Below are 72,089 nucleotides of genomic sequence, written 5' to 3'. Positions count from 1 at the left end.
TTATATTGTATTGGCACTCTTTAAATATGTGTCGATACTTTTTTCTCAAAATAAAAGCACAACGAGGTGCACGCATAAAGTGTCGATACATTTAAAATTGTATCAATCCCAAAAACATCAAAAACCGATAATTATAATGTAATATAAATTTGTAATGTTATCGGTTTAAATATACATGTTTAATTAGAAAATATGTCAATATAAGAGTTACCTATTACATTATATAAGTGCTACTAAATATTTATTGTACTTGATAATATTTTCGGTTAAATGATATATAACTAAATTTTAATCAATCACTTATTTAACAGGTCACGCCGTTTCTTAGACTCCGTACAGCAGACCCAGCTACGGAGTATAATACAAGATAAAGAAAGTCAGTAGTAAAATAAAGATAGAGAGACAGCATTTGAAGAGAGAACTAGGAGCCCAATACAGGACAGCAACAAAACAACCATAACGGCCAACCACTTCACACAAATGGCATATGAAATCACAGCTTTGGGAATTGGGTTCTCGCTCTTCTTTGATTTTCCAATTTTATAGAGGGTAAATTACAACATTCATCTCTCAACTTTACTCTAATTCTTATTTTACTCACTATACTTTTAACTTTTCGAATTATTCAGTTTTGATCACTATAGATCACTATAGATTATTTATTATATTTTTGTATGATGTGACATATTTTATTATTATTTAATATAAATAATTTAAATTAAATAATAAAATAATATTTATTTATTATTAAATTTAAAAAAACTTAAAATAATCACCACCATGTCGACCACCGTTAACCTTCAAAATAATAATAAAATTATTTTATATTAAATGATAATAATAAATGTAACAACATATGAAATAATAATAAAATAATGTTGAAGTGATCAAATATGGAACAATTCGAAAGTTTAATAAATAACTTAAAAAAACTAAAGTACAATAAGTAAAATAAGAGAGAGATAATGTTCAATGAGAAATAGTGTATTTACACTAAAATGGTGTAATTTACCCTATTATAAAAGTTAGGGTAAGCTACTCAATTGACCACTTAATTATTTATCTCTTTTACTTTTGACACCGATCTTTTAATTTATCAATCATACCACTTAACTATTAATGTTCAATCAAACCACTAGCCGTTAATATGATAGAATGTTGACGTGGTAATTAAAATAATTGGTATATTTTTACATTTAGTCCTTAATATTATATATTCTCTCAATTTGGTCATAAATTTAATTTAATTTAATAAATTAATCATTAGCCGTTAATATTTGACGGAAATGTTGATGTGGTAGTTAAAATAATTGATATATTTTACATTTAGTCCTTAATATTTATATATTCTCTCAATTTGGTCATAAATTTAATTTAATAAATTAATCATTCAATCAATATCTACGTGTCAATACATGAATGGATACCTTTTTTATTAATTTAAATTTATTTAATTAAATAATTTTTCTATCCAATCAAGAGGTGACACATGTCACCAACCGATTGGATAGAAAATAAAGGGTTGAAAATGCTCTTCGGTGGAATTGAACTTGGGATCAAATGGATGGAAAACAACTGCCTAGCCACTTCACCAAACATACTCAATAGATTTATTGCTTACAACAAATTGTAATTATCCATTTAAAGCTTGATAATGGTAAAGAAAATAAAAATAAATTAGAATTAATTTTTTAATAATTGATTCAAGTTAATTTATTAATAAAATTAATTATCGTTGATTATAAAAATATTTTTAAATACTTATATCAAAATTATTAAAAATAAAATAAATTTAAAAGCTGTTAAAAATATATATTGGGAACGTAAAAAATTTTTAATAAAATATACTATATTGAGAATGTAAAAATTTATATTTTAATTAAAAATAAAAATTAATAGAATTAAAATTATGATTTTTTATTTAAAAATTTTCTTTTAAATTTTAGAAAATAAAGCGAACAATGTTTGGTAGAAAAAAAAAGTTCATAATAGTAATAACTATATACAAAATCATGTAAATTTGGTAACTAGAGTGGGGTTCGTCCTAGTGGTTTGAGTGTGTCTACCCATCCTTATGGTCCGAAGTTCAATTCCACCCAAGGGTAATTTCACCCTCTTATTTTCTATCCGATCGTTGGTGACACGTGTCACCTCTTGATTGAATAAAAAATTATTTAATTAAATAAATTTAAATTAATAAAATATCCCCCAATCATCTATATCACGTATAGACATATGTCACTAAAATATGTGTCATGCTCCTCTACTGACATATGTTAGATCTTGATTTGAATGGTTAATTATTAAATTTAATTTAATTATGATCAAATTGAGATAATATATAAATATTAAATACTAAATATAAAAATATATCAATTCTTTAACTGCCACATCAACATTTCTGTCAAATATTGACGGTCGGTGGTCTGATTGAATAAATTAAATAGTTAAGTGGTGTGATTGATAAATTAAAAGATTGGTGGCAAAAGTAAAAGGGATATATAGTTAAGTGGTCAACTGAGTAGTTTACTCTAAAAGTTAAGATTATTTGTTTTTGGCATATTGTTAAATAGCTCTCAACTTTATACAATTTTTTAATTTGGCCCTTATATTTTTTTCTGAAAATCCTTAATGTTCTAAAACTTTCAAATAATCTATTTTATAGTTTATACTCAATTGATTTGATGATGTGGCATAACATCTTTGTAGTTATCCAACGTTGATTTTTTTTTAATTGTCTAGATGATTACAAGATATTATTTATTCATAGAATTTTTTAGTCTATGTACAATGCACATACACCTTATAAACGTAAATGTTCGAACTTAAAACCTATACGAAGAATAATGCTTTCTTTTACAATTGAAGTAATTTAATAAAATTAAAATATTCAAATAATCATAAAAATTAAAAAGATATTTAAAATTTTAGAAATTAAATTTCGATGCATTTCTTTCCTTGAATAATTTATTTTCGTTTTTCAGCATTTAGGTTTCTTAAAATAAAATTTCTATCTTCCTCTAAAAGTTATCATCTCTCGTCATAGTTACTATTATTTTCTATATTTTCTCGACGAATAGCAACATTGAATAATTCCTCTTTCCTTCAGTGTCTTTTTAATCTGTTTGGTTTTATTAAAATAAATTTAAAAATATCGAAATAAAACTCGATTTTAATTTTAATTTTTTACCGAATTTGCATCGACTATTATTGAATTCGCATACAATCAAATTATTGATGACCAAAATATAAGAAAAAATATGAGTGATGAAAACGATCAATGATCTGAAAAAAGTATCAGTGATGATTTTGTAAAACAACTAATTTGATGAGAAAAATTAAAAGAAATAATAAGTTGGTGATTATCTGCATAATTTACCCTAAAATAAATATGTACCACAAAGTTATATAACCCCTATATATAACTAATTAATCATATATATTTTTGATAATATTAGATTTAAAATATTTTAAAAATACAATATAAACATTAATAACCACTTTAATATAATAGTACAATTAGGGATGGGCACGTCGGGTTTGGGTTTGGTTTCGGTCAACCCGATCTAATAAAAAAATTTTACATCATCCACCATACTCGAACCCGACTTGAATTTTTGAGATAAAATCCGCATCTGACCAGACTCGACCCGAAATAATATATTTATTAAATAATATTTTTATTCAATTAAAGTAGGGATTTAATTGATATATATATATATATATATTATTATTATTATAATTATCCCTAAATATATAAGGTAAAATTATATTTTTTCGTTGGGTCGAATATTTTCACCATAAACTTAAACCGGACCCAACTCAATTTTTTTTAAAAACCCGACCCGACGGGTTCTAACCCGTCCGTTTCGGATCCCATGCCCATTCCTAAGTACAAAGACAAAATTTAATGATTTTTTTGGTATGTTACCCTAAATTGTTAAATTTATAATAGGAAAGGTGGAGGAATTTTTCTATGAATCAGGTTCGGCTCATTGCAGGCGCAGCCCATAAGAGAATATGAGAATTGCATGAAACGGTTATGGACCTACACCAATTTTCTTTACGGATCTATACGCCCAAGTTCTAGTTGAAAATTTGATTGCCAAGAAGAATAAAGATTAACAACATAACCTAAGATTTTAGGCATGCATTTGTTTAGATTGATTAAGTCGATTGACCCGTTGGTTTACTGATAAACGAAAGTGAATCAATTAATTATGAAATGGCCAAACTAATTTTGACCTTACAAAGTATGAAAAGATAACAAGATAAACCTAAGATTTCAGACATGAATTTGAATCATAGTTCATTGTGTGGTAATGAGTTCATGAAGTATATCTACATATGTAATTTCAGAGAAAGATGATGTGTTAGAGTTTTTCTTATTAAGTAAATGTAAAATCCAAGGAGAAAAAAACATGGATGGAAGAGGATATTATCCACTGTTTTTTCATCTCATAAAAAGGGGTCAACTTGCTTTTTGATATGAAAAACCAACAGCAACGACGGGACTACATTTTCTCTTGATTCAAAACAATTCCGACCAAACCATTTTCTCTTGATTCAAAACAATTCCGACCAAACGTGAAAGGTAGGAATCAATATAATTAGAATTGATATGGTGAATACCATAAAATTCAACTCTATAGCATTCAGTGAACCTAACTTCCAATCAATCAATTTCCCCACCTATAGCCTTTATGTTTCAGGTTGCAGCTTTTTTATTACTTCCCAAAATCATGATCCTTCAAACATATTTGTTCAATAGGAGAAAACTACAAGAAGAAATGGTGTTTGGAAATTTAGGTTAAGTTAGATTATTCTATAACATTCCTAGATGCAACGCTCCGAATCTCGGGTTAATAATATGGGATAATCCGAGAAAATTGGATAAACCCAATAGCCTTTTGAAAGCCTTAGCCCAAGTTTGGTTTGGATTGGGCTTGATTTTGGCCCAATTAGAGATGAGAAGGGGTATTTTGAAATGAAACTAAAACTAAAGGGACCAAGGGAGTAATTTATCCATTTACATTTTTAAAAGGCTGATCTCCCTTTAATTTTGGTGAGGTCATGGTCGAACCCCTCTTCCCCTTCCCCGCCCCTTTGTCATTCTCTTATCTCAAAACTTTCACTCTTCTTTCCACTCTTTTCTTCAAGTCCAAACTAGTAAATGTGGTAACTTTGTGGTCTTCAAAGTGCAGCACAAAAATTCCAAGGTAAGAATCATAATCTCCTCATCCCAATCTTTCTTTCAAGCTCTCAAACTCAAGGTTTGGCTATGGAAGCCATATGAGAGGTTTCAGTGGGGGTTTACAAAACTATAGGTTTCCAGCTCATTTTTTTATAGATTCAAGCCCTAGGAAGTGTCCTTAGTTTTATTCTAAGTTCCTACATGTTGGTAAACTCATTTTCATGTTTATAATTAGTGAAAAATGTTAGAGAAAGATCCAAGACCAAAGGAAAAGTATGGTATCGATACTGAATTAAATTTCAAAACATCGAATTAGATTTTGGTATCAATACCTGGTGTAGAAGTATGGATACTCTAAATAAGGGTATCGATACTGTCAGAACTTCTCAGATTCTAGTAGCTGTTTAATATCGGTACTAAGGGTGAGTACTGATACTCAAGGGTCAGTATCAATACTAAAAGGCTTAGTATCGGTACCCTCGTTGTGGGTTGGGTAAGAAACTCAATTTGGTCTAGGAGTTGGAAAGTAGGTCAAATAACATTAGTTCTTCACTAATAAAACTATAAGTGAGAACAATTAATGAAGGTAGCTGCAGCTAGAAACAATATGGATTAAGAGACATAAAACTAGCCATTATGTTACGCTCAGGAAACAATCAGGACACCATATTACTTTAGTAATATTAAGATCTCTTATATGATAGAATGTCTGGACATATCTCAGTCAGTGCCAAGGCATTTCACCCGTTGGCTGGGCGCAGATGCCTCATATACTCATAAGGAGTAGGTCGATCAGGTGTACGTTTCCGATGCAGAAATTTCGGATCTCACATTATAGACTAGAAGGAGTGAGTATCGAGATGCAGTGAACCCTCCGATCACACCATGATGCCTACCTCAGCATGTGTCTTTAGCATACTTATATGCTTATGTTTGCTGTTAGCATGACCATGAGTGGACGCATGTAATATAATTTAGTTATTAGTGGCACCAAGCTTAAGAGCTCAGCTTTTGAAATTTGTTTACGTGCGTAGGTTCATAAGAGTGTCGAGGAGCTTATCTCACAGTTGACATTCCATACTTTCAGAGCAGTAGTAGAGTAGGTCTTGAGTCATTATTTAGAGGGAATGCACTTGTTGAAAACATTGATATTTCGATATAACAAATTAAGTTAAATGAATTTTAAGATTTTCCAAAATATTTTCTAAGTATATTCGATATAATTATTCGAATATCAAAATATTACTCCAAATCTTTCAAATGTCATTTTTAATCCTTACTCAAGTGTAAAATTAAGTTTTAATCTTAAAATAATTCAAAACAGTTTTACAAAGTATTTCAAACAATTTCAAAGCCAAAAATTCCATATTGTCCAGAGGGAACCGATTCCCCCTGAATGGTTTGGCTCCGAGAAAACAGAATGCTCGAAGGGAACCGATTCCCCCCTGATTAATGGTCGAAATATTTCGAATTTTACACTTATGGAACCGATTCCCTATGAGGGGGTATCGATTCCTCCCACGCTCCAAGCTGTTTTATTAATTGATTTCACACTAAAACGGCTACATTGACTCTACTAATCATCCCCAATGTTCAAAATCAATTGAAGGAGTATTTAAACAAGCTTAGAAGCCATTGATCAACAATAACAAACAACAATTATCAAGAATTGAGAGAGAATCAAGAGAAAGCATCAAACTCAATGTTTTGAGCACTTCAAGCCTATTTTTTCATTCAATATTCATTGTGCTGTCAAGAACACCATTTTTTCTCTATGTATTTATCCTTTAGTGTTCTTTCTTTTGTTCTAGAATTGTGCAAACAATCTACCTTGTGAGGTTTTCCTTGTAAGTTTGCAAATTTGTTTATTTGTCTTTGAAAAAGAGTGTGCTCAAGAATTTGGGGTATAATTCTTGAGGGAGTTGTAAGGTTACTCTTTTTCCTCAAAAGAAAGAACAAATTATTAAATTTGTTGGAAAATCCTTAGTGTGGATAGCTAAGGTAGTGGACGTAGACTTTGGTTGAGAAAGTCGAACCACTCTAAATCGCTGTGAAATCTTTTCAATTTTCTGCAAAAGCTTCCACCAATATTTTTTATTGCCAATTCACCCCCCTTGGCCAATTCCATCGATTGATTAACTCAACAATTGGCATCAGAGCTTGACTCATTTGAAGGTTTAATCGCCTCTTGAGTAGATCCGAGAAGATTAAATCGATAAAGATGGTGTCCACTTCGGTTCATTCTCCATGGAAGAATCCAGACCAATTGACGTGCCTCCACACTTCAATGGAACAAATTATCGTCGTTGGAAGAAGCTTACGATGATATTTATCCAAGCATTTGATATGGAGCTTGGATGATGATCGAGAAAGGATATTCTTCTCCTACAAAGAAGGCAAAGAAGTGGAGTGATCAAGAACGAAAGAAAGCTCAACAAAATACAAAAGTTATGCGCATGTTGTGTTGCATTGATCCTAATGTATATAAAGGAGTTTCTTCTTGTTCAAATGCCAAGGAGATGTGGGATAAGCTTGAGGAGATCTATAGAGACAAGGAAGAAGAAGAACCAATAAATGATGTCTCTATTAGTCTCACAGAGCCAAAGATATTCTAACTCAAATGGATTAAATTCAAAATCTTTTAATGAGTTACAAGATGCTTATGATGAATTATTTCGGAGTTTGAGACCATGAACTCCAAATACAATAAATTGATTTATAAATTATTGCTAAAAATTATCTTCTTTTGAAAGCTAAAACAGACTTGGAAAATCAAAATGAAATGTCGAGAAAGGAGTTAGCTTTCAAAATAAAATCTGAAAACTTGAAAAAGAAATTTTCAAATTAAACAAACTTTTTCTAGAAACGAAAATGGATTTGAAAATCAAAATGAAATCTTGAAGAAGGATTAAGAACTTTCAAAATGAAATTTGAAAGTATTGAAAAAGAAATTAATATTTGAAAGTTAAGCTTGAAGTTTAACAAAAGAAAAGATATCATTTTAAATAATTCATCATGGTCATAAGGAACATACTTGTCCTTTAAAGAAAGGAAAACGATTTAAAATTAGACAGTATGAGTTCCAAAAGGAACAAGAGGCATTGAAACTAATGTTCAAGGATCCAAAGCAATTTGGATACAAAATCTACTTAAATGTCTCTTGTAGGTGTGTGGGAGAAATGGTGATAAAGATGATGATATTCAATATGCTCTAGCCACACATGAAAAAGGAATGGGTAACCTCTAAACTTAATGTTTTTATTTTATTTGGTTGCTCATTTAGTTTATGAATGCTGAGGTTTTTAAATGGTGAATAATTCTAAATGATTATGTTTTATCTCATGTATGTTGAAAATATTGTATGATGAACATAGTAATTTTTGGTATTTTATAAGCTCTAGTTCATCATATTAATTTTGTTCAAATTGTTTTTGATATATCTTAACAATTGATATCGATTTCTTTTTCAAGAACTTTGGTTTTTGCAAAATTTTGACATTAAATTTTTCTTAATGTTTATGCATTTTTTAGTTTTAATGCTTAACATTTTCAAAAACTTTATGCATGTACTTTTAATCTCGATAATCAACATTGCATAATGTTTTGTATGTGAATGGATTTAAGCATAATCTGATTAGATGAATTTGACAAAAGATACAATGTCTATTTTAAATTAAGTGTGCAAAATTGATTGACATTGCATCTACTTGATTATGCTTGTTGGTCATAGAATAGGAAACATTTACATGGTGCATTAGATTCTATCAATATGACTAATTTATGCCTAGTTGCTAAGGATGAGCATGATAGTTAGTTATGGCATAGGAGACTAGGACATGCTCGTATGATTGTTTTGCAACGATTGATTCAAGGAGATTTAGTTAGAGGGTGATAAAGCTAAAATTTGATAAGGATAAAATCTGTGATGCTTGTGCTAAACGAAAACATATAAAAGCTTCCTTTAAGTCCATTAATGATGTATCAACTAGTAGAGTATTACAATTGATCGATATATATCTTTTGGGCCATCTAGGACTACTAGCTTGGGTGGAAAACAATACATTTGTCTTGGTAGATGACTATTCTAGATATACTGGGTTTTATGCTTAAGTGCTAAAGATTAAGCATTAGAAAAATTCATCACATTTTTAAAAGTAATCCAAAACGAAAATGGTTACTCTATAACTAGTGTAGGAGTGATCATGGAACTGAATTTGAAAAATCTTGGATTTACTGAATTTTGTAATTCTAACGGTATTAGCCATAATTTTTCAGACACCTAGAACCCCTCAACAAATGGAGTGTTGAGAGGAAAATCGAACTTTAGAAGAAATGGCTAGAACCATGCTTTGTGAAAACAATTTGCCAAAATATTTTTGGGCGGAAGCCACAAATACCGCTTGTTATGTTATTAATCGAGTAATGATTAGGCTATTTTGAAGAAACTCATATGACCTTTTTAAAATAAAAAGCCTAATATTAGCTATTTTCATCCTTTGGGATATAAATGTTTGTTTTAAACAACAGTAAAGACAATCTTGGTAAATTTGATGCTAAAAGTGATGAAGGAATTTTTCTGGGTTATTCCTTGAATTCTAAAGCTTAGCGAGTATTTAATAAAAGAACTTTCGTTGTAGAAGAGTAATACATGTTGTTTCGATGATAATCCCCTTCCGAGGAAGGATTCTTGTGTGAATGATTATGTAGGCATTATAATATAAATGACGTTGGAGAACCATCATTAAAGGAAGAAATGAAAGATGAGGAAACTCAAGATCCTCTCGAGAATCCAACCATTAAAGAAAGGGAAGTCTCTTACCCAAGGGAATACAACTATGCAAGGATGGTGAAATAATAGGTGATCCATCCAAAGGGGTAATAACTTGATCCTCTCTTAGAAATTTTTGTAATTATGTTGCATTTATCTCATGTATAGAGCCTAAGAATATTAAAGAAACATTAAATGATGAACATTAGATTATGGCTATGCAAGAAGAGTTAAATTAATTGAGAGGAGTAAAGTTTGGACATTAGTTGAAAGGCCTAGTAATAAATCTACTGTAGGTACTAGATGGGTATTTAGGAATAAGCTTGATGAAAGTGGTAATATAGTGAGAAACAAGGATAGACTTGTTGCTCAAGGGTATACTCAAAAAAGGGCATAGACTATGATGAAACATACGCTCTCGTAGCTAGGATGGAAGCAATTAGAATGTTATTAGCATTTTCTTGTTTTCATGAATTTAAATTATATCAATGGATGGTTAAAAGTGCATTCTTAAATGATTTTATAAAAGAAGAAGTGTATGTGGAACAACCTCCAGGTTTTGAAGATTTAAAATTTCCAAATCATGTCTTAAATTGACAAGCGCTTTATGGTTTAAAACAAGCTTCTAGAGCTTGGTATGAAAGATTGTCAAACTTTTTAATTAAAAAAAAGTTTTTCAAAAGGGAAGGTTAACACTACATTGTTTTTAAAGCATAAAGGTAAGATTTATTAGTAGTTCAAATTTATGTTGATGATATAATATTTGGTTCTACTAATGATGTTCTTTGCCAAGAATTTCTAAGCTAATGCAAAGTGAATTCAAGATAAGCATGATGGGGGAGCTCTCATTTTTCTTAGGACTCCAAATCAAGCAAAAGAAAATATGGCATCTTCATCAATCAAGCTAAATAGTCAAAGATATGCTCAAGAAGTTTGGACTGGAAAATGGGAACCTCATGACACTCCAATAAGCTCATCAATAAAGCTTGACATAGATGAAGGAGGTAAATGTGTGGATGTTAAATTATATAGGTCAATGATTGGCTCTTTGCTCTATCTAATGCAAGTAGACCGGACATTATGTTTAGTGTTTGCTTATATGCTAGATTTCAATCATGCCTAAGGAATCACATTACTAGCTGTTAAGAGAATCTTTAGATACCTTAAGAACACTCCTAGATTATGACTTTGGTATCCTAGAGACTCTAGCTTTAGCTTGCATGCCTTCTCTGATGCGGATTATGGAGGATGCAAAATTAGATAGGAAAAACACCTCCGGTACTTGCCAATTCCTTGGAAATATGTTGATTTCTTGGTTTTCAAAGAAACAAAATTGTGTTTCATTATCTACCACTGAAGCAGAATACATTTCAGCTGGTGTTGTTGTACACAAGTTTTATGGATGAAACAACAACTTTTGATTATGAAATTGAAGTAGGTATCATTCTATCAAGTGTGACAATACTAGTGCTATTGTTCACTAAAAATCTCATCCAACACTCTAGAACTAAGCACATTGAAATAAGACTTCACTTTATTAGAGACCATGTCGCTAAGGAAGATGTAGTTCTAGAATTTGTTGATACTTTGCACCTATTAGCGGATATCTTTACAAAGCCTTTAGACAAGGAAAGATTTGGACATTTAGGAGAATTAGGTTTAACTGACCTATCTTCACTTAGTGTTTAAAATAATTTTAGCACTTTTAAGAATAAATGAAAAATGCTTATAATAAATTTTGATTGCATTTTTGCTATTAATTAGGGGGAGTTTATGATTCTTTGTGAAAAATTGATTATATGTTCAATAAATTTTAATGATAAATTTGATTGATTGAACATAGTTAATTTTTGGTAATATGAGTTGCTAATACCACTAGAGAAAATTAATTTAGCATTTTGAGTGTTTAAAATCAAATTTTAGCAGCTTTAGTGCAGAGGGAATCGATACCCCCTTAAAGGGAAACCGATTCCCCCTTAAAGGGAAACGATTCCCCTTGAATGGGAATCGATCCCTCCTTTGGGGATTGATACCCCCACGAGTTCTGGTTATTAAACGCCCAGAAAAACCTTTCTCTTAAAACCTTCTCTTCTTCTTAAACGTCATCATCCTCTCTTTCTCTCTAAATCTCCATTTTTGCCAAAATCATCAAATACAAGTGGAATTAGATATTTCTTCAACTTCTAATCCTTGCAAACAACATCATATTCTCATAAAATCCAAATTTTCAAGGTAATATTACAAAATCCTCTATTTCATTGATTTCGTCAAAAACACTCAATTTTTCAAAATTATCTCTTAATTTCGAAATAAAAAAATCGAGAATTGTTGTTTTAATTAATGTTTTTGATTCAATTATGTTGTTTTCATAAAAACTATACGTATTATGATTTTCAAACATTATTTTCCAAATAGTTTTTCAAAACATTGCCCTTTAGGATTCGGTTTAAAGAACCTTGAAATATTAAGGACTCATTTGGGTTTGGGTTTGATTATATTGCATACATGTGTTTAAATTTGCAGGTTAATTCTATTCGATTCTTAAACCATGTCAAATCCTAAACGATGTAACACCCCCAACCCGTATCCTATCCGGATACGAGTCCGAAGTGTCACATTGACTTTTCAAACATTTATTCGTAAAATAGTGAGTAATTTAAAAACTTTGATAACATTTAACTTATTCAAACGTTTACAAAATATATATCAGAGTTCATACAATTTATGTCTTAGACTACATGCCAAACTACACTCTATATACGTACATATATTTCTGATCTGACATTTGGTAAGGAAAACTGACCTGTCTTGCTCCGCATTACTCTTTACTCTTCTCGAAACCTACGTGTGAAACAATCACACGCTAGTCGAGACTTAGTGAGGCATAACGACTTATAATACACTTCATAACATATATCAATACATGCATGTTGTTCTATCATGTATACCAATTCCATGCATTCTTCGTATTATATAAAATCATATCAGATTAATTACATAAATACACATACACATAATTCATCATTAACAGTTTATCATGTAATCACATACTTTTATTGTTAACCTTTTCAATCAAGCACTGTACACACAACATTATAGGTTCACGTAACACATTTCAAACCACTTATAAACCCATCGTATACATATCACATTCAGTATGCTTGTTTAATCACTTTATTAGCCCATGTACACTAGTGAGAACTTAAGGTATGTGAGTACATTGAGGTGTGCACACATATGCTGTCACACAGCTCGATCAATGTCCCGAAGGACCAGTCCATAGATTCCGAAAACCTAGGTAATCAGTCCATATGTCCCGAAGGGCATAGGTAAACAGTCCATATGTCCCGAAGAACATAGGTAAACAGTCCATATGTCCCGAAGAACATAGGTAACCCTCGACCTTGGCATGCCAACTATACCCCTAGCTCTCATATCACATAACATGGGCATTATTTATAACAGTTCACATTACTTATTCATATGCTTTTCTCTTATAAACACATATCTTTTCTTTTCAGTCACGTATCACATGTACGTGTAATCATTGATCTCACAATCACATGTTCCTTCTTTTCTGTCACATACCACATGTATGTGTAAACATATATCTAATATCATATGTTGCATGTAATCATAGATCTTATCTCATAACACATATACTTGTTTTCACACATATATTCATATCATTTCTATACCATCACATAATCCATTTAACATACATAACATATCATGTAACATTATAATAGAAATACATATAATTCATATCACTTAGAGCACATAAAAACAGATCAATTCATATAATCAAGCATACATACATGCATATTCAATTCATGCTTTAATCATGAATTCATGTAACACTTCAGGAAATAGACTCATCGCAAGTCTTATTTCCATCGCACATTATATACTATTGAATATGCACTCACTGGCCTCACTAGTCAATTCCAATCTCTTATCTTTCCCCTTGATCGATCTACTTGTCAATGATTCCGGAACTTGGTTAGGCTCTGAATCTACATAATGATACATTTTAAGACAATCATTAGATACCTACACCTTGTAATTGGATACTAGCAACTTAAACGAACTTATTAAACCAATATGCACATTCCCTTTAGGGGGAATCGGTTCCCTACTAAGGGGGTATCGATTCCCTCATGATATTCTGGAAATTTTGTCATTTGAAGGGGTATCGGTTCCCCTTGAATGGGTACCGATTCCCCTTGCCAGAAATCATATTTTCAACCGAAAATTACTTTCCACTTAAACACTTCATATCATCCCCTTTTCATTCTTAAATCTAGTACACATACTTAAACAATCTATATTCATTTATTTCATCTTAAACCTCAAAATCCTATCTTCCATATGAGATTCAAAAATCATACCAATTTCAATGTGTTCTAATTCCAATTCTAACACTTCATACTTCTTAATTAGATGATGACAAGTCAAATTCATCCTTAGAATTTCAAAAACCTTTCTTATCCAAATTTCTTTCTAATCTTTTAATAGAAATTCCTTTCTAATTCCCCCTTCTTGATGTTTTAAGTTTATATAAGCTTTCCTTAAGCTTATATAACCCCCAAAGATTCAAAACCAACTTATAAATTCCAGAAATAACAGTTAAAAATCAAACTTACCTTTAAGCTGGAGCTACGAGAAGAAGAAGAAGAGAGCAAGAAGAAGGCTTCCAGAACTCCCCAAAACCCACGTATATCACCTGTATTTAAAGGAAATACAAAAATATCCTTTAAGCTGAAAAGACCAAATTGCCCCTTTAATTATCCATCTATGCTATTCAATCCATCATCAAAATTCTTTACTTAAATCCCAACACTTTAACTTATTTCAAAATTGAGCACACAGTTTCCAAATTTACATTTTAGTCACTGATCCGACTTTTGGGGATGTTACAAATCCCCTCCTTATAAGAAAATTCGCCCTCGAATTTTCACTGAACATCTTAGTAAGAACATATCTTCTAATGTTCTTATGTTGCTTCCTGACTTATTCTTCTTGTCATCATAAGAAACTTACTTTCAATCCTTAAGTTTCCAACTATCTTTTCCTTATACATCCTTATCATGTTATATATAACCAATAGCATCAGTTCTTATCACTCAAAATCCTTAATCAATCAAATTCTTTATCAATCTTTAATTACCTTATAACCATACCAAACTTGTATTTCGTCATCATTTGACCAAAACACAACTTTAATCTTCTTCAATGTGATTAAACATATACTTTAAGGAGTCAAACAATATTTTCACATCACCTTGCACACTTGTCTTATTTCTATATCAAAATTGTCCTCTGTACTTCCATATTATCGTATCTGATCCTTTAAATCAATCCCTTTCATTTCTTTATTCTTATTCCTTATACATAAATCATATATTTCCTTTCATGTTCACATACTCTTATCTTATTACTTATACTCATCTTTATGTACCAATCTTCATTGCATCCTCATATTCTGATAACCCATTTCTATATAACTTCATTCTTTATCATTCTTATACTTGTATTTTCCTTCCTGAAGGTTCATGCAAATACTTATCTCTGTTTCTACATCATAGCTATCTGCTCAGAATATACAACCATATTCAAATTCACATCATAATCAATTAACTCAACTTTCTTTTCCTTCAATCTTATAACTCTATCACTTTTACTCTGACAGCTAGTCAATAATATATCAATCTAGGGTACAAACCCTAATCAACCAAACATACTCCTTTCAAATCGAAATTATCTTAAAAATTCACTTACTCAACTTATCAATTTCACCTCTATTCTCCTATATCCTGAAATTTCTTTTGCTCAAACTCAACATTCTGACTTCCTGTGTCTTATAATCTGATCATCGATATACATATTCTCAAACTCTTCTTATCAATCCTCAGCTTTATTTAAATATACAAATTCTTACTTCTTTTTCCTTTACTATACCACATTACTATGATCCAAATATGCAACTGTATCCAGATCCATTGCGGATTTGGTTATCATATCCTGACAATATCTTAAAATCTTATAATTCCAGTACATTTTTATCATCACATACTCTAGTTAGCCAATGCTAACTCTTTCCATCTTAACTGCAAACCCTTATCATAAACATAATCTTGTTCATGCGCAATACTATCACTTCGTTTCAAACTCATAAGCTCTGACTTTATACATCTTATACACTTGTCACTGATGCACTTATCCTTGAGTTCTTCTATACGTACTCATCACGTCATTAGATCTTTTTAACATTCTTATTGTGACACCTGTTCACCATATTCTATCTTATCCACATAATAACAAAACTACTCTATATCGTGTTTCCGATTCCAAACGATGAAAACTTTCTATCATTATTCAGATATGATTTCAGCTTTCTGAAATCAACTTTTGATCTTACTAGGCATTTCCTGAGGTGTCCGCTCTTCATCCTGCCTGGCCAGAGAGCAAGTGAATTGCTATCACCATCAGATTTTGTCAGCTATCAATTCACTTCGACAATTTCTATAATCAATTTCTACTATATTATACAAATCTTGTTCTATTGGCAAGACAACATACTCCTTACCCTATCAGATCAGAAATTTTCACTCTGTGTTGGCATGTACACATTTTATGACACTTTGGACTTTAGTTTATGCCGAGAATCGGCTAAACCGTAGCTCTGATACCATTAAATGTAACACCCCCAACCCGTATCCGATCCGGATACGAGTCCGAAGTGTCACATTGACTTTTCAAACATTTATTCGTATAAAATAGTGAGTAATTTAAAAACTTTGATAACATTTAACTTATTCAAAACGTTTACAAAATATATATCAGAGTTCATACAATTATGTCTTTAGACTACATGCCAAACTCTCTATATACAGTACATATATTTCTGATCTGACATTTGGTAAGGAAAACTGACCTGTCTTGCTCCGCATTACTTACTCTTCTCGAAACCTACGTGTGAAACAATCACACGCTAAGTCGAAGACTTAGTGAGGCATAACGACTTATAATACACTTCATAACATATATCAATACATGCATGTTCTGTTCTATCATGTTATACCAATTCATGCATTCTTCGTATTATATAAAATCATATCAGATTAATTACAGTAAATACACATACACACATAATTCATCATTAACAGTTTATCATGTAATCACACTTTTATTGTTAACCTTTCAATCAAGCACTGTACACACACAACATTATATGGTTCACGTAACACATTTCAAACCACTTATAAACCCATCGTATACATATCACATTCAGTATGCTTGTTTAATCACTTTATTAGCCCATGTACACTAGTGAGAACTTAAGGTATGAGTACATTGAGGTTGTGCACACATATGCTGTCACCACAGCTCGATCAATGTCCCGAAGGACCAGTCCATAGATTCGAAGAACCTAGGTAATCAGTCCATATGTCCCGAAGGACATAGGTAAACAGTCCATATGTCCCGAAGAACTAGGTAAACAGTCCATATGTCCCGAAGAACATAGGTAACCCTCGACCCTTGGCATGCCAACTATACCCCTAGCTCTCATATCACATAACATGGGCATTATCATTTATAACAGTTCACATTACTATTCATATGCTTTCTCTTATAAACACATATCTTTCTTTTCAGTCACGTATCACATGTACGTGTAATCATTGATCTCATAATCACATGTTCCTTCTTTTCTGTCACATACCACATGTATGTGTAAACATATATAATCATATGTTGCATGTAATCACATAGATCTTATCTCATAACACATATACTTGTTTTCACACATATATTTCATATCATTTCTTATACCATCACATAATCCATTTAAATATAACATATCATGTAACATTATAATAGAAATACATATAATTCATATCACTTAGAGCACATAAAAGAACAGATCAATTCATATAATCAAGCATACATACATGCATATTCAATTCATGCATTTAATCATGAATTCATGTGTAACACTTCAGGAAATAGACTCATCGTAAGTCTTATTTCCATCGCACATTATATACTATTGAATATGCACTCACCTGGCCTCACTAGTCAATTCCAATCTCTTATCTTTCCCCTTGATCGATCTTACTTGTCAATGATTCCGGAACTTGGTTAGGCTGAATCTACATAATGATACATTTTAAGACAATCATTAGATACCTACACCTTGTAATTGGATACTAGCAACTTAAACGAACTTATTAAACCAATATGCACATTTCCCTTTAGGGGGAATCGGTTCCCTACTAAGGGGGTATCGATTCCCTCATGACATTCTGGAAATTTTGTCGTTTGAAGGGGTATCGGTTCCCCTTGAATGGGTACCGATTCCCCTTGCCCAGAAATCATATTTTCAACCGAAAATTACTTCATTTCCACTTAAACACTTCATATATCATCCCCTTTTCATTCTTAACTCTAGTACACATACTTAAACCAATCTATATTCATTTATTTCATCTTAAACCTCAAAATCCTATCTTCCATATGAGATTCAAAAATCATACCAAATTTTCAATGTGTTCTAATTCCAATTCTAACACTTCATACTTCTTATTAGATTGATGACAAGTCAAATTCATCTTAGAATTTCAAAAACCTTTCTATCCAAATTTCATTTCTAATCTTTTAATAGAAATTCCTTTCTAATTCTCCCTTCTTGATGTTTTAAGTTTATATAAGCTTTCCTTAAGCTTATATAACCCCCAAAGATTCAAAACCAACTTATAAATTCCAGAAATTAACACTTAAAAATCAAACTTACCTTTAAGCTGGAGCTACGAGAAGAAGAAGAAGAGAGCAAGAAGAAGGCTTCCAGAACTCTCCCAAAACCCACGTATATCACCTGTATTTAAAGGAAATACAAATATCCTTTAAGCTGAAAAGACCAAATTGCCCCTTTAATTATCCATCTATGCTATTCAATCCATCATCAAATTCTTTACTTAAATCCCAACACTTTAACTTATTTCAAAATTGAGCACACAGTTTCCAAAATTTACGTTTTAGTCATTGATCCGGCTTTTGGGGATGTTACAAACGACCTAGGACATTGTCTAGTCACTCAAGTCAAAACCGACCTCTTATTCCTCCACCCAATCCAAATAACCCAAATATGACCATTATGAACTCTTGTTTCACGTACATGGTCGTAGACAAGATCTATATCATAGGTACCATACTGTTTTGAGTCATACAAAATCCGGGAAGAATGTATCCCTTCGATCCAAGCTATAGAAGATATGGACTTTCAATATCTTCCTACTCTTAATCATAGAAGTTTAATAAACTCTTTAAACTCAAACCTTTGGTTTATCATCAATTAGTCTGCATTTTTCTATTCCAATGTGATGTGTCCAAAACGAGCGCCGGTCTGAAATTATAGGAATTCAATCCTATCTTTTAGGACAATTCATTTTTATTGACTCCGGCACATCGCTACCCATTTGGACTAGATAACTCAGTTTTAATGAAAAGAGACTATGTATTCACCCTATAAGTCTAAGGATAGTGAGAGTACCCTAAGAACTTATCGTGATAGGTTCATTCATTATATGATCTCTTGGGTTTAGACCATCCGGAGGTAGGTACTCATCCCTTAGGAACATAGATATATGGTGGATATTGTATCCAACATAAAAAGAAGATTAATCTGCCACAGATCATCTTTAGTGAGTTTCTATAAACATTATTCCTTCCAAGAATATAGAAACCTTGGTTTATGGTTGTCTCCTTAGTAATTTGTTTATCAAACTCGGTCTTAGGGTCTCTTCTGGCATTCCTATCCCTCTTCAAAACCAAATCAATCTTAATTCTTGAAGAAAGCAAGATGGAAAAAGGATAAGGAAACAGGTCAATGGATTTATCATCCGAACTCAGAACTTTGAATTGTAAAACATTTTGATGTTCATGGATTATTTTATTTTGGATGTTTGAATTTGTTGGATAATTGGATATTTGAACTTACATGCTTATATATTGGTTTGGTTTTAACTTTCATTTTGAGCTTAATGTTTATTTTTGCATCATTTACATATTAGTTGCATTATGACCATTTTTTTGTCATTTCACATTATTTATGAATATTGAATTATGGAACTAATGGCTAACGTTTCTCATGATGTGATCTTAGCAGCTTACGCTATATTTTTTATAATCAATTGGCTAAATGTTTTTCAAAAACTTGTTTAAATTTTAAAGGTCTTTTGATTTAACAAAAAGGGGGAAATGTTAAAGGTTTTAAAGGGGAGAAGTGTTAGAGTAAGGGGAGTAATTTCAAACTAATTTCAAACTTGATTTCAAAATCTTAAAATTAATAAAATGTTTTGTTATATCAAAAAGGGGAGATTGTTTGAAAAACATTTGATATTCGATATAACAAATTAAGTTAAATGAATTTTAAGATTTTCCAAAAGATTTTCTAAGTATATTTGATATAATTATCCGAAATCAAAATATACTCTAAATCTTTCAAATGTCATTTTTAATCCTTACTCAAGTGTAAAATTAAGTTTTAATCTTAAAATAATTTCAAAACAAATTTACAAAGTATTTCGAACCATTTCAAATTCCAGATTGTCCAGGGGAACCGATTCCCCCAAGGGGGTACTGATTCCCCTGAATGGTTTGGCTCTGAGAAAAACAGAATGTTCGGAGGGAACCGATTCCCCCCCAAGGGTACCGATTCCCCCTTATTAACGGTCGAAATATTTGAATTTTACACTTAGGGAATTGATTCCCTATGAGGGGGTATCGATTCCACCCACGCTCCAAGCTGTTTATTAATTGATTTCACACTAAAACGGCTCCATTGACTCCACTAATCATCCCAACGTTCAAAATCAATTGAATGTGTATTTAAACAAGCTTAGAAGCCTTGATCAACAATAACACACACAATTATCAAGAATTGAGAGATAATCAAGAGAAAGCATCAAACTCATTGTTTGAGCACTTCAAGTCTATTTTCATTCAATATTCATTGTGCTTTCAAGAACACCATTTGTGCTCTATTGTATTATCCTTGAGTGTTCTTTCTTGTTCTAGAATTGTACAAACAATCTACCTTGTGAGGTTTTCTTTGTAAGTTTACAAATTTGTGTATCTCTTTGAAAAAGTGTGCTCGAGAATTTAGGGTATAATTCTTGAGGGAGTTGTAAGGTTACTCTTTTTCCTTAAAAGAAAGAACAAATTAGAATTTGTTGGAAAATCCTTAGTGTGGATAGCTAAGGTAGTGGACGTAGACTTTGGTTGAGAAAGTCGAACCACTCTAAATCGCTGTGCAAATCTTTCAATTTTCTGCAAAAGCTTCTACCAAAATTTTTATTGCCAATTCACCCCCCTCTTGGCCAATTTATCGATCGATTAACTCAACAGTACTATTTATAGACCTTCGTGTATTTGAGTTGTAACTCTATTTTGAAATATTTGAATTGTATTATTTTGGAACATATTTTGAGAGCTCCCCTTTGTAAACTTGAGCACTTATGTTATAATTTTACGATTTCAATTTATAGTATTTAAAATGATGATTTCCATGTGTGTTTTTCTTTTTTTTTTTTTAAATTGAGTTAACCACTTCGATGGTCGTGTAGTACTCTAGTTCAGTGACCTTCGAATCAAATTAGGATGTTACATTATATTTCTTCTATTTCCCTAGCTGTTAAAACCCTGCACACATATATATGTGTATACATGCATGCCAATAAGTAGCTTCGCATTAGGAAAATCGGGAGAGAGTTGTTAAATGATTGTGGTATAATTTCAGGAAAAAAATGTATGTAATTAGAATTCAAAAATTATGAAACACGCGATATCAATATTTAGGAATTATCGTTATTTTTTGAGGTTTTGAATTCGAACATTACATATAAAAATATATGAACATTCATTATTAAATAATTAATTTTTAAAATATATTATCTTATATTAATCCGAAATTAATAAAAAAATTAAATAAAAGGGGATATTTTTCAGCAGTCTTTTTCAGGGCGTGTGAATATATATTCCTGCATGTGCAACTGTCATGAAACATTAAACCAATACAACTAGGTGGCTGATGCTATCATGTAGAAGTAAAAACATCATTAATTATTTAACTGATGTTATTTATGTAAATACAGTGAACAAATTATTTTATATTAATATTTAATTGTTATTAACCGTAATTAACTCGGGATGACCACATCTTAATTAAATAAAATGAAAGTGACAATATCTTATGATTTTTGAAATTAGTGACTAAAAGTGGACAAAACACAAACATAAATGATTATTTGTGTAGTTAACCATAATATTTATTAAACCGTAATTAACTCGGGATGACCACATCTAATTAAATAAAAATGAAAGTGACAATATCTTATGATTTTTGAAATTAGTGACTAAAAGTGGACAAAACACAAACATAATGATTATTTGTGTAGTTAACCAATATTTATTATTATTTAAAAATGCTTAATAGTTTTATAGTTACTTTTAATTTTTAACAGAATTAATGTACGGTCATCCATTAAAATAATTAAATTAAGATAAAAGTAAGAATAGAGAAGGAACATTTTTTATTTAATAATTATTTATATTTTATTTTTAAAAATAAATTTCTAACATTTTATTTTAAAATTTAAGGATGAAATCTATCCATTTATGACATGCGTAAAGCAATATTAATATTATACACAAAAAGGTTAATTATTTGTTGTCCTGATTTGATTTTCTCTTCAAAATTCAATGATTAAGAGTACCTTGTTTGTGTGATCCAGCTAACATGTCCAAAAGAACTTTCTTAAAAAAAAACTATTATATGGAAAATTATCATCTTGATCGGTCTAATTCAATTTCTCAATGTTTAGGTGTCGTAACATATATAACTTATATCATTATGCCACTATATGCGTTGAGTTCTTGTGTTTCAACTTTCATATATTAAAAAAGTTAACTACACAGATAATCATTATGTTTGTATTTACTCCTTTTTTGTCATATTACAAAAAACATAAAATATGACCACTTTCATTTTTATTTAATTAATATATGATCACTTTTGTTTTTATTTAATTAAGATGTGGTCATCACGGTTAACTAATGTAACAATTAATAGAATATGGGAGGTGATAGTTGGTATAATCACACATTGATTCATGTTATTACATATTTTCTCAATTTAGTCATACTTTTAAATAAAATTTAACATAGAAATATTTTTAAATAAAATAAAAATGGAATATTTTAGATTAAGTTAATAATAAATATATTTAATAATTAATATAATTTTTTTTATACTTTCAAGTTAATATATATATATTATGAGTTTAAGTATTTTACACTAGTGACTAGGGTTTGAATTTTTTTTGTCCCAATTTTTCTTTCCTTTGTTTTCTTTCAACAAGTTAAAATATATATGTCAGTTAACTAGGGTAAACCACATCTTAATTAACTAAAAAAAAAGTGATCATATCTTTTTTTTTTTTGAAATTAGTGATCAAAAGTGAATAAGTACAAAAATAAGTGATCATTCGTATAGTAATCCTAAAAATAAATGGCAGCACATAATGTTATAGTAGTGTCGGTTATTCATTTAATTTTTAAATAAATAAAATAATTATATTTGAGATAATGTTGAGATTTGAACATGGAACGTAATATAAGATATTTTTATCATTCAAATATAAGTGTTCTTTTATCATTCAAATACATTTTATTGGTTGGATAAACTATCATTTTTATTTCCTCATATTCCTCTTCATTCCCTTATAATCTCATTTTCTCTCTCTTATAAATAAGAGTAGGATTTATAAAAAATAATTACAATCAAAGTAATCATTAGAAAGTTGTGTTATATAATTAATTGATAAACTATATCAATTTAATCTATAATTTAAAAATAAAAAAATTATATAATTTTACATATAATAAATTTTTTTCTAAATATTTTAAAAAATAATTATGTCAAGATTTATCGAATCATTTATTTAATAAAATAAATTTTCACAATAAGATAATAAAATTTGGTATAATGTCAAAAATTAGTCCCACTTATCAAAAATCATTTTGACCCTGTTTTTTAGATCACTTTGATCCCCCGACGTCTCTTTTTAGGTTTAAAAGTTCATAATATTTGACTAAAATTCACTTTAACCCTTATTTTTTTATTCTGAACCATTTTGGCCCTACAAAGTTTCATTTTAGGGTCAAAAGTCCTTTTCAAAAAAAACGTTAATCGTTTGTTAACTAATAATTTTCATCATAAAGAGACATTTTCTATCTCAAATAAAATGTTAGGGGTCAAAATACTCTAAAAAGTAGGAGTCAAAATGATCATTTTAATAAATTTAGAGACTATTTGTGATATTTATACCATATATTAAATGTTGAAGGCCCTGGCAATTAAATGAGATGGTGGTTATAGTATGCACATCAAGATGATAGGCAACAATACATTCTCGGGCTCTAAATAAATAAATAAATGGTGGGAGAATATTTGTTATGAGTTAGGAGCAAGTGGGTGCCATCTTCCATGTCCACTTTTCAATGGGACAAAGAAATGTGGGGGCACAATGCAAATGACAAATAGCCTTTTGACCTTTTTGTGTGTGTGGATAATGCCCATCTCAAGAGCTCTCCCCCGCTACAACGTTTCCACAATTTATTTTTTTGTTTCTTGTGGAAAGGACCTGAAAAAGTAATAAGGAAATTGAAGTATGACTTGCTCTAAAATTAAGTCGGCAAATGTTTTAGTGCAATATAAAATTAGAGACGAAATCAGTAGATTTAGGTTAGAATCGAGATATAATTATTATTTGTTTGGATGCTGTCGTAACCGGTTTTTGTCCGGCACGATTTTTTTATGCTTGGTGGGAAAAATAATGTGCAATAAGTAATTTGGGAGTCGCCATCGGCCTTTTGGGTCAGGTAGATCGATACCTAAAAATATCTTTTAAAAGAGTTTTTAAGAAGACATCATAAAATAAATTGATCTGCGTTTTAACCAAAAATTGTTCTTTTTTATAATAAAGGGATTCGTGGTCGGTTACGTTTAGGAAGGATAACACCCCTACAACGCCCAAAATTGGTACTTTTTAATTATAAATTGTCTCTAATAAGAATTTTTAAAAATTCAAATATAAATTATAATTATGTTTTTTAAATTGTATTACTATAATTTTTAAGAAAATATATAATTTAAATATATTTATAAAAATTTATTTATTTAAATATCAAAAAAAAACTTCTAGGTGCCTTAAGACAGCTTTTCTTCGATATTAATAATAAATGACTAAACATTTTCTTAAGATAATTTATTTTAATATAGTAAGATATTTATTTATTTAAAAATATTGAAAAGGGCTTCTAGTTGTTTTAAGACAGCTCTTTCCTTCATATTTTTAAAAATAAAAATAACTAAAAATTAAACATATCTAGTTCATAATAGGATTTTATTTTATAGAAAACAAACAAATAATAAATAAATATCATTTATTATATATTTATATGACTAAGATATAATAAAAATAATTAAAGCATAATTGAAAAATAAAAGTAATAATATTGTAAATAAATAATGATTAAAATAAAATAATAAAAATATAGTGTTAAAATGTAGAATATTTAAACTTAGTATTCTACTTCAAAATATCATAAAATCCTGAGGCCTACAGTGTAATTTAGCCTTAATAATATACGGGATTAAAATAAATATTAATTAAACTATGAGGGACTAAAATGGGTATTTGCTCTAATATATATATAAAATTCTGGTAAGGACTAAAACATATAAAATAAATTCGAAGACTGAATTACAACGTTCAGAGTTAGTTTCAGTGACTAAAATGAATAATTACAAAACTCGGATGGCTGCGGAAAGGGTTTGACCTTAATGGAAATTACACAAGTACCCCTCCCCTAACGGCGCATATGGGGGGTATATAAAAAACCAAATGGCTGGCCCGTAGGGCCAGCATCTTCATTCTCTTCTTTCCCTCTATCTCTCTAAAAAATGAGAGAAGCGTTTCTCTCTCGCTTCTCTCTTCACCGGATGGATTTCGATTTCCTGCCGACAGCCATGTCCGGCTTATTGCCGCCGCCGGCCACCGTTCACGGTGGCCGGAAATTACAAAATCTACCCCAAATCGAAGCCCGATTTTCCCTTATCCTAGATTCAAACCCCGTTTCTCCTATACCTTCTGATAACCCTAGATCTAAAAAACCGAGGGTTTTTTACCTTGATTAAACGGCAGTTGACGACGTTTGGTTTTGACGCCGCTTTGGTAAGTCTTTTCACTATCTCGGTTATTTTCTTCTCAAAATGGCTGTTTGTTGGTTTCGTTTGGCTTGCTGTCTTCTCTTTGTTCCGTTTGCTGTCGATGGTTTTCTTTGCAGATGTTTGATTGCTTTTATAGCCATCATCGATGTCCTCTTCGGACCGGTCTAAATGGTGACCCTAGGTGAGTCACCGGACTATGGTGGTGACTCACCATAGGGTTTCAACGTGGGGCAGAAACGAGGTGCTTCTGGAGGCTTCAGTTGAAGGTGGCTTCGTGGAGGCGGCAGCTGACTGAGACGTCGACGTGGGCGGTTGGAGGCAGAGGCGCCGCGTGGTCCCTAGGGTATCATAACCCTAGGGTTTTTTGCTGGACTGCATCAGGGCCGTTGGATCATATTAGATCCAACGGCTGAGGATCTGCGGTGGTTGGGATGAAGATGATAAACCCTAACGGGTTTTAGGGTTTTTTAGGCCGACTCTGTGGGCCTGATTGTTGTATTTGGGCTTTGGGTTGATTTTTGTTGGGCCACCAGAATTTGTATCTGTAAAAATAATAATAATAATATAATAAATAATAATAATAATATATAATAATATAATAATAATAATAATAATAGTATAATAAAAAAATATAATAAAAAAAACCAAATGTAAAAAAAACTAGTGTCTTCAGCTGCCCCTTTGCTCATTCTTGTGTTAACAAGAATAGGGCAAAGACGAAAAGACAATTTTTTTTCATTTGACTTCATTTGATTATGACAATGTTAACAATTCTTCTTTGAGATTAGTTCTTCTCATTATGAACTTTTCTACTGGGGATGATGATTTATCTCCTTCTATGATGTAATCTAGCAAAAGGTTGAATAAGTTCTTCCTCTATATGAGTTCTTCTCATTATGAACTCCTTCTAGAAATGCTGATCTTCAAAAGAGGTGTCGTTGATTCAACTTCATATGATGAATTAAGGCAAGGTTGAACAAATGCTTCTCATTATGAACTTCTTCTTCCTCTTCGATAAGTTCTTCATGAACTTCTCTGGAAAGGTTGATGATCTATCTCCTTCTGTGATAGAGTTAAACAAAAGGTTAATAACTCTCATTATGAACTTCTTTTCCTCTTCAGATAAGTTCTTCTCATTATGAACTTTCTCTGAAAAGTTGATGCTGATCTATCTCCTTCTGTGATAGAGTCATGCAAAAGGTTGAACAACTCTTCTCATTATGACTTCTTCTTCCTTTTCAGATAAGTTCTTCTCATTATGAACTTTCTGGAAAAGTTGATCTATCGAGTGATGAATTCGAGCAAAAAGTTGAACAAGTTCTTCTCATTATGAACTCGCCCTGGCAATGCTGATCCATCGAATGATGAATTCAAGTGAAAAGTTGAACAAGTTCTTCTCATTATGAACTTCTCTTCCTTCTTCATATGAGTTCTTCTCATTATGAACTCTTTCCTGGGGATGCTGATCCATCAAATGATGATTCAACAAAAAGTTGAACAAGTTCTTCTCATTATGAACTTCTTCTTTCTTCTTCAGATGAGTTCTTCTCTAACTGGCACTGCTGATCCACCGGGTGATGAATTTGAGCAAAAGATTGAACAAATTCTTCTCATTATGAATTTCTTCTTCCTTCTTCAGATGAGTTCTTCTCATTATGAACTTTTTCTGGAAAAGCTGATTCATCAAATGATGGATTTGAGCAAAAGATTGAACAAATTCTTCTCATTATGAATTTCTTCTTCCTTCTTTAGATGAGTTCTTCTCATTATGAACTTTTTCTGGAAAAGCTGATCCATCAAATGATGGATTTGAGCAAAAGGTTGAACAAATTCTTCTCATTATGAATTTCTTCTTCATTCTTCAGATGAGTTCTTCTCATTATGAACTTTTTCTGGAAAAGCTGATCCATCAAATGATGGATTTGAGCAAAAGGTTAACAAATTCTTCTTTATAATTTCTTCTTCCTTCTTCAGATGAGTTCTTCTCATGAACTTTTTTCTGGAAAAGCTGATCCATCAAATGATGGATTTGAGTCTTTGCTAAAATCTTTGAATTCCTTTCAAAGTCACATGAATAAAATGAATGAAAATGCACCTATTTTTGCAAATGTCTAAATATGATGCATGAATGTTAAGTTTATTTGATTTCAAATTGGTGAACTGAGTATTTCTTCAGTTGTGAAGAAATCCCATAAAGCTTTCATCTTTGAAAAGAGAATCTATCATCTTTGAAGAGGTAAGATGTAGATATGCCTGACTCAGCAAATTAATTGGGAGAGTAGAGTCTGTTCTGTTTTAACTCTTGAAACACATCACAAGGAAGATTTATTCCAATTCCTTTCATTTCCATATAATCAGATCTCGAATAAGGCAACTTGGACCATATCATATCGAGATGCTTAACAACATGTCGTTTAACCTTAGTTGGTACTATAGTTTCTTGTTTAAAATTTCAGTTCTCCTTCTGTGGAAAGAATTCATCTTGTATCTCACTTCTAATCTTGAAGTTGAAGAATACAACTTCATCTTGGATCAATAATGGAAACCATATTGCAACATTGATTCAACACCATAATCACTGGTTCGTAAAACATTTGACAATACATTCATCTTTCCTGTGGTTTCTGTCAAGATGTAAACACTTGACAATACCTTCATCCTTTTCTGGCTTCTGCTCAGATGTTCGTAAGCATTTGAACACATTATCCTTTTTTGTGGCTTATGCCAAGATTTCTCAATCATTGAATCTCTTTGCATGTGTTCAAGTTTTTGTATGATGTTACCAGACCATTTGAGAACAAAACTCAATGGGGATTCAAGTGTGATGTTGGTATGACCAAAAAGTTGGTCAAATTCACAAAATGTGCTGGTGTCGAATTGAATAGGAGATACCAACAAATCTTGATATCATCTCGGGCAAGGGCAAATGTAATACTGATCACGTTTTCTTTTGTAATGAGTGTTGTAAGAAATGAAAACACATCAGCTATAGGAGCCATGTATAGAACGATGTCCATGAAATTCTTGTCGCTAGGGATGAAACGCCCATGATAAAACCAAAATAGATGAAAACTCCGTTCACCCTGGCTGGCAATGATAACACCAATAACAATGAGTAAGGGTAATGTAATCTGAGCCTCTTTATTCAATGTCATCAAGCAAACAACAACTGATGTGAAAAATAGCTTCGTAACCTCAACATTATGGTTGAAACTAACTACCAGGAATCTCAAAGAAATATTTTCAATCATCACCGACACACAAAAACAAAATTCAAGATGAGATTTTGAGGAATGAACCTGGATCGACTGGTTTGCCTGAGACCATCTTTATTCATGCAACCATGATGTAGATTAACAAAGAACACACTGTCATGTGACACATGGTTAAGAAGATTGGGTATTTGAAACCATACTTGTTGAGTAAATACTTGTTAAACAACAAGACCTGATAACTGCCTAATGAATGAAGCAATTATGTATAGTCAGCGACTGTCATGTTTCACCATTTCATTCTTCATATCTTTATGTCTTATTAGAAATATTTTTTCAAGTCAATGATCTCGACACAGGATGATATGGGCCTTCAACATGCCCCAATTGGCTAATACAAGTGTTCAAAATGCATCAACAGTCCTGATTCTGATTGAAAGGGGCTTTCAGCATGCCCCAGCATTTGCTGATATAAATATTCATATACTTCAATATTCTTGATTCTGATTGAAAGGGGTTTTCAGCATGCCACAACATTCGCTTCTGTTAATTTGAGCCTTCAAAATGCCCCATGGATCTATCTGAAAGAACCTTTAAAATGCCCCAATATTTGCTGATACAGATGTTAAAAGTGTGCTCAAAATATTTCTTGTTGAGATGAGCCTCCAGAATGCCCAAATATTCATATTGTTGTGAGCCTTCAAAATGCCCCAATATTCTATTTTGGTTGAAATGCCCTCAAGATGTCCCACATGGATCTGTCTGACTTGGGCCTTCAAAATGCCCCCAATAATCTAATTCTGGTTTATTTTCAATGTCTTTTTAACTTGAATCTCATGATCCCTATGAGGTCCAATTTTGACAATGCATTGTTAGGGGTACATGTGGATTTATTCGTGCCCCAAATCTGTTTATCTTGAATGCTCTCATTATGGTGTCACTAAATAGCAGTGTGTCAAGTAACTGTAGGAATTCTCTTCGTTGTCACAGACTTAAGAAGCAATCAATCATTATAGAAACGTCTGAGATATGTGCCTCTTCTGAATGAGGTGACCATTTTCTGTATCTGGAGGGATTTAATCAGACAGAGTAGTAAAAATAGCTTGGTAATCCGTTCCAGGCTGACACAGTGGCTTATCATCTTTCAGTGAAGGCCATCTCTGAAATATACTTTCTGTGGGAGAGAAACCAATTTATGCAAACAATAATCTGATGCAATAGCAACTACATATACAGTGGTACAGGCTCTTGAAAAATCCACACCCATGCAACATGTTGATTCTGATAACAACTCATCTGATTGTGAAGTGATCTTTCAGGATGATTTCACAGATATTGATAGTTCTTGATATCGAGGAAATCCTGAATTCTAATTCTGATGAGGAGATAAACTGTTATACTTGACAAAAATGGGGTTCTCAGAGGCTGAGTTTCAATAGCCATGAAGAGATGTGGTTCAGATTCATCAATTGCAGAATTGATAGATTTTATATGCTGATCAATGGTTAAAGCTGACACACTTCTTCCGGTAGAAGATAGGAAGCAATTATGCAATGACCTAATAACAAAAGACGAAACTCTGGCTATGATTTTTTTTGAAAAGGAAGAAACAAGGAAGCTTGAAAAGAAGCTTCTTAATGAAGACATCATGCAATTCATCTTCCTATTACAATGATTGGTTCTGGGGTTCATACCAAACCAGATAACTCAAAGAACACTTCCAAAGAGCTATTGAGCCTCTTTATTTCTACTATGAGCAAATGGCACTTGCTCCAATTAATGTTTGGACTGGAATATCATAGTACTTATTTGATGTAGAGCCAGAATTTGTGATTCGAAGCATTTATGCTCTACACTGAAAAGGCTATATTCATAATTCTGCAATTGAGAACATTTCTTTTATTCTGATTCATCCATGTGTTGATGTTTTTCCATTGACAAAAAAATGATGGCCTTCCTGGGATCCAAAAAGTTGAACTATTTATAAATGTACAGGAAGTGCCAAATTGACAAAGATTTGTAAGGCTCTTGAAGCTTATGACAATGAGCCACCTTCGAGTGTCAGAAGTATGTTCTTGATGAGTGCTGAAAATGGAATCTGGTATGGGTTGAAAAGAATAAAATTGTTCCACTTGAATCTGATGAGGTGGAAATGCTTCTAGGTTTTAAAACCTACACAAGGACTGTATAGAGACATGTTCCATGGTGGTATCAATGTCCTGTCTCTTTTTTCTGGGATCAATAATGCAGAATTTGCCTTTTACTGTCTTGGCATACTTTGAAAACAGATGTGCAAGAACTGAATGATGATCGGTTGGAGCAATTAATGAGTAGTTTTGTCGAATTCGACCTTTTTTTCGATGGCATCCAGTGTATAACCTTACTAGAAGAAATAAACATATCAGGATGAAATAGAAGATTTGTTGGTGCATTTTCTTGCTGATCCAAAATACACACTCTTTTGAATCATGGAAAGGTTTAATTGACAGTAAAACTGGTCATCTTCAACTTTTTGGAATCCTGTAACCAATGTTATCCTATATAAAAGGCCTATAAGGATAGATTCTGTTCCAATGTCTATTCTGTGCCATAAGTCCTCAATTCAAATTCAAATCTCTGAATGACATAATGGATCATCTTGACAAAGAAAATGATCGGCATAGAAGAAGTAGCAATGATGTATCAACTTGAGCCAGCATCGCGGTATAACCGAGTGCAGGTAGTGACTTGTTCATGGTTCTATGTAATCTTCTAGAGAACATGAATTGATGGTTGGGGAAAATAATTGTCTGGTGATGCTTATCGCCCTCACATGAGATAAACAATTCTTTCTGATGAGTTGCTAATAATGTCATAGGAGAGTGTCACAAGTTCAATTCTCCAGACTTTTGGCTTTGGACCACTTGCCTTCAAAAATGTGAAGTGCTTCATTATCTGGCCTCGTTCATTCTTTTCTACAACAGAGGTAGAATAAGCAACAATTGCTTCAAGGACCTTCCTCATTTGAGACTGTCCTGTTTGAAAATGTTTTTTCTCCTTTCTTTATTGAAGAATGAAAGAATTGCAAGTATTACCCCTTCAGGTTCACAATATAATCAAACATAAACAATAGTTTAATGATATCAATAAATCAACTACACTTTTAAATCATTCAAAATCATAGTCTATGGCAAGTGTCAAATTATTGATGATTTGAGGTGTAGGTGGATTCTGGTAAAGTAGGTTCTTTTAAGTGGTTCAGTATGTCGCTTCGGCTTCCATCTTGAAGAAAAGTTGTTATACTCATCTATAAAGATGCTTCTCGTTTCCAAAATCTCAGGAACGTCTTTGGGATGTGCGGTGCTTCTTTTAAGAGCTTAAAATTGTCTCTTATGTCGTTGTTGCACCATTCAATATCGATCCGCCTTTTCAGGTTTTCAACTCGAATCCTTTGGTTCTAAGATGTTATAAAAATTTACATCTTAACCCCCTTTTATCATTTTTTTATCATGCATTAAAGATTTAAAACCAATTTTGTAAATAAAAATCAATTGAGAGGCGGAATGAATTCTGAAGATATTCTCTCTTAATTGGATGCCTTCATTTGCTTTGCTTGACTTGGATCTGCTTTGTTGGGATTTTTCCATCATCTGGATCCTCTAAAATGCCAAAATTTGGATTCATTTCCAATTTCTCATATCTTCAGCATTTCTTGCTCTTCTTGTTCGTACTTGATCAACCTTGTAACTTGAGGCTCAATAATACCTATCTTGATTCAATTTTCCTTTTTTTTTTTTTTTTTTTCCTCTTTTTTTTTTTTCCTTTCTTTGCTGGATTTTCTTTTTTCTTTCTTTGCTGGATGAGTATACTTCAATTGCTTTGAGCACCTTTTCCTTTTACATTTGGAGGTTTTCCATTATTCTTGATTGGATTGATCTTCAAGCACTCTATTTGACATACTTTAGTTCAAAACTTTCATGACTTCATGGAAACTTGTCTTCGTAATAAAAATGTATTGACAATCTTATTTGTGAGCAAATATCCTCTCCTTGCCCCTGTGGAGGGTGATCCTTGGTTAGGGTTGAATCAGAAGAAAATCATTCATGCTCAAGTGGGACAACAAAGGATATATAATATATTAAAGGATAAATGAAACAATGTCGTTCGTTATCTCATACACAGAAACCTTTGTAAAAGAGTATCCCAGGGGATGAATTTTCAAGATTAATTTACTTACATGAAAAATGTAATTAATGCATGATATATTATTTCAATCAATCACTTTCCCCTTCTTCTTTGAGTATGCCCTAATCACTCGAATTATCATCAATGAGTTGGTACATGATGCCTCATCTCGTCTCTTCTTGCAGTAAAATTCACGGATAATTGAAAGTTTGGTTCTTTGAGGTCTTTTGGTTTATGATGGTTTGTGTTTGGAATGATAAATGTGTGACTCTTAAGTCATGTATATGGTGGAAGGGGTAATATCATAAACCAACCAACTCTATCCGAGAAGGTAACATCTAGAGTTGATGTCTCAAAAACAAGTAGAGACATTTCTTCAGATCTCAGATAAAGTAGTGTCAGGATTTGGTTTTGGTAAGGGTCGAGTAATTGGCATTGGATGGGATATTGAAGATATAATTTTACCACTTGCAATAGATCTATAACTCTTGAAAATTAAAGAATATTTAATCTACTTATACTCAATAATCTCAAGATTAAATTTGACTCCTGCTCATAACCATAAAAAAACACATTATTTATTGCACAAAAGGCGAGAAAGAAAAAAAAACATATCAAACAAGATGATGAAAATAGAAAGGTACTATAGTGGTAGATATCAACTTCCACTTGTTTACGCATCTTACTCCTCTATTGTTGGTGTGTACTTGGCCCATGATTTTTATCCTTATTTCCCCCCATTTCTTGATCATTTCTTGTGTCAAGACTCCCTTGTCGATGAGCGCTTCTATTCCTTTAACAGTGACCAACAATTCCCTGTTGAATGTCCAGATACTCCAAGTGAAAATTACAGAAGCTATTTTGATCACAGCAATGGGCATAAGGCTTTGGTGACACTTCACCAATCTGTAATGTATTGACCTTTAACCAAATGAGGGTACAGGTCTGAGATAGATCTTGAAATACCTTCAGAGTTTTTCTCGCTCGCAAGGCTATCACTTTCTTTGATCGTTCTGAACGAATGAATGCTCTCATGTTATCGAGGGGGTTCTGAATGCTCATTTCAGCTATAACTGGGTAATATTAACCAGATTTCTTAAGTTTCCTTTGCCTTACGGTTTTCGGAAAATCTGATACATGTATCTGAGGTGTCTTCTGGTTATATCTGCCTCATTCTTTCTTAGACTATAGGCCAATCTCGAATTACATCCATGGGAGCCTTTTGATTTCTTTCCCATTTTCTTGTGCCGATATTCTTGTAGGATTGGTTACATTAGTTTCGTTGCAACGGTTTGAACATTGAACCTTAACCTCTTCTTTTATCTTGTATTTTTGAATTGCTTTAAAGGGTCTTGGAAATTTCCCTTAAGGTTACCAAGAACCTTAGCTGAACATTTGGAATTCCAGTCTGATTTATCCAAGGACTTCCTTATAGGTCCAATTCTCATTTGGAGGCCACTGTGATTGGTCAAGTTGTGGAGTAATTGATCTGGCTGAGAGCATTTTTGGATGCAACTTTTCACTCGAACAGTAGGGGGAAATTGAAATCCCTGCATTCTTTTCTTCTTGATCACTCTATAAGGTTTGGCACCCTGTTTAACTGAATAAGACCTCACTATATTAACCCAGCTTCTTTCTTGACTTTAGTATTGTCAGAGCCTCTTATCTTGCCATTCTTGATAGCATTTCGATGATTTCTCCACTTATGATGTCAGAGAAATTATTAGGGACAACCCTTATCATGTGATTAACATTTTTAATGTGCTGATGAAAAAGTAGTGAACTTTTTCAGTCAATGGTGGATGTACTTGAGAAGCAACGTCTTTCCATCGTTGTGAATATTGTCGAAAGCTTTCATTGCACTTCATATTCATGCTTTGTAACATTGTTCGATCAGGGGCCATATCAGTCATGTGCTTGTATTGACCCAAAAAGCTTGAGCTAAATCCCTCCAAGAACGTATTTGAGTACGTTTTAGCTGATTATACCATTGGATAAGCCCAGATAAACTGTCTTGGAAACAGTGGATCAACACTTTTCATTCTCTACATAGCCAGTCATACGACGACAATACATGATATGATATGAAGGGCATGTAGTCCCATTATACTTCTCAAAATCTGGAACCTTGAACTTTGGTGGAATAACCAGGCCAGGGACCAAACTTAGTTCTTTGGCATCAACCCATAAAATGACTAATTGTCTCTATAGATTTTATCACCTCTTTATATTTCCAGTCGTGAGTGATTTTTCCTTCTCAACTGATTTGTTTAGGTCAAGGACCTTATTACAAAATTCATCAGGCTTAACTCAGAAGTAGTAGGACAATCAGTGGGAACGATGCTCCAGCTTGATATGGTGAGTTCTTAACAGCAAAGTAAATTGGTGATTGAATTTCCTGGGGTATAGAGATGAACTCAGGAATATGAACAGGTGTAACACCCAAAGAATTTGTGGGGTTTTCAACAAGACTCTTTCCAGCTGTCTGGTGCTTCTCAATCATTTCTTTCATATTGTTCAGTAGATCGTATGAGAATTTGTGATATTAGCTTCAATCCAATTGCTCCTTAATTCCTCTTGTATTTCTTTCTGCTCTATCTCAAATTGGCTAGCTATCCTCAGTTTCTTTAGACATTTTTCTTGTGTCGTGCTCAGTGTTCTTGCTTCAAGGAAAAACCAAGATCACTTCATTTGAATCCTTATTTTAATGATGAATTTTAATGTATTATGACATAAAAATGCAAAGATCCAAATGCAAATGTAATATGTGAATGTAATAATAAGAATACAAAAGCAAACATAAAAATACAAATGCAAAGATGCCAAATGTAAATATGCAAATGTAAAATGTAAATTATTTAAAATACCAGAATAGGACATCTAGTTATATTAAGACTGCCCTTTTCTTTGATATTGAAAATAAATAAACATTATTATTTAATTAAATATGTTTTAATGCATGATGTAAATTTAAAAATGTAAATGTAAATACAAACGTAAAAATGTACAAATCAAATACAAATGCATGTATGAAGGTGTTACTCAGAAGTGATCATCTTAAAGATTTCATTGAACGCAAAAGTTTCGGTACATCAACAAAACTTTACATATAGGGATATCTTTCACTTCTAACTTTTCCAAAGCCTAATTAGTTTCCATTCATGCTCAAAAGTTGAGTCTTCAGTCTGCTTCATCTCCTTGTAAAATCAGTTAAATCTATCATTAAGAACCATATTGCTTGTTTGAACTGCAACTTCTATGACATTCTCTTCATCTTCTGTGTCATTTCTCGGAGTTCTCATTTTCCCTTGTAAGAGCTTTCTGTCTAAGAAGTTCTTGAACAAGATCTTCATATGTTGCAGTTCTTTTTCAGCTTGGTGACCCCTGTGATCCACTCTTCTGGGGTACTTCCTAGGCCAATATTTGAAAGGCTTGACTAATTTTTTGAAATCTTCATGCATAGTTTCATTTCTGTGCTCAATTTCTTGTTTTGGTCATTCAAGTCCTTTAAATAACATGCTTGAGCTTCATAAAACCTCCTCCACTCTGATGTCCTGACTGATGCTCTTACCATAGACTGCTTTTGGTATCAATCTGGCAGAATCTTTGTGCAGTACTTTTGGTATTAATATAATAGGATCTCTGTATGCATTGCTTGTTTCTATCTTCAGGGTTTCCTCAGGATATCTTTCTTTGGTCGCATCATATTTTGTTTGATCATAAAACTTTTTGTCCATTTACGATTTCTTTCCAATTTGATGAACAATCTTTCAAGTCAACACCTTTTGGTTATGCCATGATTATGTAATGCAGACAAAAGAATAAACAATTAGAGCAATGTAATGCATGGAAAAAAAAAAAAAAATAGAATAATTAGTACCAACTAATGAAAAAAATATATCTATCAAGGTATAAATCTTAACCTCATGCTTTCTAGTTCCATGCTTTGTTTGGAAAAATTAACCTAACCGCATGCTTTCTAATTCATATGCATTTATTCAGAGAGAAAAAAAAATAATAATAAATTAAATAAATTAAAGCTAGAACTTATTTCTCCTTTGTGTACACCTATGAACAGAGGTTCAGTACTGTCTTAGATTAGGTGAATTTCTAGGGTTTATTATATGCAGAGTTTCAGTTCTAGGAGTAGGTACTCGAATTATCCTTGTTGATGCCCCCTTTGGCTGTCAAACCCTCAATCCTAGTCCATTACAGACTTAAGGATCGAGTTCAATTCGAGGGGATACATTTCTCTATACCTGACACGGAGAATAAATTCTCACAAGACATAGAGCATATAAACCCCGAAAGTTACTTGCTAGGTCTGACACGAGAATAAATTCTCACGAAGACGTCGCTTTCACTCCCACTTAAAAGGGACAAGCTTGATTAGAAAGCTTATGTTATGCAATGCAAGTGTTGTGAGGAGAATATTCAACCTTTGACAGACAAAAATAATAAAATTTAATATCTGAAAATAAAGTAAAAAAAAAATAAAATATAATAAATATTATGAAATCATAAGTAATAAAAATTTGAAAGAAAAGAATTAAAATTAAATAATTAATTTTAATTTCTAATTAATAGAGACAATTATAATTAATTTTAAAGTTTGACCAGTCCCCAGCGGAGTCGCCAAGCTGTCGTAACCGGTTTTTGTCCGGGCACGATTTTTATGCTTGGTGGGAAAATAATGTGCATAATAAGTAATTTGGGAGTCGCCATCGGCCTTTTGGGTCAGGTAGGTCGAATACCTAAAAAATTATCTTTTAAAGAGTTTTTAAGAAGACATCAGTTAAAAGATAAACTGATGCGTTTTAACCAAAAATTTTTTTTATAAAAAAGGGATTGTGGTCGGTTACGTTTAGGGAAGGATTAGCACCCCTACAAGCCCAAAATTAGTACTCTTTAATTATAATTTCTAATAAATTTTTAAAAATTCAAATATTTAATTATAATTATGTTATTTCAAATTTTACTATAATTTTTAAGAAAATATATTAATTTAAATATATTTATAAAAATATTTATTTATTTAGAAATATCAGAAAAAGACTTCTAGGTGCCTTAAGACATCTCTTTTCTTCGATATTAATAAATGACTAAAACATTTCTTAAGATAATTTATTTTAATATAGTAAGATATTTATTATTTAAAAATATTTGAAAAGGGCTTCTAGTTGTTTTAAGAACTCTTTCCTTCAATATTTTTAAAAAAATAAAAATAATAACTAAAATTAAACATATCTAGTTCATAATGGATTTTTATTTTATAGAAAACAAATAAATAAATAAATATCATTTTTATATATATTTATATGACTAAGATAATAATAAAATAATAATTAAAGCAATAATTGAAAATAAAGTAATAATATTGTAAATAAATAATGATTAAAATAAAATAAATTAAAAATATAGTGTTAAAATGTAGAATATTTAAACTTAGTATTCTACTTCAAAATATCATAAAATCCAAGGCCTACAGTGTAATTTAGCCTTAATAATATAACGGGATTAAAATAATATTAATAAATGAGGACTAAATGGGTATTTCTCTAATATATATAAAATTCTGGTAACTAAAATAATAATAAAATTCGAAGACTGAATTACACGTTCAGAAGTTAGTTTCAGTGACTAAATGAATAATTAAAACTCGTATGCGGAAAGGGTTTGACCTTAATAGAAATTACACAAGTACCCCTCCCCCTAACGGCCGTATGGTGGGGTATATAAAAAACCAATGGCTGGCCCGTAGGGCCAGCATCTTCATTCTCTTCTTTCCCTCAATCTCTTAAAAAACGAGAGCGTTTCTCTCTCGCTTCTCTTCACCGGATGGATTCGGTTCCTACCGACAGCCGTGTTCCGGCCGATTGCCGCCGGCCACCGTTCACGGTGGTCGGAAATTCAAAATCTACCCAAATCGAAGCCGATTTCCCCTATCCTAGATTCAAACGTTTCTCCTAATAACCTTCTGATAACCTAGATAAAATAAACCGAGGGTTTTTACCATTGATTAAACGGCGGTTTGACGACGTTTGGTTTCTGACGCCGCTTTGGTAAGTCTTTTCACTCTTCTCTCTGTTATTTTTCTTCTCAAAATGGTTGTTTGTTGGTGTCGTTTGGCTTGTTGTCTTCTCTTTGTTCCGTTTGTTGTCTATGGTTTTCTTTGCAGATGTTTGATGGCTTTTATAGCCATCGTCGATGTCCTCTTCGGACCGGTCTCAAATGGTGACCCTAGGTGATCAGGACTATGGTGGTGACTCACCATAGGGTTTTAACATGGGGCAGAAACGAGGTGCTTCTGGAGGCTTCAGTTGAAGGTGGCTTCGTGGAGGCGTGGCAGTTGACTGAGATGTCGACGTGGGGCGGCTGGAGGCAGAGGCGGTGCCGCGTGGTCCCTAGGGTATCATAACCCTAGGGTTTTTTTGCTGGACTGTATCAGGGCCGTTGGATCATATTAGATCCAACGGCTGAGGATCTGCGGCGGCTGGGATGAAGATGATAAAACCCTAATTGGGTTTTAGGGTTTATTTTAGGCCGACTCTGTTGGGCCTGATTGTTTGTATTTGGGTGGTTGATTTTGTTGGGCCACCAGAATTTGTATCTGTAATAAATAATAATAATATAATAATATATAATAATACTAATAATATATAATAATAATAAAAAAATAATAATAAAAAAACCAAATGTAAAAAAACTAGTGTCTTCAGATGCTATTGTCAATCTTAGGCTTAAAAGGGTTTAGATTAAATTATTAATCTTAGAAATGGATTAAAATTAACTCCATTTAACCCAATGGCAAAAATTCATGTCTGCTCCTTTGGATTCGCCATTGGTCATAAAAATAAGATAACAATGTACTTAGTCACCCAACTATTTTTGTGGTTTTGTTTGGTTATTCAACTAATTTTTTTTAAAAAAAAGATTATACTTCAAGTTACGTTTTGGGTCACCTGTAGTGAAAAAACTAATAGAACTGACGTAATAATTTTTATGATTATGATGTGATATAATCTTACAGTGACACTTCAACATCAGCTTTAATTTTCATGGCAGATGACTAAATGTCATTTAGGTATGAATTTGACAAAAAAATTGATTGACCAAAATAACACATAAGAATATTGGGTGACTAAGTACATAATTTACCCAAAAAATAAGAGGCTTAATGAAAAAAATAAGTGCTAAAATTATACCGTTTCCTCACTTATTTTTTGCTCAATGTAGGTATCTAACATTTTCGACATTATTATTTAAGTGTTTATGTTATAACGACTATTAAAAACCCATTATATGACGTATGCCATATTATATTTTTGAAAATTATTTTTAAATTTTTAATTTTTAAACCCCATTTTTTAAAAAAATAAAAAACCAAAAGTTCTTAAAAAATCTAAATTTCAATAGCCTTACCAATGTCGGCCATCACCAACACCGCTAATTGATCTAAATCTCAAAATCACGAGACCAATCAAACACCCAATTATCGAAATCCCTTACTTAAGCGGTCAACCCTGCTGTTTTTGTGACGATTTCTCCCGCAAGCCGTAAAGCATGCAACTAGATATTGGGGGTGTAAATGAACAGATCATTTAATGAATTGTTCGTATAACGTTCATTTATGTTCGTTTGAGTATGAACAAATTTTATGTATATTTAATAACGAACGAATTCGAACATAGGTGTATTTGGTTCATTTATGTTCACGAAGAAGCTCGTTTATGAGTTCATTTATGAGCTCGTTTATGAGTTCATTTATGAGCTCGTTTATTAGCTCGTTTATGAGTTCATTTATGAGCTCGTTTATTAGCTCGTTTATCAACTCGTTCACTTATGTTCATGAACAAACTCATTTACCCAGTTCTCTTTTTCCTTTTATTTTTTTTTTACATTTTAAATGTTTGTGAAGGTATGGACTAAAATGAACACATGGTAAAAGTTGAAATTTAATAAAGAGTTTAAGCATTGGTGGCATATTTTACCGTTTTTAGCTTGCAAATGAAAGGGTAAAACAAAAATTTGAACATATAAACGAGCAATAAACGAACACATTCATGAACGCTAATGAATATGTTCGTGAACATATAAACGAACACAAGCACATTCAAAAGTAATTAAACAAATAGAACAAGATACTAGAAATTTAAACGAACACAAACTGAACATGAACACCTATAAAAATAAACAAACAAACACGAACATAACCTTTTTCGTTCAAGCTTGGTTCATTTACACCTCTAGGCAAAGAGTTGGGTTAGGTCAGGTTTTTGGGTAACTCGACCCAAAAAAATATATCCTCCATCCTAACCCGACCTGACTAAAAAATATATACTCTCCACCCAAACATGATATGACCTAAAATTTTAGAGTATAGTTATGACCCGACTTGACCTAATATAAAATAAGAATTTAATTAAAAAAATATTATTTAGAGAAAAATATTATTTAGAGAAAAATATTATAACAATTATTTATAAATTTATATGAAAAAATTACACTATTACCCCACGTGTTGAGTCAGGTTGAAGGTTTTTCGCCCTTCACCCATCCCGATCTCACCCCTATATAAAATCTAAACAACTTGACCCGAATCGGAATTTTTTTATAAAAAATATGACACTATCAAATTAGGTCAAAATCAATTTCGGGTTAAATTGCCATCCCTAAGTACGACTAACATCTTATACGACAATTTCTCCTGTTTTGCGTTGAGGGTACAATGAAATTCGAGTAAATAAAATAGCTGACGACAAAGGACGATGACCAGAGCACATCGTCAACGGTCAATAATGGTAAAGGGGTTTGAAATTATACATTAGAATTTTTGTTTAGATTTGAGTTTTTTAAAAAATAATTATTTTTAAATGAAATTTGAAATTATATAAACGTGGCATGCTTTACATTTTGAGTCATTGACAATTATTTTTAATTGTCATTATAGTGTAGACCTTTAAAAGAGTAGCAAAAAATATTGGACACTCTCATTAAGCGAAAAATATTTAAAACATAAAAAATGAAAAAAAAACTGAACACTTGTTTTTAAGTAAGCCTAAATAGGAATATCATTTGGACAAGTCAGTCGATTTGGTTCAAGTTAATTTGAATTTAGTTAGTTATTCCTAATATTTTAATTTTTGGCATATTTTAGTTTAGGTTAATCTTTTTATTATCAAAGTTTAGGTTAATTATGGGTTCAAGTTATTTAAGGTTCGTATTTGTATTAGATTTGTTAGTTATCACTCGAACCCAAAAAGCCTATCGGTTTAACTTCAACTTAACGCAACCCTTTGATGATCAAAATTAACAATTTAATTTAGTCTGAATCCAAATAAACTTGAATAAGTAACTTTAAGTGATTTGAACTTAATTAAGTATGTGTTTCTTTAAAAAAAAAAAAATTTAGTAAAGCATAGTATTATAGATGGTGAGATTAGAAATTGCAGGTTATTATTGGGATAAACTGCCTATAATCGATGCAATTAACTTACTGATCAATAATTGTTTTGTTCAAAACTCGACTTTTATTTTTTTTATTATAAATTTCAGTAAAAATACAAATTCTATTATATATGTGGAAGTATTATTACAAAGTACATTATCGATAAGTAGTGGACGTAAAGTTGAAATGCATTATGATTATAAGGTGAGAATTTAATTTTAAACCATAAAGATGATAATTTTAGATTCTGAATATTAAAAGTAAAATTAACGTAAATGATAAAAAAATAAAAAACTAAATAATCCATGGAAAATAATAAATACACAACCACGTTCCAGGGCCACATGTCCGATGCAGACATCACACCCTTCAAATATATATTACACGTAGATTGGTAAAATGTCGTCAACTCGTGCAATTCTTCTCTCGTTCGTAGCCTAATTTTATGTATATGAAATATAATATGGGATGGCGTTTACTCCAATTTTCTCAACATGACATTAAAGCATTTATGTTTAATCATTATCAAAATTAAAATAAATAACACAAATTAATTATGTGAAAACGGGGGGGGGGAATTGAAGAGCCAATCGCCTGCCTCTAATTAAAGATGCATCCTATATTATTGTTGCTTTGTCAATTCCAGCGTTCAATTACCGGCAAAAACAAGTACGTTAAACATTTTTGTCTATCTAATCTTCTATTTATGTTATAAATAATTGAGTTTGGATTAAATCCTAACATCCTCAAATACCACATAATGTGTGTTATATCCATCGCATTATGAGCAAGAACTGGCTTTGAAATTATTTGATACAATTCCCATTAATACCTAATAAGACGGACCTTAATTTTGAGTTTGACAGTCAAACCATATATGATAATGACTTGATTGTCTTTGGCATACAAATCTACAATCATTTTGGTTAGTAAGTTGCTTTAAAGAAATCCACATCCAGTAAGGACATTTTCACTAAGCATCTAATCTAATTGGTAATGGTACACAAACTCTTTCTAAACAAATCATATAAAGTTAAACTCTAAACCATCGTCTTGGTTTCAATTAATTGGTGGTGTTGTTGAAAAAGGGTGAATTATTTGATGATTTAATATTTATTTTACTTGAGAGTCCTTTTAGATATTGCAAATTAAAAGCTATGATTTAATTTGAATATTAGTAGGATAATTACTCTTTTTAATATGTCAATTTAAAATGTATGTGTTATCTTTTTAACTTTGATATTAAAATATAATTATATACTTTTGTATATTTCAATTTAAATAATATTTGTTTAATTTGAATAATAAAAGGAGTACATCTGTTTAATTTTTTAAACTTAAATATATTATTATCTATTTAAATTTAGATATTAAAGATATCTGATTAAATCTCTCAGATTTAATATTTTAAATTTAAAAGATATTATTAGCTGTTTAAATTTAGATATTAAAGAGATTTAGTCGAGAAAAACTCTCTCGAAATTTCCCTATAAATATAAGCATCTCTCGTTTCTCACAACTCAGAATTCAAGAAGCTTCTTCTATTAAAAATATTTTCTCTCATTCTTAGAAATATTCTTTTTCCCCTTAGTTTTTCCATGATAGTCGAAGGCAAGGAAGTTCATGATCTCTACTATTGCTACTGTAGCTAATCATCTAGTTGTTGTATCTTGGGAGACAGACAATCAAAGCTGTCGAAACGGTTTTTTCCGGAGGGAAAAGGGGGTCCTGTTTCAAAAATAATTATTTTTGGAACGATGGTTAGTGATAAAACGTGGTTCGAGGATTCGCCACCAATCTTTGATTAGGGTGTGATTGGCACCCAAAAATGTATTTGCATTTTAATAAAATATAATTTTAATTAAAACGACAAACTTGCGGTCTGTGTTACCAAAATTTGAGTTCGGGAGTCGGTTACGTGTAGGGAAGGATTAACACCCCCATAACGCCCTAAATCAGTACTAGTCGATTAATTAATTGTCTTTGCAATAAAATTTACAAGTTCGAGTCTAATTTAATTTAAGATCCCCTGAGTAATATTCTTTGAATTTTCGGATGAAACATGATAATATTTAATTATTTCCTATCGAGAAGAATCGATCTCTCATACCTTGAAGCAATCGATTCTTACTCCAATCGAAAAAGAAATATTAATTTCATTCTAAGTTCCTTATCAATTCAAAATAACAACACCACAAATGATCTTAAGAGTGAAAAATGATAATCTAATTACTTCCATCGAAAATAAATGTTCTTTCATGCTTAAAACAATCATTTATTACTCCAATTGAAATAAAAAATATTACTATTTCATCTTAAATTCAATAACGATTCAAGTGAAAATGAACTAAATTCTATGGCCGAATTAAAATAAATAAAAATAACATACTCGGGTTCAAAATACAAACATACAAAAATACAGGGACCATTTCATAAATATTCCATTTTTTACATATTCAAATAAATGAAGGTAAAATTACAAACTAAGTCCCTAAATATTCAAAGAAAAATTAAACAATCACTACAAGACTAAAATGCAAAACACGCGTAAACATGCAAGGGCTAACAACAAATACCCCTAAAAATAAACACACCATAAATGGGTAAATTACATAGAGACGTCCTACAGGTGACTAACATGCAATATGCCCTAACTTACCGCTATATATACTACTTAGATTTTATTTATTTTTAATTCCAACCGATTATTTTTAAAAAAACTTTCTTCTTTTTATCTCTCAAAGGCTTCGGTCGGCCTACTGTCGGCCGTCCCGAACCGCCACCGGTCGTCGTTCAACCGCCGTTGCGACCGCCACATACGATGGTCGGACCCCCAAACTCACCCAAAAAACATTTACCTCGATCTAACACCCTAGCACTAAATCTAGACCTGAAACTACCCAAAACACCCCAAAAACGAGCCGAAAAACGTGCTCGGCCACCGCAAGGACTCCTCGCGACTCAAGTAATCTTTCTCCTTAGACTCAGTTTTCTTTTTACATGCAAGGGTTTTATGTTTTTTGCTTGAAATGTAAAAACACTAGAACGAAAAAAGAAAATACCCTCAAAGCTTTTGCTTTTAATGCTTTCGAAAACTGCAAGTAAATAAAAAAAGAATATACCTTTTTCTTTATTAAAAAACCGAGGGAACTTTATATTTTCTATTATCTTTTTCTATTATTTTTTGCTTGTTTCTGATGAAAATGATTACAAAAAAAATTAAAAAAAAGGTGATTATTACGTGTTTTATTAGTCTTTGTGGTTTTTTGTGTGATATGCGTTTTTGACATTGTAAGGCTCTGATTAGCTGCAGCGTTTGTTGGCTGGTGGTTAACACAGTAAGGAGGTGGCCTTGGATTGGAGAGCGGCGTCGGTTGCTGAAGCTCGATCTGGATCATTGGATGGGTCCAGATCATAGGGCTGAGATGAGAGGCGATGATTGCTGGAGTTAAAACCCTAATCTGGTTTACATCTGGGCTGTTGGATCTGGGAGCTGTTGGCGACTGCTGGAACATGAAAAAACCCTAACAGTTTTGGGCCTCCTAATTTTGGGTTATGTAATTGGGCCCAATTTTGGGTTGCTTTACTTGGATCTGAAAATAAAAAAATAATATTAATTAATAATAATATCGAATGGGATGAAAAATGAGTGTCGACAAAAGGATCTCTAGCACCAAGGAGTGGCCGAAAATTTGTCTTGAGGAAACTGTGTAGTGACAGGCCTCAACTGATTCCAATATCAGGATCAAAATATAGTATTTTATTTCCTTTAATTCTCTTTTATTTTTTTAAAGAATTTTGATTCTTTCTTTACTTTTCCTTAGACTCCACTTTGGTCTCGGATTGCTACTCTCGGGTAACAATATGAAGACATATTCTCTTCTTCTACCTTTCTTGATCCAAGATAATTCGGAATTGTGGGGAAAACGAAAATGACATAGTAAACAATTTGTTTCGTGATTTATCCTACCGTCTTAGTGGGTTTACTAGAATCTCAAAGTGGACAAATATGTATAACAGAAATTGTCGTGAAAGTAACTAAAGTTATTGATTTTATTTTAGAATATTGATTCTGACCGATAAAAAAATCAAAAATAAATGAGAATTAATATTCTATTTATTGGAATTATTTCTAATTTTGGTTTCGTTTCTTTTATAGAAAAAAAGGAGATAGTAGACTCTACTAGTTCACCCGACATGATTGTTAAGATGGTGGTACTGGTTCAGAATCCAAATCTGAATGTGAGTCAATCAACAGTGGCAATTAACCATAACGAAAAGCTGGTGAAATTATGCAGAAATAATTTCAAGATGTGGCAACAGAAGATAGTTTTCTATTTGACCACAAGGAACCTTTCAAGGTTCTTGAAAGATCCTCATGTTCTTGAAGATGGAGAAGACATTGTTGAAGCTTGGAAGAATTCAGATTATATATGTCAGAATATAATACTAAATTGTCTTCAAGATTCATTATATCCGATATATGTTGGTTATGAAACATCAAAGAAATTGAGGGACACATTGGACCACAAGTACAAAGCTGAAGATGCTGGAACTAAAAAGTTTTTAGTTACCAAGTTCTTGAATTTTACTATGGTTGACTCTAAACCAGTAGTAAAACAAGCGGAGGAATTCCAACTATTGATAAATGGAATCCTTGCCGAGAGAATGGTCATAGGTGAATCCTTTCAGGTAGCCGCCACTATTAAGAAATTACCTCATGGATGGAGTGACTTCAAGAATTATCTAAAGCACAAGAGGAAATAAATGACCATGGAAGAACTGTTTGTCAGAAGAAGACAACAAAATTACTGCCAAAAAGCTCAACAAAGAAGAGGCTGAGGCAAACGTGATAGAAGTCAAAGACTCTAAGAAGGGAAAACAACCCAAGAATAGGTTAAAACTGGGACCTAAAGGAGGAATTTCCAAGAAGGAAAAATACCAAGGGAAGTTCTTTAAATGTGGAAAGATGGGGCACAAATCCTCTGAGTGTAGACATCCAAAGAAAGCCAAAGCTCGTGAGGCTAATGCTGTGGAATGAATGACTAAGGATGTGGAGGATATAGATTTGTGTGTTGTGATCTCTTAAGTCAATCTGGTTGACTCTAATCCAAGAGAATGGTGGCTCAATACTGGAGCCACACACCATATTTTTTTGCAACAAGGAATTTTTCTCTGAACTGACACCATACACAATGGGGAGAAGCTCTACACGAGTGTTTGATCCCAAAAGTTGATTTTGTCCAAAGGGAGAATTTGGGTAGATGATATGTATTGATGACATGTAGAGACTCAATGTTATCTATATAAAAGCTAAAAGCATGAATAAGAATAAAATTTCTTCCTCTGTTTATATGCTTAAGTTATTTAATTTATGGCATGGTAGGCTTGGACATGTTAATTATGATGCTCTGTGGAGATTAATTAACTTGAAACACATTCCTTCATTTCATATAAATTATAATAATAAATGTGAAACATGTGTTGAGGTAAAATTCACAAGGTCATCTTTTCAAACTGTTGAAAGAAATACCGACCACTTGATTTAATTCACAGTGACGTTTGTGACTTGAAAATTATCCAAACGAGATGAGTGAATAAATATTTTATTACCTTCATTGACGATAGCACAAAGTATTGCTATGTATATATGCTTAAGAGCAAAGATGGAGCTAAAAAAAATTTATACTCTAGAAGTAGGAAGTCAAAACCAACTTAATAAAAATATTAAGATGGTAAGAAGTGATCATGGTGGTGAAGATGTTGAACCCACAACATGATATTATTCACGAAGTAACACCACCTTATTCTCCTCAACCAAATAGAGTAGTTGAGCGGAAAACTCAGACTCTAAAAGAAATGATGAATGCCTTGTTAGGCAGTTTTGGGTTATCATATAACATGTGGGGAGAAGTTGTCCTTTAAGCGTGGTGTGAAGATGTTGAACCCACAACATGATATTATTCACGAAGTAACACACCTTATTCTCCTCAACCAAATGGAGTAGTTGAGCGGAAAACTCAGACTCTAAAAGAAATGATGAATGCCTTGTTAGGCAGTTTTGGGTTATCATATAACATGTGGGGAGAAGTTGTCCTTTAAGCTAATTACCTTTTAAATAAGGTATCCTAAAAGGAAAAAGACAAGACGCCATACGAATTATGGAAAGGTCAGAAATCTTCCTACAAACATTTGAAAATGTGGGGTTGTCCTACCAAGGTAATGACCACATTACCAAAGCAAATGAAAATGGTCCTAAAAATGTGGATTGTATTTTCATTGGCTATACAGAACATAGCAATACATATCTATTTCTTGTGTATGAATCTAAAAGCCTTGAGATTCACAAGAATACGATAATGAAATCAAATAATGCATCATTCTATGAAAATATTTTCCCTTATAAATCTAAGGAGGTTGATCAGATTTTAATAAAACGAACCTTAAAGACTAATAATGAGGATAGTTCAGATAATCAACAAGAGGCTGAAATTGAGATAGAGCCAAAAGGGAGTAAATGGGTAAGGGTTGAAAATCATTTGGGCCAAACTTCTTAACCTTTATGTTGGAGGCTGGACCTTAAAAGTATATTGAAGCAATATGATCCTCTGAAGACACCTTATGGAAGAAAGCCATAGATTATATCATGCAGAACCATACGTGGAAATTAGTGGATCTTCCTTCGGGGATTAAACCATTAAGTTCTGAATGGATTTTCAAATGAAAAATGAAAGTAGATGGAACAATTGATAAGTATAAGACCAGATTGATAATAAAAGAATACCCGAAAAAGGAAGACCTAGACTATTTTGATACATACTCTCATGTATCAAGAATAACATCCATAAGAATGGTACTAGCATTTTCTCTTTGCGAAATCTAGAAGTACATCAAATGGATGTTAAAACAACTTTCCTAAATGGAGATCTTGACGAAGAAATTTACATGGAACAACCTGAGGGTCATGTAGTTCTAGGTTAAGAAAGGAAAGTCTGTAGGTTGGTAAAGCCTTTGTATGGACTTAAACAAGCACCAAAATAATGACATGAGAAGTTTGATAGTGTCATGATGACAACCAACTTCAAGATAAATGAGTGTGACAAGTGTGTGTATGCAAAAAAACAAGCATATGATATGTTCTATGCTTATATATGGATGGCATACTCGTTGTTGGAAGTAACACAATCAAAACGTACCAAAGATATGTTAAATTCAAGATTTGACATGAAAGATACATGATTGGCCAATACGATTCTTGGCATCCAAATTAAAAGGTCATCTAAAGGCATTATATTAACACAGTCACACTATGTGACAAGATTCGAAATTTTTTAACAAGGGTAATAATGGTATAGCTATAAGTCCACTAGACTTTTGTTCACATTTGTCTAAAAATCCAGGCGAAAGTGTTCACCAGGTAGAACATGAAGGGGCATAGGCAGGCTAATGTATCTCATGAGCTGTATGAGACTAGACATCACTTTTATTGTGAGCAATTTAAGCATATTCACGAGTAATCCAAGTGAAAATCACTGGAAAAAAATAACAAGGATATTGAGATACCTTAGATATACTCGTGATTACGATTTGCATTATTCCAGAGATCATGTTGTCTTAGAAGGATACTCAGATGCTAGTTGGATATCTGACAGTGGATACATATTCACTTTAGGAGGAGGAGCTACGAAATCCTTAAGACAAATGATAATAACTAGATCCACAATGGAATCTGAGTTTGTAGCTCTAGACAAATCTGGAGAAGAAGCAGAATGGCTTTGGAACTTTCTTAAGGATATTCTAGAATGGCTGAAACTTGTGCCCATTGTATGTATATATTGTGACAACCAAACAAAAATTGTTAGAGCACAAAATTTCTTGTATAATGGTAAATCGAGACATATACTTCATCGACACAATACCATTAGACAACTGGTCTCAAATGGATTTATCTATATTGATTTTGTAAAATCAAAAGATAACATCGCGGATCCACTAACCAAAGGGTTAAATCGAGATCAAGTTGAGAAAACATATAAAAGAATGAGACTAAAGCCCATGAAATTTAAAGGCGTTATATGAAGGGAAACCCTACCTTGTTGACTAAAGATCTCAAGATCTAGGTTCAAAGGACAACCTAATTGCATAACCTGTGTACGGTCACTGTGGGGGTTTCTTATCCCAAGTTTGTTCCTATGATGTACACAATGATCAAAGTGGTATAGGTTAAGCTAGGCTTTTAATGACCATTGTGTCCTGCGGTAAGCCGAGCAACATAAGTCACCTATGTTAGAGTGAAGTGAGACCGTTTCAAGGAGACTATTGGGGCATAGTTCTATCAAACCCTTATAGAACCAGGCGATGTCCATGGCTTTAAGGGGGCGTTTGGATGGGGGAATGTGGGATTCCCATGGGAATGGAATCCACATTCCCCCGTTTGGTTAGCCCGGGAATCCTATTCCCGATAATGTAAGATTACCAATAGTGGATTTTTTTGGGTATATTACCATGAATGTCATTACCTCTTTTTCCTTAGGTATTGTTGGATTACCGACGTTTTGGACTAAAATGCCCTTAATTTTTTTTCAAAAATATCATTCTTCTGTCATTGAATAATAAAAATTCTACGAAGGTTAAATTATAAATTTATCCTTAAACTATTTTAGATTTACAAAAAAAGTCTATAATTAAAAATTTATATGAAATTCAGGGGTTAAAATAAAATTTTATCCTTTCATTAAACCTTTTTATATTTTCAATTTTGTAAAAAAATTATATAAATTTTATGAATTTAATTTTTTTAAAGAAAATATATAAATATTTTCCAACTTGTTAAAAAAACAAATATATAATAAGGACAATTTGGTCAAATATACATTCCAATAATCTTTTATTCCTTTAACCAAACACGGTAATCTTACATTCCTGCTAAGCCAACCAAACAAAAAATTTAACATTCTCAGTAATCTTATTCCCTAGTAATCTTACATTCCGTGAACCAAACATACCCTAAGGACATACACATGAGAACTAAATTCTTGTCAGAGGGGTAGTCGGTGAAGTATGTCATCGTTTACACAAACGACAGAACAGTTCAAGGACATCGTGTTTACTGTTTAACTAGTAAAGTAAATATACTATCACAAGGGAATGTTCAAAGGATGACACCTACCTATCTTATGCAACATCGATCGTAGAGGCTATCACCACACCATGTCAAAATGTTTTTGATTAAATCATCAATTTCATTCATGTGGGGATTGTTAAAAAATTGTGAATTACATTGATAGCTTTAATATTTATATTAAATTCAGAGTCCTTTTAGAAATTATAAATTAAAAGATATGATTTAATTTGAATATTAGTAGATAATTACTCTTTTAATAGTCAATTTAAAATTGTATGTGTTACCTTTTTAACTTTGAATATTAAAAATAATTATATACTTTTGTTTATTTTAAATTAAAATAATATTTGTTTAATTTGAATAATAAAAAGAGTGTATATCTGTTTAATATTCAGATCTCATGATCAAAATACAAAGTATTTTATTTCTTTAATTCTCTTTTGTTTTTAAAAGATTTTGATTCTTTCTTTTACTTTTTCTCAGTTCATTTTGTCTCGGATAACAGTTGTCACACGAAATTTCTAAAAAATTGAAAACTATTTTCATCAAGGTGTCATACTGCGATTTCAATCCTTTAAATCAATATTCATTTATATTGGTTAAATCCCAAATATCTAAAATTTATTTTCACTAATCTATCGTATCGTGGTTTTATTATTTTCAAATCTTTGAACTCTATTACAAACAAAAAAGTTTAGTAATCCATTATCATGAGAATTGAAGTGCGGTGGCAACTTGTTAGTGTTGAGTTTAGCAAATATCCTTTCCAATCTCCCGGAGAAGTATACTTTTTTAGTCCTCGTGACCACCGACAAATCAATTAAAAAAGTAAATGTCGTGATATTTTTTTATATGTTAATGATTTGTTTTATGTAAATTTTAACAGTCAAATATTTATGCTGTACATATATGTTTTCGTGGCACTACATATTTTAATTATTTTACATGTTTTGTATGATATCTTAAGTTATTTACATACTATGTATATTTTTTCATAGTATTCTAATTTTATTTTAATCGCTTAAAATATTTATATTATTATTACAAATATCATATTAAAAAAATTAATGAATTAATTATTTGATGCACTATGGGTGGAAAAAAGTTTTCTACAAACAATAATAATATTATAATAAGGGTATTTGTAGTAAATTCAAGAATAAAAAAAATAGAGACTTGTCACCATTTTAATTTCTCTGAGTACACCTGATAATAATTTAATTTTAATATATTATTTCAAAGCAAAGTGAGGGTATATATAGAAATGATCACATTTATTTTATTTTTTATATCATTTAAATAACTAGTTGTGTACTTTTTTGTGGGAGTAAAAGATACATATCTAGGAAATGAAAAAATATGTAAAAACAAAAATGATTAAAATTATAATATAATATAATTTTTCTTTCTCTCTTACTACTTTAGCCAACAGTCATAAGGTTAACCCCCTAGTTTCAATAAACTCTTTATTTTTAACCCCTTATGTTTTCTATAATTTTCTTTCTTCCACCACCCCTCATATTTTCCCTTTGTTTGGCCCATTATTACATTTCTTTTCTCACATTCATCCAGTATCCATACCCATATGATCAACACCCATAGCTTCTCTTTTGTATTTATTTTATATATCTAAGATTTTATTTTATTTTAATTAATAAGTATTTCCTTTTTTCCTTAAAAAATTAATAATAATAATAATAATAATAATAATAATAAGGTGGCTCACTTCCTTGATAGAGCAGTCATATCTTAAGCAAAATATTTTAACTGAAAAATTATTATTTATCAATTTTTTGCTGTTATTAATAATGATAATGGATTAGAGAATATCGATTTTTTACAATGACTTAGGTTTAGTGTATTGGAGAAACCTATTGACTTGGGAGTAATAATCTTTGAAATTTTGATTGTTGTACTATATTTTTTATTATGAATAACGTTCTACACTTTTAAAAATAAATTTATGGTATTTTATTTTATTTGCTTTGTATATTATTTTATATCTAGATCATGTATTGTAATGCTTTTCAAAAATATTTTTAGCTCACCAAAAACAATGAAAAACATATAACTTGTCGGGTTAAAAGTGAATTTTAAGTTGAAAATTGATTTTCAAAAATGACAATTTTAGCTCGTAGTTTTTTCAAAGTATTTTTGAATAAATTATTCATTTATTCTCATGTATATAGGGATGGAGCCAGAATTAAATATTGGCAAGAGCCGAAATATTAAATTATTTAAGAAAAATCTAAAGACTTATTAGGTATTTAAACTCGAAATTCAACATGAACCAAGCGACCTTAGTGATTAAAGGATTGTTGTTATCCTTGAGGTCCCGCGTTCAAGCATATATGTAGGGTTATAAGCGTTCATTGTCAAATAGTTGAAAATCTTTGTACAAATATTACCTTATATTCACCCTAAATTAAAAAAAAATCCTCAAAACTCAAAAGCCAACTTCTAATTTGTCGAATATTTAAACTTACAATGACTTAAATTGTAATTAGACCAAAAATTTGATAACACAAACTTATCATTCTTTAGTTCAACCCTACTTGATTAAATATTTAATAATTTTTTATATTTTTTAAATTTAAATATTTATTTTTACATAAACCAAAATACTATTAAATCAAAATTATATAGAATATATAAATTTTAATAGGGACCAGGGCTCCCTTGGGTCCTAAGGGAGCTTCGCCCATGCATGTATATCATAGTTTTTTTAAATTTCTGGAACAAATATTTTAATTATTTAAAAATAATTTTAACAATAATCTCGTACACTTAAATTTTAAATTAAATAATTAAAAAAAACTTCAAATTACTTCCTTATCACATTTTTAAACCAATGTGAATTAAGGAGTATGTCTATTCATATAATTAATATCTAGGGGTACTAGCCATTTTATTGGTGTGAGGAAAAAGTTGTAAAATAATTGAAGTCATCACCACGTGGCAGCTATTGCTTGGTGAATCCCAAGAATCTTCCACTCTCAATTATGCAAATAGTGAGAATGATGTTTTAGTTTTCTCAGTCTTTCACTTTCTGAGGTGTATCCCTCCTATGTGATGCTTACTATATAGTTTTGTCTTCGAACTACAAAATATTCTGGCTGTAATTAATTGGTATTTAATTCGCCACGTGTCGAATGTTAGAGATTTTAAACGATGACAGTGCCTTTTTCCTACGTGGAATCTTTCTTTTCTTTTCTTTTCTTCTCTAGAAACTGTGATAAATCCAAGTTGGTGATTCGATGTCATAGCGATTTAAATTCAATACAAATGATTTTATATGGGAAAGAAAAAATCTGTTGCCATTGGTTTAATCATACGAGTGTGGTTATGAAAGAACACAGCTGTCTTTTGTTTTAATCATCATAATCATATATTTTTATTTTAAGGTTTGGATTTTTGACAATTTCATGAATTATTGCTTCATTAAATCGTAACACAACCATACTCGAAGCCGAACTACGGGGTTACACTAAGAGAATTGGACTATGTTCTACGTTGGAAGCCGAACTATGGGGCATACTCGAAGGACTTCGTTCAGCCTGGAATGAAGGTTACGAGAAGGTGATACTGGAAGCAGACAACTCCAAGGCAGTGGAGTTGCTAAGAGAAAGCCCAAATGAAGAACGATGCTTCACCATACTGCAACACAGAGACTCATTCTTGGCCAAAGAGTGGGACGTATCATTGAACTACATTCCAAGAGAAGTAAATCAGGTAGCTGATATTATGGCCAAATATGCATGGGTAGTCCATTCTGGTTATCTACACTTCATCGAACCTCCAGGAGTAGCTCTCGATAGAGTGAATAAGGAAATGGCAGGCCAAGAGTAGTTTAAGTACTACCTAGTTGTTAGCTTCTTTTCACAACCCCAAGAAAAATTCGTAACACAAAATTCAATTGATGATTATTTTTTTTCATATCTTTTGTAATGTTTATGTCTAATGATCTATGGTTATCTATTTTAATAATATAGTCTTTAAAACTTAAATAATTTTTTTTATTGAAAATACAATATAACATACCTATAGCTTCTAATTTAGTTGACGACTAAATCAATATAAATATGATTTTATTTAAATTTTAATTTTTTTTATAATTTCATGAATTAAATTAAGTTCGATTAATTCATGGCATCTAGGTCAAGATTTTATTATATAAACAAGTTTCCTTTTATGATTTAGATTTTTTTAATCCATTAAATGATTTTAGTGATAAAAGTAAGTTTATATTTTTCTAAAGAATATGAGTTGGTGTAGTATGTGTGCATTGTCAACAATTAATAAAAATATTTATTATTTTATAATAGTCCTATAGTATAATATATATATATATATATATATATATATATATTTTGTAAAGAGGTAGCCTTTAACAGGAAAATAAGTGCAGCCCGTACCTGGACGGTAAGATGAGAGGCGAAAAACTTGGCGGTGGGGGCATGGACTCGGCGGAACCGGCCAAACTGGCCGTTCAATATCAATCGCAATCTCAAAGCTGTCCACAGAGAAGAGAAGGGTGATTGGCATTGGAATTTAAGTCCAAACCCCAGTTGACCAATATTTTTAGGCACTCCTCATTGATATATGGCTTCCCGTCCTTTTCTACATTTGATATACACACACCAAATCAATTTCCATATTGAAATGTCCAACCATTAATCTGATCAATCACTTCTGTTGCAGTTTCCAAAAGAAAGAAATGTTAATTTGGGGTTTGGGAATAAAAAAACAAAAAAAGGAAGAGAAAGATGAAAAGGAGTGGAAGCATTAGGTTAGAAGATGATGAAAAAGATTAGGTTCCAAAAGGCAGAGATAAGAACAAGGTGTAGGCCCTAAAGACGGCTTGCCATTAGCTGGATCGAAAGCTAAGCTGATGACGCCTCTTTTCATTTCAATGCAGCCGTCTACATCAACCTCTCTAATCTCTCCCGCCTATTTATATACGTACACTTCAATTTCATCTCCATATCAAACTCCATAAATTTCTATTTTATCTGCCCTTAAACATGGTGTCAATCGTGTCTTTAAGCAATACTTTTGTTCTAATTCTCTCTTGTTTTCTTTCCATTTCGATCTCCGTCTCGGGGCGACCAGCGACTTTCCTTCAAGATTTTAAAGTCACTTGGTCCGAATCACATCAGGCAACTCGATGGGGGCAGGGCCATCCAACTTGTTCTAGACCAAAATTCAGGTTAAACTACTATTAAGTACAAATTTGCTATAAATTTAAACCATATGTTATGTTACTCTTAATCGTCTGTTGTTATTCGTTCTTCTTTTAGGCTGTGGATTTGCTTCCAAAAACAAGTATCTATTTGGACGTGTCAGTATGAAGATCAAGCTCATCCCCGGCGACTCTGCCGGCACGGTCACCGCCTTTTATGTATGTAAAGCTATCGATATGATCTTTGATTACATTTTGAAACACTGAAAAAGGATTGGTTTTCATTATAATCTGGATTGCAGATGAATTCTGATACAGACACCGTAAGAGATGAGTTAGATTTTGAGTTCTTAGGAAACCGAACCGGGCAGCCTTATACTGTCCAAACCAACATCTATGCTCATGGAAAAGGTGACAGGGAACAAAGGGTTAACCTTTGGTTCGATCCGTCTGCAGATTTCCATACTTACACAATCATGTGGAACCATCATCATATTGTGTAAGTTTTAACAAGACACTGTAGAATTGTAAGCATTAACGGTGTTAAATCGAAATTCGGGTTTGTGGTTTTACAGGTTTTATGTAGATGAAGTGCCGATCAGAGTTTACAAGAACAATGAAGCAAGGAATATCCCGTACCCAAAAATGCAGGCAATGGGGGTGTATTCAACGCTGTGGGAAGCCGATGATTGGGCGACAAGGGGAGGCCTAGAGAAAATAGATTGGAGCAAAGCTCCATTCTTGGCTTACTACAAGGACTTTGACATTGAAGGATGTCCGATTCCAGGGCCAGCAAACTGTGCCGCCAACGCTGGGAACTGGTGGGAGGGCACTGCTTATCAAGCTCTCAATGCCATGGAGGCTAGGAGATACAGGTGGGTCCGTATGAACCATGTCATCTACGATTACTGCACCGACAAGTCCCGCTACCCGGTTACCCCACCAGAGTGCATGGCCGGCATATGAAATACTAGTATCCAACTCAACACTCCACAATATTTGTTTTTACCCTACTTGACGTATATGCCCCTCCCTTTGTACCGTAATAGTGCCATAAGAGGAGCATGCATATCATTTGTGTCAGTCAGTTCCTATTTTGTACCTGTCTGTATTTGGTGCATACTATTTTGTTCCCAATAAAAAGCACTAGTCAAATGTATAATTATTTACAATACTTTTTTTTTCATTATTATAGCATCCAAATCTCAGTTTTCAGCCCCAAAGACAAAACTATTGCCAGAAATTCAGTGGGAGTGTTCGAAATATTTGGTTCCGATTGATCGATCTATGAATGGTCCCATCTTTGGTATTATTGTTTTGAAATTGAATGTTGGCCAGAATTTGATTCACATTGGTCGTCCCACGCATGAATCAAATCAGGACGATGGTCCCTCCATTTCTCATCCATATTTGTCCTTTGGAAGGAACTTCGTTTCTTTGTGAGGTCCAGGTTTTGGCCTTTTATTCCCTTCAAAGAGGGAGATTTCGTACTTCGAAATAGCTGGCCAAATACAACACAGTTTTGTATTATTACTTTTTTTAAAAAAAAAAAAAAGAGAATGAATGGGATATAAGACCTGAACTATATAAGTTATGATGTCAACAAAATATAATTTTATTTACCTTTATATTTTTGTAAGTTACACTTCCTTTTTTATTTCTTAGTCTATAGAATCTTTTAAGTTTTCAAAGTTATTAGAAGTTTTCGGAATTTCATATCCTACATCAATTTATAATTTCTTGATGTGATCATTAGTAGACTTATGTAATATATTAACAGAACATATTATATGATAATCAGATCTATTAATCTTGCCAACATATAAATTAGTCATCATCATCTTAGGTTTGACTAGCAATGAAAATTTGTATGTAAATCACTATGCAAGGTTGGAGAAAGAAACTCTCTAATACACTTTAATACTGTCTCATACTCTCTCCATCATCTTCTTCAATTCACCAACCATCATTAGCTATTCTTGAGCTGAACCATAAGTGAACGATAAAAATTATCAAAATTTAATTTTTCAGTAACAATTATTTTAATTTCGATTTAGTCAATAAAATCATTTCGAAAGGTAAAATTTCAGATTAACGATCATTTATTTTATAATGGAGATTATGGATTCTATTATATCATAGGGGAAAAAGATGATGATGCTGACAAGAATAAAGTTTTGCATTAATGACTCAGGGTCAAGAAGGGGAGTGGGGGGGAATTCTAGTGTTATTGGCATAATCTTTTGATTAGTTAATTTAATGCTTTATAGCTGGTAAAGAAGAGGGGAAAATAAAATTTAGATACCCTCCCTTTTGGCCATTGAACACAGCAAGGAAGTGACCAGCTTACCGGAGCCGACCATGTTTGGTACGTGAGGTGTATTTACTATGGCCCCAACAGACATAAATCCTCTAACGAACAAACCATTAAAGCTAGAGAGACAAGGGGCCATCCTCTGACGCAGCAGTATCTTCTATAACTCCATTCACATTTAGAATGCCTTAAAAAATCGAAAAAACAAGTCCAGAGATGGAAAATAGATTCCCATTAAAGAATTTCAAGTGTATTACTTAGTAATTTGCACATTTGGCTGTGGGTATCCAAGTTTGAACCGAGTGCTCGACCATGCAATCTATATGCCTGGAAAAATGTGTGAAACGTTTGAGTTCCAGCTAAAACACCCATGTAATAGCAATAATGAAATGTACAGGAACAAAGAATCTACATTATAGGAAATATGCATGAGTCTAAAATACAACCTGTTAATAAAAGGCTAAGAAATGACATAAATTGGTTGTAACCGGAAAACTTATCAAGAGCATAAGCTTTTAGATTGGACTAGGTAACATTTTAGGTTAAGTAATATTTTAGATTAAAACCGAAAATATTACATTCTTCATATCAAATCATGTAAATTACATAATTATTCCAATTACAACCTAACAAGTTACCGTCAAAACATTTTCGGTTGTAACTGAGATTATTATTATATATGTAACTTTTTAGAATAAACAAGTAACATTTTAGGTTAAAATCTACCACAATATAACATTTTCGATTGTAATTGAAATTATTACAAATTATATAACCTTTTAGGTTGGACAATATAACATTTTAGGTTAAAACCCGTCATTGTTGTTGGTACAAGTAAATAGGAGCCTGAGATAAATCAAGACAACATAAATGAAGGGAAAGCCACATATCATTGTTGTTGGTCACAAGTAATAGCAGACTACAAGTGGGCACAAACCTACATTATATAATGAGTTACTCTCATTTTTAATTCGTCTTATTTCTGCAAAATGGAATTGATTTTCAATAGCTGAATTGACAAGAGAAGCTTCAATGTTCGGAATTTATACTGAGACCTCAGATGTTTTGCTGCTTTGGCCTCTAGGAAATAGGCCCGCCTCTTTTACTCATGAAAGTTTCTCTGGGACAGGATGAATCAGCTCGGGATAATAGATTAAGACTTGTAAGATCTCTAATTCTTTGTAGAGTTGATTTTCACTGCATTTGGCTCTGAGCAGTAAGGACAATTTCCGAACAAAACATTGAATGACCTGCAACACGAGCACTCACAACCATAAACCAAGTTGCCAAAGGAAAAAAAGAAAGAGAAGCACATGGTAAGCATTGTATGATATAAGATGAAAAGGATCCCTAGTGCTAGTTTAGCCCTTCAAGGACATTGAAGATTGGTTCATGCAAATATCTTTTTCATACTGTTTGCAAATAATCTACACATCAAAATGTGAAGATAGATTTGGACTGTTTCTTGGGAAACTCATTGGAGTGTTAGGAAGGGGGAAAACATATAATAGCATATATGCTCGGCTTAATAGATAATCAGTTAATTAGAACGGGAGTATGCACAATCAAAGCCAAATCGGTTTACCATGCATGGAAAGACTGGTATCCTGAATCATCAACTTAGCAAACCATGGATGAAAACAGCTCTGACAATTATTGGACAACGTTTTGGATAATGTATTTATTCCTTTAGCTTGGTAAATGCTGCATCTAAATCTTAGAAGACATTCAAATTACATGCAATCTAGATTGCCCCTTTGATAGGTCCCTTTTGATCAGACTTCAGAAGTTGTGTTCCCGTACCTAGTTGAAACTGAAGAATGTGAGGCCATTAATGGTTGATCCTACCTCTATGCAACTGCACTAGGTGTACTAGACTAATAAGGACATAAACGCGAATCAAGTTACCCTACTTGTTTGCAGGTTTGAATCATTTGGGCAGACAGGTAGCCCAATGGCAGAACCAGAAACTACAGCAGTAATTACATTTCAACTGATAACACATGGTTAATGGGAAATAAAATTATGTTCCTACATGAACTAGATTAAGATATACAAGTGCTAGAGTTCCACATACTGCCTTGTAGTTGTGATTGAACGCATCCAGTCCACTAGGCACATGCTGTGGAAAGCCTTACTGCAACTGTTATTCTCACAAATGTAATCAGTTGCAATGCCACTATTGGATGTATGCTCATCACCTTCATGACATTTGAGAGTTAAGTCTGCAAACAATTGTTAAAAGACATCTAAAGCATGCAAAGCATTACCTATGGGGAGATACTGAGCATAACAGATTCCACATTCATCTAGATGATTATTCTTCTCTTCATCAGCGAGCCTTGGCAATTGGGTGTTCAGAAGACACTCAAGATTTTCTAAGAAGGCATTGTCCCTCACCCTACACAATTAATCAGACTATATAAATATAATAAATATATAAATGAAACACAATAATAAAAGTCCCCACATTCGAATGAAACCTATCCCTTACACAACATGATGTTGTAAGCTTCATTACTATTAAAGTAGATAGAAGACTTCAAGATTCTAATCGAGCCATACTCTGTCTCTAGAGAAGGAATTAACACAACTCTTTAATTTATTTTTCTCCACCCACACACTCACTTCACTAGTGCAAAATTTAAAATCCGAGACTCAAGGGCATACCATTTATCAACATTTCTTTTCCATGTCTTTCTCAAGGAGTTCACAACAATACCTGAACCCATAAAACGACACCTACAAAGACCTAAATATTCATTATTCATTCTAAAAGAATGATAGAAGCTTTCAATAAAATTTTATATGAATTCTTACTCTGGTAATGATCTAGGATCATTGATACTGATAGACAATATCATGAAGCAATCGTTTCCTGAGTAGCAAATAGTTGAACCCTGTGTTCAGTACAACAGAGGGGGGCAAGAACAAACATGCATAAGATGGAATGAATTAATTACTCACCTAATTGAATTTGGCGACTCACAATCGCACGAGATGCCTGCTTTGAATCAACAATCTGAAGAGATCTGTCAATCTCGTCCAAAGTATACCAAAATCCTTGAAGCTTCTCCAGATGCTGGATAGGAAGGAGAACTCCTAAGTTCTAACAATAGTAAAATGCCATGACACCAAAACATAATTTGAAGGAAAAAAGAACTATATTAGGTTAAAAAATGTTGAACATTATACCTCCTCAAACTGTTGTACCAAGTTTTTCAGTCTTGAGTTCATTGTCCATTCTAAATTGAAGATATAGGGAACATCCTGAGTACAGAAAAGAAGTTTAAAAGACATCTAAGCTTCCATTGGAAGAATTAGACCAAAAGGACAAGAGACAAACCGCTGAAACCATTGGAGGAACTTTAGGATAAGCTTTATCCAATTCAATTTCCAGAACATGCACTCTTCCCTTTGTATCTCTAGCACCGAAATGCACAAGAAGGATATTTTGATAAGCAACAAGGAATAAATAATTGATATAAACAGAAATGTGCAATGAGGATTTTCTAACACCAATATGAATTTTTTTTATCAATTTTTAAGAAAGAACTGGACATCGCAGGTATGCTACATAATACTGGATCATCATTTCCATCCAAAGAAAATATATATATTTCACTGATTCTTTGGAAAAACCAAAGGATAACATTATTTATAAGACTGACCCTGGTAGTTGCAGTAGGACTTGCCTAAAAAAATCTATGCTTAATCACTCAGTAATCATCTGATTTCAGATTCAGCAAAAGTGAAATGAACGGACCACTTTTTTGTTAAACTACCCACTTAAACCTTATAAAACCACTTTAACGTCAATGCTAGTAATTAATCCATCTCGTGTTTGACAAGATTTGTTCCAGATATGATGACACAGATCATATCCAGAAACTATGTTAAGCTAGAATTGCAAATTGTCTAGTTCGGGGAACGAAAATCGGAATGCAATTTGCTACTTCTATGGAACATAATTTGATAGTAGGGTTGTCCAGTTAATATAGGATGAGTGAAATACAAGAGTATAAAACATGTTTTGGAACTTATCCCTATATATATTCTTACATATACATATAATTCTAAATAAATAAATTCTAATGTTTAGTAATGGTTTGTTTTACTCAATAATATTATAATAAAATATATTAATAAGATTGCTAGTTCTACTGAATTGAATCGCTAGTCTTCCTGAATTTGGGACTTGTACCAAATTGAAAAACGCTAGGGAGATATGATTTCTGGTAACTATGTTCAGAAATGCCAAAAGGTGTTCCGTTCCTTTAGGAAACTGATATTAGATGAATTGCCAATGCAACCAAAAGGGAACTTACAAAACACGAAAAATAAGGAAATTTAGATCTCCTCCCACCCTCACCAAATGCTCCCATCCAACCTCTTCTATCTGTAAAAATAAAATAACACGACAAATCAAACCAAAACCATAAAATGCTTTTGACATAAGAATAAATTAAAAAAATGTTTAAATAACCTCAGAGTAAACTGCGCTGTAAAATGAGGACGACATAGCCAACTCTCTACATCTGGCCTGTTGATTAACTTCCTGTAAGAAAAAAAGGGTTCATAGCATTTTTTTAAAAGAAATGTTATTTCAAGCTAACCAATAGGTTTAGGTTATTTTATTTCTATATTGTAACAATTAAATAATAAAATATAAATACCACAAACCCTAAGACCCTAAATTCTTTCAGACATTTTCACAAACAATTGGTCAGACAGTGTGAAGACCGAGCGACAAAAGTGGAGATGGGAAAGCGCTGACAGAAAATGAAATTACCATCGGCTTCTGTTCTCTGAGAAGAAGAAAGAATGAAAAATGTTGCTTTGGTATTTAGGTATGGTGACTGCCGCTTGAGTGGCGCTTGTAGCGGCGGTTTCAAGCGTTTCTGCTTTGCCTCTTTTGCCACCGTTTTCTGGTTGGTTTCGGCGGGAAAATACTGGATGACTACTACGTTTGAAATTAAAAAATAAAAACTTAAATTTGGGCTGCCGGACCTTGCGCTTTCGTACTATGCCCCAAACCCAACCCACTAAAGTTTATTAGTATATGTTTTCAAATATGAATTTAATATTAAATATGATTATATTTGGTACACGAAAAAAATCATTAATTTTATGTTTTAGATTTCATTTTCAATATAATTTGGAAAAAAAGATTTTATCAGCTTAATGATGATTGGATTTTTCTGGTAAAATTTTATGCTTGATGTTTTTGACCAAGAATCATGGCAGCGATCTCCCCGAATCTAGTTATCGTTAAACATACTTTTTCAAATGTGTTATTATTATTATTAATCTTGAAGACACAGTTTTCTTCTAGCATGTGCGTCAAAAAGTTCGAAAATTTATAAATTAATGAGAATCAGTCAATTCAGGCATCCTAAATAAATTATCAATATAATGATGAGAAAGTTGCATCACACTTTGATGCTTTGGATGGCCGTCTAATTTAATTTCTCACCCGTGTCTACTGATTTAATCATGCAAATAAGTATCTAACTGGTTTTAAAAAAAATTTTTGCACGCACAGCAATTCATTCTTATTAAAAAAATCGAAGTTGTGTCTTGTTAAAAACCTCCCTATAACTAATTGGAAGAAAAAAGTACTCAACAACTCGGAAGAGACAAAAGAACGAAACAAAACAGAACCAAACCGAATACAACGACTAATTACAATGCAGAAAAACTCAACCATCCCGAAACAAATACAACCAACAGCTACCCAAAATCAGAATTATAACAAAACAAACTCGAAAAGAAACCCCTCACCGCCATGCTTTGAATAATTCAACCCTCGACATACCTTCTTTCGCCAAGAAATCCGCCATGCCATTTTGAGCTCTCGGAATATAAGAAAATTGGATATGAAAAATCGTTCTAGACAAACTATCCACCTCATCGAAAATATTCCACCATTTCCACGACTGCATAAGTGGACAGGCAATCCAATTCAACACAACTTGACAATTCGATTCCACCACTATAAATGACTTATCGATCCAACCCGCTTCTACGAAAACTAACAACACAGTTTTGATGGCTATTAATTCGGCCCACTCTGAACCAAGACTCTCAACTGGACCTGAAAACAACATCCTGATTTCACCCGAATCAATTCTGAGCACCCCGCCGAACCGAAGCCTGGAGCCCCATCTACATTAAAATTAACCAAACCTGTATTAAAAAGAGGGCAAGAATGCAGAAATGATCACTGGAATATCGTGTTTTTGATTACAATGCATGAGTTAGTTTTATACACAATACAAGCAGCTTCTCAACAACTCTAACAAAGTAACCAACCCTAACAGTTTAACAAACTTCTAACTATCTCTTAACAGTTATTGCCAGCATGGCACATCCAGCGTAGCATGACTTGCATTGCTCATACTGCTAATATTCTCCCTACTTCTTCTCGTCTTCTGAATTAGACTTGATGAACACATATTTTAGATTAAAACTCCTCAAATGCAGTTCTGGCCAATGGCTTAGTGAATCCATCAGCTATTTGATGCATAGATGGAACGTAACTGACGCATAGTTGACCAGTTGCAACTTTCTAACGCACAAAATGGACATCGAGGTCAACATGCTTAGAATGAGGATGGTAGATTGGATTCGCGCTCATGGCCACAACACTAGTGTTGTCACACCAAACAACTGGCTCACGAACCTGCTGAATGCCAAGGTCAGAAAAAAGTGCTTGAACCCATGTAATATCAGCAGATGTATATGCTACACTCTTGTATTCGACCTCCATTGTGGATCGAGAGACTGTTCGTTGTTTTTTTATCACCAAGTAACAATACATTTTCCAAGGAATACCTCGTATCCAGTGATAGAACGTCTGTCATCAATGCTAGCATCCCAATCTGTATTACCAAAGGTAACAATGTTCAATCCACTTGCAGCAAGTGAAAACAGAAGTCCAAAGTTAAAAGTGGATGATAGGTAACGCATTATTCTTTTTACTGCAACAAAATGAGCTTCTCGTGGTACATGCATGTGTTGAGCAATTTATCCCACACTAAATGAAATGCCAGGTCGTGTATGGAAAACATACAAAAGAGAACCAACGATACTTCTGTATTCACTGGCATTCAGAACGAGTTCAACTTCTTCATGTGAGAGTTTTGGAGATACTACCATTGGCGTGGCACAACTTGCTACATTTGACATTCCAATCTTCTCTAAGATTTTCAGGATATATTGTCTTTGACTCAACACAATCGATTTATTAACATGTTTGACCTCAATCCCTAAGAAGAAGCTTAACTCCCCGAGATCCTTTAGTGTAAAACGATCATGTAACATTGAAACAATCTCCTATATAGCGGTAGAAGATTATCATGTAATGAATATCATCTACATACACAAGGACATAGATATAGCCATCATCAACACGCTTAATAAATAAAGAATAATCTGCTCGAGACACTACAAATCCCATTTGCAACAGATTATCCTTAAGTTTAACATGCCAATTGCGAGGTGTATGTCGAAGACCATAAAGAGCTTTTTGAAGCTTACACACAAGAGGTTGGCCAAGTTCATCAGTTTGCTCAAACCCAGGAGGTTGTTGCATGTATACATCCTCACTTAAATCTCCATTGAGGAAAGCATTATTGATATCAACATGTCGAATCTCCCATCCATTAGAAACTGCTATAGCTAGCATTGTATTAAATGTTGAAAATAGTACCACGGGATTGAAAGTATCCTTGAAATCATAGCCTGGAATTTGAGAAAAGCCTTGGCAACCAAGCGGGCTTTATACCTACTTACTGATCCATCAGGGTTATGCTTAACCCGAAAGATCCATTTACAACCAACAACCATTCTATCTTCAAGGATTATAACCAGTGTCTATGTTCCATTATTTATTAAGGCATTATACTCATCATGAACTGCTGCAGACCAGTGAGAGGACTGAAGAGCAACATCTATTGTAGTAGTAACATCATCATCCAAAACACTTGAAAACACCTTAGGCTTGAAAATCTCACATCGACTGTGTGTCATCATATGATGAACACGAGTTTGAGGAATACTAACATCAGGCTTAGAAGTAGCAGGAATATTATTCGTATACTATCAACATCATCAGGCACACTACTAGTTTCTGCACCTGTATCAACAGTTTCACTAGGTACAACCTCTTCTGAAATAGTAGCATTAGAGGTGTGATGTATAATAACATCAGAAATATGTTGAGAACCATCATTGACCACCTCAACGACATTAGGAATTACGACGTCATCAACCACCTCATACACAGTAGTTGTATTAGGTAAGTTATGTGGAGACTAAAAACAAGAGTCTGACATCTGTAACAACTCGAAGTGACTCAGAATTCGAACTGGTGTTGGCTGTAGAACTCAACGAGTTATAGGTTTCTTTCCCTGCAAATGGAAAAAAACAGATTCATTAAACACAACATGTCGAGAAACATATACTCATCCATCAGGTGTCAAACATTGAAACCCTTTGTGCTGAGGACTAACTCCAAGATAAGTACAAACTTGAGATCTAAAAGACAACTTATGCTTTTGGAACACTCTTAAGTGAGGAAATCATTGGCAACCAAAATCCTTCATCGTAGAATATTCATGTTTTTTTCCAAATAGTTTTCCAAATGGTGACATTTCTTGTAGAACTTTAGTAGGCAGACGGTTGATTATATACACTGCAGAGATAACTACATATGACCAATACTTGATTGGTAAAGATACCTGAGCTAACAGAACTAGTGCAAGTTCAACAATATGACAGTGCTTTCTCTCTACCACACCATTCTTTTCAGAGGTATGAGGACATGTTAGTTTGTGCACAATCCCATCTCGAGCCAACAATGGTGAAATGCTGTGAAATTCACCACCTCATTCTTTTGTAATACTTTGATAGTACTCCCAAATTGATTAGCTACAAGTTTCTGAAATAGTTGAAACGCTAAGAACGCCTCATCCTCGTGTTTCAAAAGATAGATCCAAGTATGACGAGTAAATGAATCCACAAAAGAAATGTAAAAATGAAATCCATTTGAAGATACATGTGGTGTTCCCATAAATCTGAGTATACAAGTTCAAATGAAGAAGCTACCATTGTATTTGATTCATTAAAGGGCAATTTATGGCTTTTGCCCAAATGACATGCAATACACTCTTTATTTACATTGGAATGACCTTTAATTCCTAGTTCACTAGCTAATTTTGTTAGAGTCTCAGCAGCTGGGTAACCAAGACGCCAGTGCCATAGTTCATCTAATGAAGTTGATACTAAGCTTGCATTGGCTTGTGCAACATGAACTTCTAAAGAGTTTCTATTCATAGCAAAGGAATATAAACCATCACTTTCTTCACCTTGAAGCAGCAACCTTCCAGTAGCCTTATCCCGAACACAACATCGATTGGCATGAAACTCAATGAAAACATCATTATCCCTAGCAAGCTTAGAAACCGAAAGCAAACTCTTGGTTATTTGTGGCACATGCAACAAATCATTCAGTAAAAGCACACGTGAAGAAGCATTCATATGAGCATTTCCAACCAAAGCAACATCAAGAGGCTTAAATGGACCACGATACTCAGAAGAATTCAACACCTTATTAGCAACTGCTGTAACATGGTGTGTAGCTCCTGTATTAACCACCCAACGCTCAGATTGCATAATAGTTGCAGGGGCTTGTGGTTGATCACCCACAGCTGACCTGGTTCTTCACTTAACACAACACTCACAACCATCATTAGTGGATGAGACTGTAAAATTACCAGGAGAAGAGGTAGTCTTGTATTTGGACTGATATTGCCCTCGATTAGCAGAAGTAACACACGAGAAGTCTTGATCATATCTATGCCAACATCGATCAACGAGGTATCCAATCTTTCCACAAAGTTGGCACTGAACCCTAAATCTGCCACGTCCTCTACCACCAGCTCGAGAATTGTAAGAGTAACCAGATCTCTGATAAGAACTTTTATTCACCATTGAAGTGTTTCTTACCTCACCCTATGCAACATTTGCACTCATAGGCAAAGTTTCGAGTTGATCATCAAAACTAGAAAGTTGAGTTTCAACATCAATTAACATAGTAGAGATGCTATCTAAGGATAAACATAGTTTCCTTCATAGATGTGATGATCGCCATGAAGAGTTGATATTCTCGTGTAAGCCCTTTCAGAATGCTCGCAATTTGCTCAACTTGAGGAACAGTACTGCCACAGGAGGCTAAAGCATCACAAACTTCCTTCACACGAGTAAGGTAAGCTCGCATACTATCACCTCCTTTTTTTAAGGACTGAAGCTTGTAGTGAAGACTCATAATAGCTATCGTTGAACTGTTGGCAAAGAAATGAAGAACTGTATTCCAGACAGCTGCTGCCGTTTTAGCCCCAACAAATTGAGGAATGAGATGTTGACTGATCGTAGACAACAACCAGGAGGCAAGAGCACTATCTTGAGCCACAAAACCTTCTTCATCATTGACACGAACAGTGCCATCATCATTAACCACTGCCTCCGACGGAGTCACTGCAGCTCCTGTAAGCAACCGTTCTGACCGATGACTTCTTATGGTGAGTATAATTTGCTGCTTCTAAGGAAGAAAATTCATTTCGTCAAGGTCAACATTTACCTTCTTGTGGGTAAACGATTTAGAACTTGTGGTGAAATCCATCAAGAATTGCTCAAGCAACGGAAGCCAAACATAAAGCCCCAAGATCAATGGCGAACGACACCATATTAGAAAGAGGGCAAAAATACAAAATTGATCACTGGAATATCGTATTTTTTATTACAATGCATGAGTTAGTTTTATACACAATACAAGCAGCTTCTCAACAACTCTAACAGAGTAACCAACGCTAACATTTTAACAAACTTCTAACTATCTCTCAACAGTCATTGCCAGCGTGGCATGACTTGCATTGCTTATGCTGCTAATAACCTTCTACTGGTGGGCACCATTCAGAAACAATTTTGCTAGCTCGGTTTTTAACAACACGATCCATTGGTTGCTGCCACCAATCAGCCTCTGTAAAAAATCGGATATATTTCCTGATTTTAACCAGAAAAACGCTCTCATTTTGGAACTAAAGACCAATTCTTTTACACTAATCGCCTTATCCTTAAATTTTTTCTCGTTCGTAGCCAACCAAATACTCCATAGACCTGCTGCTACCGAAACCAACCATACTGATTTAGCATTACCCACCCAATTCACGTTGGAACACTAATTAAACAGATCATCAATCGATCCACTACATGAACCACTATCAACCGACCACTAAGCACAGAAATCACTCCAGAAATTACTAATAAACTTGCAATTAACAAAAAGGTGATCCACATTTTCAATACCTGACTAGCACCATGGGCAGTCAAATCCTGAAATTATTTGAACTGCTCCCGAACAGAGGAACTCCTTTGTTGAACTCGTGGTTTTAAAAGATGTATGTTGGAATTTTAATATTTATAATTTTTTATTCAAGATTTATAAATTAACCATGAAATCTACTCTATCTTATTGAGTAAAAAAAGTCTATTAAGACTACATAACCACAAAAGGATTTTGATTAAGCATCGATATATCCTAAATTTAATTTAAATCTTATTTAGAGGAATAAGAGTGTTTTTAGTGAATCTAAACATGAATAAAAGAATAAAAATGAGCAACTTAATCAATCACCAACTATAGTTACTCAACGATTTTTTTCTTAGTTGAATCATTCCCTAAACTATTCAATAAATTATGCACATGGATAATTACTTACATAGTAAAAAAATAATACTCCTTCGTTGGTTGAACAATGAGCATGTAGTTTAGGGCAAAAACGTAATCAGTTAAAAAAAACATGATGGACTAAACACGTTTTTTTATTTCTTTTAAAAAATTAGTAATTTAAGTTTTGAAGTTTTATTTATATAGTAATTAAATAAATATCAACATAAATATTTAAAATCTAATAAAGTTGTTTTACAAAAATTTATATAAGTCAATAAAAATTTAAATTAAATAAATATATATTAAAAATATATCATTCAAGCACAAATGAATTATCCGAATATTATGATAGAGATTAAGGGATGCTAATAGAATTGTACAAATTATCATCTCGTGTAATTGATAGGATTTATCAAATTATCATCTCGTGTAATTGTCAATAATAATATGTACGTATATTTTTCATAACGTGTCTGTTCCTGTCGTGGCATGGCGAGTGTTTGGGGCGCCATATCCGAACGATAGTCAGATATGATTTAATTTGTCAGTGGGTGGTGTATGGCAATTGTATATGAAACACGGCAATGCCACAATTCACCATCAGTCTCTTGGGTGTCATGCGGTGGCCATCCCTTGTTATTGACATGGTATGGATGGG

General features: G+C 32.6%; 2 protein-coding genes and 1 pseudogene across 4 annotated transcripts; 2 read left to right on the top strand and 1 right to left on the bottom strand.

Annotated features, from left to right (window-relative positions):
* The first annotated feature begins 47,277 nt into the window (after positions 1–47,277).
* Positions 47,278–48,121, top strand: LOC120216522. The gene is made up of 2 exons (XM_039213914.1): positions 47,278–47,758; positions 47,874–48,121. Exons 1-2 carry the CDS (start codon positions 47,278–47,280, stop codon positions 48,119–48,121), a joined length of 729 nt encoding a protein of 242 aa, XP_039069845.1.
* Positions 48,122–57,182: 9,061 nt separating this feature from the next.
* LOC120216400 lies at positions 57,183–58,609 on the top strand (annotated as a pseudogene).
* A 2,056-nt stretch (positions 58,610–60,665) lies between these two features.
* On the bottom strand, positions 60,666–64,657 carry LOC120216326 (E3 ubiquitin-protein ligase FANCL-like). Of its 3 annotated transcripts, none has more exons than XM_039213782.1 (11): positions 64,493–64,657; positions 64,187–64,258; positions 64,029–64,099; positions 63,056–63,125; positions 62,896–62,970; positions 62,668–62,782; positions 62,521–62,578; positions 62,371–62,442; positions 61,971–62,101; positions 61,778–61,901; positions 60,666–60,950 (listed from the first exon to the last, which is right to left on the bottom strand). In XM_039213782.1, exons 1-11 carry the CDS (start codon positions 64,493–64,495, stop codon positions 60,872–60,874), a joined length of 870 nt encoding a protein of 289 aa, XP_039069713.1. In that variant the 5' UTR covers positions 64,496–64,657; the 3' UTR covers positions 60,666–60,871. The 3 variants fall into 3 exon arrangements, with proteins under 3 accessions (XP_039069713.1, XP_039069714.1, XP_039069712.1); XM_039213781.1 differs by having other exon boundaries at positions 60,668–60,950; positions 63,047–63,125; XM_039213783.1 differs by lacking the exon at positions 64,187–64,258 and having other exon boundaries at positions 63,047–63,125.
* Positions 64,658–72,089: the final 7,432 nt, after the last annotated feature.

Source organism: Hibiscus syriacus, unplaced genomic scaffold (assembly GCF_006381635.1).
Source record: "Hibiscus syriacus cultivar Baekdansim isolate YM2019G1 unplaced genomic scaffold, ASM638163v2 tig00110160_pilon, whole genome shotgun sequence".
NCBI classification, from domain to species: domain Eukaryota; kingdom Viridiplantae; phylum Streptophyta; class Magnoliopsida; order Malvales; family Malvaceae; genus Hibiscus; species Hibiscus syriacus.
Note: the sequence above shows the minus strand (reverse complement) of the source record. Positions and strands in the feature narration are given on the sequence as shown.

What these genes read in the sequence shown, in the direction of transcription:
- LOC120216326 (XM_039213781.1), bottom strand. An exon ending in GAGTCGCCAAATTCAATTAG is followed by an intron (nt 62,579 to 62,667) that starts GTGAGTAATTAA and finishes TTTGCTACTCAG; the next exon opens with GAAACGATTGCTTCATGATA. An exon ending in GATCCTAGATCATTACCAGA is followed by an intron (nt 62,443 to 62,520) that starts GTAAGAATTCAT and finishes AGGTCTTTGTAG; the next exon opens with GTGTCGTTTTATGGGTTCAG.
- LOC120216522 (XM_039213914.1), top strand. Translation starts at nt 47,278, where the DNA reads ATGATTGTTAAGATGGTGGTACTGGTTCAGAATCCAAATCTGAATGTG. An exon ending in TGCCGAGAGAATGGTCATAG is followed by an intron (nt 47,759 to 47,873) that starts GTGAATCCTTTC and finishes ACTGTTTGTCAG; the next exon opens with AAGAAGACAACAAAATTACT.